We start from the raw sequence: 71,287 nt of genomic DNA, 5'->3' as shown, positions 1-71,287 counted from the left end.
TTTTGGGTAATAAGAGAGAGCCCTCAGAGAGATCACACAGACACTGCCCAAGGCTCGTTTGCCAGTCCAAGCTCCTGCTGGGAGGCTGGAGGACCTATCTGGAGCTGGTGTGTGCCATATCACTGCACATACCACTGGGCTGCTCTTACCCTCATGGAGAAGCTTGTCTGTTCCTTCCACATTTCCTTCTCTGGGAAGAGGAGTCCCCCCAGGTACCTCAACTGTTGAAAGAAAGCAGAAGGCAGGTATTCCTCCCACACAGCACAACACTCAGATCAGGCAGGACCTTCGTCACCGAGCCCCTACACCAGGGGAGTAGGTTACAGTCTAGTGTTGAGGCCCAACATCATCATTATGCCTCTCTGGCTTACAGCTTCTTCTTTCCATCCCCTCCTACCCTTCCAGATGTGTGTGGTCTCATTCTGCACTCCAGTGTGCTTCCTTGTTTGCTGTCCCTTTCTTCCCTTACAGAGTCCTCACTGACACCTCCTGCTGCTCCTTCCTTTCTCCCAGTAAAGTCTGGGAAGCATCATGGCAGAGCTCCTGTTCCAAAACAGGTCCTTGCCCTCTGTTCTGATGCTTTCTCTCCTGATTCTGTGGCAGATGCAGCAGAAGCTGGTGAAAGAAGTCAGTTCTGTGGTTCACCTGGACACCATGGAGGCAGGAGCTGAGTACTGTGTGAAGGCTCAGTCGTATGTTGAGGCCATCAACAGGAGCAGCAGCTTCAGCCAGACCCAGTGTGTGAGAGCCCAGGGTGAGAGCCAGCCCTGCTTCCTATTCCCCTGGTGTAGTCATGCCCAAGGACACTCAGCAGCTCCTCCTTTATTTCCACCCCATATCTCCTGTCTTGTTTGCAAGTGTGCCCATTTGTTCCTTGGGAGAGGTAAAAAAGGGAGACTCGTGAGTGCAGCCCCCTGCACTGGCACGGGTATCCTTTCCTGGAGTGTGTCAATGAGGGATCTCACCAGGATGGGTGCAGGGTTCAGGCTGACTCCACTGAGTCTTTGTCCTCACAGTGTCTCTGAGAAGTTTTGCTGTTTCTGTTATTTCCAGGTGACACATCCATGTGGCTGGTTACTGCCCTCATCTCCTCTGCTGGCTTTGCTGTGGCTGCTTTAACCCTGTCTTTCCTCACCTGGAAAACAAGTAAAATCTTTCAGTACTCCTGCTGCCCCGTTGCTGTCCTGCCAGACACACTGGTAACTTTTTTTTACTGTGCTTTATTGGTTTTTAGGGTGCTGGGTATTCCCAGGAGCATGGGTCAGGCAGGAAAGGCAGACACATAGGAAGCCGTGCTCATTCCAGCGTGATGGGCTGAGCTGCAGGGACCCAGCAGCCCTGAACTGGCTGCACAGCTGTCACTGCCTTTAACACAGAACCCTGAGCAGGGAAGATGCTCCTGGTGCTTGTGAGGCATGGACTGACCCTGCCTGAGCAGCTGCTCCCTGAACCAGACGGCTGTGTCATTGGCAACACTGCTCCACGTCCCCTGGAACCAGCTCTGAGCTGCTCAGCTCCTTGGTGAGGAGGAATCTAACATCAAAGGCTCCCTCGTGAGTGTGTTTAAATGCCCAGCTCAAGTGACAGTGCAGGTGGCAGCTTTGATGGGTGAGGGTTCCTGAGCACTGGGTCTCTGGCAGTTGTGTCAGTTTGTGGGGAGAAGCAGAAATACAAGCAGACCAGCTCATCAGCCTGAGGGTGTTTGAGTGAGTGCATTTGTTTTGCAGAAAGTATCAGAGCCCTCCAGCCAGCTGATACTGTGTGGCAGTGAAGGAGCTGAGCAGTGTGATCTGATGGTGGTTGTGATGCCCTCTGAAGAAGTTCTCCGACTGTGGCTACAAGAAACACTTTAGAGCAGCCCAGAAAACAAACAGCCTCTTTGTAGCATCTTCATCCATCTGCGTCAAAAGCAAGTAGAGGTGACAGCTGCCAGTTCTATGCCTCCCCTTCACATCCTTACCCCAGGAGCAGACATGAGGTAACTCAGTTCCCTTTCCCACATGGGTGGTCCTAAGGCAGAGCTCGCCCTTCACCCCCCAGGATTTCACCAGAGCAATGCACTTGGAGCCCAGTGCCTTAGTTCCAAACCATTTCAGCCTCAGTGTTTTGCCTCAGTAAGAGCTTCTTACACTGCAAAACCAGCTGGAATGAGCAGGAAAAAAAATGTTTTTAGGGCTGCAGGCCCTGAGCTGAGGTGACACTCATTGAAAAGGGTGTTGGCAGTGACTGAATCCTGATTTGCTGCGTGTGACAGATAACAATGTATGGTGCCACCAAAACTTACAGACAGTGCCGTGAGGGATGACTGGATTTCACCAGTACTTAGGAGCAAGTGATGTGAGAAACACCCAGACTTCAGAGCTGGTTGCAGGGAGTGATGAGAACACTTTGGGTGCAGAGCTTTGCAAGAGCAGCAGCATCACTAACAATGTATAGGTCCAAGATCACCTAGTCAAAAATAGGAACGCCGTGTGTGAGTGAAGGAAAAACTAGGACCTTCAGAAAAAATATAACTAGGAATTAATTGTTTAAGTGAGAGGGAGTGGAGGAAAATAGGGAAAAGACCGAGAAAGGTAGGCTCAAGAAATAGGAGAAGAAATAAAAAGGGACAAACGTAAGTGCAGATCGTGGTCAGGATTGCCCAGGGTGCCTGCTGGGCACCCCTGGGGTTCAACAGCAGGACGTTGACTGTGTCATACAAGGCAAATGATCTTCTGTGGTCAGGAGGGCCAGGCTAAGGGGCAACGGGCTAACGGAGGAATATCAGGATGAATGGATCAAGCATCACAGCATTGTCATGGTAGTGATGATTCCAGGCCTGACAACATCACTATCCTCCAGATATCCTGTCCTCTTAAGGAAAGATATTGCCAAAGACACAAGAAATTCCTTCTAAATACAAATAAAATATAGTTGTTTTGTATATTGCAATTGTGGCTGTCACTTTGGGGAAGAAAAAGTAATTTCTTACCTCTGAAGCAGAGACTTGTGTTAGCAGGGCATGAAAAGACATTGATCTGAGAAGCTTTTTTTAAGGCTCTCAGTGGGTCTAATGAAATGCAAGATATCTCTTTCTTAAAGAATATGTTTTCTTAAATTTCATTCTTGCAATCTTGCATGAGGCCATCGGGTGGCAACAAAGCACCGTGAAAAAGTAGAAGTGACTCAGGACTATCTATACCTGTGTTGTCCTGTCCAGGCTTTTGCCCCGGGGCCTGATCAGCACCTCCTTTTCGTGTTGCAGCTCAGTTGCTTGTTTTATTCCTGTCTCACTGGCTTCTGTCTGGACAGTATGGGACGTAGTACTTTGGTGTTAAATCATAAGATTGTTACTGCTGAATATTTAGCAAATTACAGAGTGAAAAAATCCATGCAGGTCCGAGCATTGAAGACTCAGAGCTGATTATCAGTTTGATGCTAATTAATTGGGAAATGCCTGGTTGCAAACACTCACGTGATGCTGAGCCCAGACAAGATTTGGGAGCAAAGAGGAGAAGTGCATGTGCATGGGGTGATGTGACAAGTGCTGAGGGTCCCTAAATCAAGCTGGGGTGGCAGTGGAGGCATCCAGTGGCTGACTCCAGCAGCAGGCAGTGCACAGCAGTGGTTTTTTGGAGGACAGTCAGCACAGAGGTTCACTCCCCTGCAGGATTAAAGGCTCTTTGTCAAACACCCCCTTTAGCCAGTGCTTGAATTTTCAAGCCATAGTTCCCAATCCCAGAGGCCTTGGTGGTAAGGCTGGCTGAGAGAGCTCCTGTGCCTCCCATTTATCCTTATTTTATTGGATGAGTTTAGTGTCTTGGTTTCTAGAGTGCCCCACAGGAAAATGTCCTTGTTCATTCCACGGCTAAAGGTCCAAAAAGCCTCAGCAATTCCTCCTATCTCTTCCCCTGACACTGCTGCATTATGGCAGTACCAGCAATTGTTTAGGGATACAGAGAAAAGAAGGGAAAGAAAAGGCCCCTTGAACGTGAAAAAAATTTATTTTAATGCATAATTTCCAGCTGCACATTAAGCATGGAGCATATGTTTCTTTCTCACTTGCAATAACAGATTTTATGTCCCTCCTCATTGCCAATAAAGCAGCTAAACTGTTGTAGAAAACTGTGCAGACAACGTTAAACAAAAGAAACAGCTGAAAAAAAAATCTTACAGTAGGGGCATGGAAGGGAATTGTTTGAGTGCCACTGCCACCTCAGCGAGACTATTTTCAATTTACATCAGGATATTCCATTTTATGGCCACTTGAAGCCAAATTTGAGATGGTGGTTGAAAATCCCCAGCAACCTCCTCACTTTGAAGGCTGTGCTGCACTTTGTGGAGCCTGAACAGAACAAGAGGGATTCCTCTGCCCACCCCCTGTACCCAGTAGCACAGTGGCACTGGCGTGGGCAGCTGCCATCAGTGCCTCCCTGCTTCATTTCCCTGCATCCCAAGAGTTAATTGTGCCTCAGCAGTCATGGCAACCACTGCCTCTGATCACTGATTTTGCTCCCACGACCATGATACCACATTTCAAAGGAGGACCAGACAAGCCACCGCAGCGAAGAGCGCTGTGTGCCGACCAACTTTGCTCTCTCTCTTCTTTCTTTCTTTCACGCTGAGTGGCTCCATTTCTTTCAAAATGTGTTTCCTTTTTACTTTTCTCGATATATGTTGCATGAAAATAAAGCACAAACCTGCAGCATCTTTTCAGTGAGTTTTGTTTCCGTGCTGAATGTTTGTAACCTGTGGGTTGTGACTCAAAAAAACCCTCAACTTTCTCCTTGTAAGAACAGAAGAAATGGTACTAAGACCAGTTTTCAAAGGAAAAATTATGCAGACCAGCATAAAAACTGTTGATTACATGAACATTTGAGAAGAGCTACATATTACTGCATTGACAAGAAAACAAGGAATTCAATTATCTGTTCTGTGACAGTAAGTGGCTGAAATATAGCCTAATTTTTCCTGTGAAGTGTATTTCCTTAGAAACCTATTGCTGTTTACAACTTTTAAAAGCCAATATTAATATACAGTCCAGCATTTCACTGTCCAATCAGATATTTACCTTGATAAATTGCTATTTTAAGTATTTACTGCATCATTTCTGCATGTTTTGTCTCTTCAAAATTTAACAGTTTTCTTATAAAATTAAAAAGTAACCAAAATCACTGGTTTGGCTGCAAGTCAATTGAGTTTCTTGCAAAGGTGGTACTGTGTCCTGCAAATGAACTGCTACAAAGATAATAAACATCCAAACCACTGCAGATACACATATTTGCTGTTCAAAGAATGTGTGTACAGATGATTCTGTTGTTATTACAGCACAAAACTGCAGAAACAGAAAATTACTCAGTTCAGGTCTCTTGTGGTCTTTCTCAATAAATGGCCTATAAAAAAAAATCAGAAATTACTAAATCAAGATATAAAAGCAATTAGAAGATGGCAAGGTTAAGTGAAATTGCCCAAGTAAATACATCACACGGGGGCCTAATTTGGTTCCATGCAGTGCCTGGGCTATAATTTAGCTGTTACTACAGAAATGGCTCCATCTGAGGACTTTAAGGTCTGGGATTTGCTCGGGATCAAACTCTCACCTTCCTTGAGAGCCAAGGACGTGCTGTCACGGTGCAGCCCAGCAGACAGTGATCCTACCCCAGACATCCTGCTCACCCTACAGCCCCCAGTCCCACAGTGGGGAGCAACCCAAAGGACCTGTGTCTTCATTATCCATTGGGATATTAACAGTATCTGATGGGGTTTTTTTTCATTTTTACACTATCTTTTATTTTTTTATCAGACATCTGAATCAAGAGCGTGAGGCCTATTTAAAGACGGAGCAGAGGCTTAAAATAAATACATTCTACCTGCCAAACAATTCACATTTGGCAGGACTATTTTAACTGAGTGCTCTATATCTGTATCTATCAAATCATGCAAATCTGCTCTGTGCTATGGGTGTTGCATTAACTTACACGGAATAGAAGGGGTCTGTAAAACCTGAATGACTTGGAGACTGTCAGTGAGCACATGGTGGAGGAAAGAAGATGTCTGAAGATGCACACAACCTTTGACTTCAAGTGGAGAGGTGGGGTGTTCCCTACCTGAGACCTTGCAAGATGCTGAGAACAGAAAGGACTTTTTCCCCAGCCAAAACTCAGTCAAGGAAAGGGTTGGAAAGAGGCAATATTCGTGATCAGCTGTGAGCTTGGAAATATTACCAGGCAGTCTTTATGCTGCTGCTGAGCCTCTTTCCTCTTGCAGCTCCATTGCTATTTAAGTTCCCAGATTTATAGCATTTTTCCTTTGAAGAATTTCTCTTTTATTTTGCCCCCCTACTGAGGCCAGAGAGTTCATATAGACCTGTGAAAGTGGTCCCTGATACAAGGCAGCTACAGCTCTGTACTTTTTAGCATATTGTGGTCTTCAAACCTGCCTTCCACTGCACAGTCCTTCTCTTCTCACTGCTGTGCTTTCATTCTGGTGAGTGTCCTGCTCGTCCTCCAGGTTGCTCATATATCTCATCCCTCCTGCTGCTATCCAGACAGGCTGATGGCTAACATTTTCCCTCTTTCTGCCAAGTCCTGGCCTTGACTCCCTCTTCTGCCATCTGGTACAACTTCATTGTTAAATTTGACATTGTTCCCAACACTCTGCTGAGTTTGGTGCTGCCTCAGATGTCCTGCAGTTTAGAGGGTGTCTCTCACCCTGACACTGTGTGTCATTATGGGACAGTCTTACTCAGCCCTTCTCACACACTTTGGCATTTTCTTAGTCACTTTTGCATACTCATTCACTTTTCTTCCAATGCACTGTGAAATGCTGTCCCCTGCTAGGCAGGAGCTTTCTGAGCACCAGCCTGTCATCTGCCTGTTGACCTTTTCCCTTCCACTTGGAACAGTTATGCAATTACCTGGCTTTGCTATGGAGAGAGACCTTTTCCACTCTGTTTTGCTTTTACTATCGATCTCTTGATGTTTAGTTTGGTTGCTTTGCCTTTTGCTGTGCTCCTGGGGGAGGGACTCGTGCTCAAACTGAGACTTGGTACCAAAATGTTTAAAACCTTCTGTATGGATAAATGTGCTGTGTTCTGTAGCTTTTGTTAACCAAGTGAGGGTTGGTTTGTTCTCCCAGGCAACCAGCGACAGGAGAAGAGGACACAGTCTTAGGATGCACCAGGGGAGGTTTAGATTGGACATTAGGAAGAAGTTCTTTATAGAGAGAGTGACCACGCATTGGAATGGGCTGTCTGGGGAGGTGGTGGGGTCACAGTCCCTGGAGGTGTTCAAGGAAAGACTGCATGTGACACTCAGTGCCATGGTCTGGTTGACAAGGTGGTGTTCAGTCACAGGTTGGACTCGATGATTTCAGAGGTCTTTTCCAACCCCACGGATTCTGGGACTCTGTGGTTCTGTCTCAGTGTAGATCAATTGCAGTGTTCTGTTGTGTTCAGCTTCTAGAGCCGACCTGCCAAACTTTGCGCTCACCTTCAGCATCACTACCCTGTGTCCCTTTGTCTCCGAGCCAGAACTCTGCTGGACATCATGAGCACAGGCTCTTGATCCCTTGGCTTGGAATGTGCCTCCAGACAGGACGTGCATTCATTCTGTGCAAGTCATACTGGGCCCCTCAAAAAGCCCTCCCTGCATTTTGCACAGAAACATGAACTGCAGGGTACAGAGCTTGCTCAAACAACTCTGCCTGGTCACCCCTTTCTGAACTAAAAGCTCATTGCCAATCATATTCTACCACTTAAAATGCCTGGACATATGGATGAATCCTAATTATGGGAATAAAATGCATGGACATACAAATAAGCAACGTTATTCTTCATATAAATGACACCAAGTGTGCACAGTTTACTCCTTTGCCAGGCAGAAACTGAAAACTACAGACATTTAAATGTTCTAGCTGCTGTCCCTAGAAATATATTGATAATAGAAGGGAAAAAATGTCTTTAAAAAACCTCCAACAAAGAATTCATATGAATGAATTAATCTGTAGTTAGTGGATTAGGCACCTGCAAAGGCACAGTGGGATATAACAATATATACCTTTATATGAATATGGAAATCAGATGCCTGGGTTATAAAAGAGCATGTTTGTGTAATGAACCCTTTGACATTTCTCAGCATTGCCCTGTTCATTGTGACCACCTTTGCTCTAGAGCTGAGATTTTGCCAGGCCAGGGTGCCTAAGAATATTGAATAACTCACAGGGCTCTGATGTGCAAGAATGCTTCTTTAATCACAGCAATAAAGAATGTGGCTTCTGCTTCTAGAGTTCTTCTTGAGTGGGGATGTAACTTCTTGTAATAACTTACACATATCAAAGCTGAGATAACCTCAACAAAAAGTGCTAAATATTAATTAAACTTCCATCTCGATCCAATCCAACAGTCAATTGTGAGGAAATAATTCTCGTAACTGCGAGACAGAAAACTTTATAATTCTAAAAGTAGGATAAACACTACATTTTGTTCACTCCCAGCAGAGGTGGACACACGTAAATGGCCCATTGGGAACGGCCTCAGGAATATCCTGCTTGCTCAGCCGTGACCTTTTGGACTGTCTTTTGAGGCAACTCACCAGTCAGCTCTCCGAGACACGAATCACAACATGACTCAGACCTGTCACTTCTTTTCATCTCCCTTCCTCTCCACCAGCTGCTGGAAGAATTAAATGCAGATAGCAGATAAGTACCAATCTGTTAACATCCCAGTCCCACCCCTGTTTTACACCGAGAGCAGCACTGGATGATTAATCCAATGCTGTTTGGGACAGACTGCAAATCAGAGAGCTGCAAAGCAGGGGAAAGAGTGGCTGGAGTGGGACCATCCTGGTGTCCAGGCAAGGATGAGCAATGCTGACAGCTGATCAAAACATCCACACCAGCCACTCTGAGGTGGGCACTGAGGGATGTCCTGTCTGCTGACCAGGGCCGAGGGAACTGTTGTGGGGAAATCATACAGGAGAACCAACAGTTTGTTTTACCGCTTTCCTTTCTGTCAAGACTGCTAAAGGTCTTTGCTACAGTACTGTCACAAATCATTTTTTGCCTGGTTGGTTTAGGAACAGGAAGAATTTCCTGAGCAATCTTCTTGTCCTTGACTAAAATGCCCACAAGCAAAGTACACGAAAGACACACTTCAAGTCATAAATTAAACTGAAGACCAGGATTTCATATGGAATCAATATTCAGCCCACCTTCACATCTACCCTGGTGGGACTGCCCATTTGCTGAGGGCTTAATTTCTGTAAAAAAAATCAGTACTAATGTCTCTCAGCAGCATCTCTTAGATGAACAGGATTATACAGCTCAGCCGGTGTGCTCAGAGTGCTGAACACAGACTACTTTGGGTCAGACCTCTGAGAAAAAAGAATAAAACCCAAGGTGAAAACGGTGCAAGGGAGCCTGCACACAGTGGAGAGAAGACAGACTATGCAAAGTTGACTAATATACAACTGGGGCAATTATATAGAGCATTTCCATCCCATCCCTCTTCTCTGAACATAAAAGTCAAACTCTCCATCTTGCTGGACAGAGTGGGGACAGGGGAAGTATATTGGGGGCACACCAATAATTCATATTTACCGTGGTAAGGGAACAAGAAAAAAATGAGCTATGCAGATCCCTATGTCCAAAGAGGAAAATTCTGGCTAGAAAAGGAGATTTTGAAGCATTTGCAAGACAAATGAATTGAGCAGGTGGATTCTGTGGCTCTGTGGTGCTGAGGAAAAGCAAAGATGGGCTGTCAGGAGGGGTCCAGCCCAAGGAGGCAGGAGGAGCTGGGAAGCCAAATCCAGTGACAGCTGGAAAGGACAATACAACTACATGAGGAATCCCAGGAGGGCAGAACTGTAAGAAATGAAAATTTAAAGAAAAGCTATAGGGTTTTAAAAATGTTGATTTAAACCCAGTATATAATCCCACACAGCTGACACTGCTGGTAACAAATAAACAACCAGACTAAGCTCACCATGCCCCCATCATACCAGAGGACCCAAAAGTAGGGCTTCCTCTCATTTCACTGAATGGTGCTTCTGTTTCCCACTAAGTGAAAAACACAGCCTTTTGATTCCTTTGCAAATGCTATCATTATTTTAAATCCTCTGGGTCACATTCTTTTTGGATGCGAGTAAATACTGAGTAATAACAGTTTACACTGATCCTGTAAGAAATAGTAAAGGAAAAGGGGTTTAGCTATAACCTGCGAAGGCAGGGGTTTTTTACAACATCAGAGGAAAGCTATTGCTGCAGAAAGGTTTTTAAAGATTCTCGTAGCCACAACATGAAAACTACTTCTCTATAGCATTCAAACCCTTCTACTGTACTATTAAAGATAATACCACATAAATACAACTTAATCCAGGCATCTGAACTGCCTTCTGCAACATATGTATGATCTTTCCATTTTTATACACAACAAATCTGATAAACAGAGATTATATAAAGAGAAGGCACTGGAGTATTACAGCATGAGTATAGCACAGACTAGTTTCCTTCTTTTCAAGTAATCCCAATTTATGCAGCCAGAGGAGTCTAATAATGAAAAAAAAAAAAACCTGACTTCCTTTAGGAAACAGAAAACTATTCATATTAAAAAGTAGCATATTTTACTTTGTCTTCGATATTTCTAAATGTTTATTTTTCTAAAAGCTCTGTATCACAAAAGGGACTGAATTTCTGCTTTATTTTTCCTTTTTTTTTGTTTTTAAATATACTGCCACTATCTCTGTTCTCAACAGCTCTGCCAGCCTGAAAAAGAAGAATGAAGAAGATAAGGAGGAACAGAAATAGAAATATCCGTTAGGATTAGGAGTAAAAACAAAATGTAAGAAGTATTTAGGACAAAATTATCACAGATAACAAAACCCTTGGATGCCCACCCCTCTGGGAGATGGGCACGGGGAGCAGCAGAGTGTGAAGATGTTGGTGCTGCAGCCAGAAAACACAATCCACAGGGCAACAGAAAGAGCAGATTTGTGAGAAAAGAGCTGTAAAGACCTGTATTCACACTTAGAGAAGTGTGATGATTCAGATGCTGACAGCCACTTGAAAGACAATCCTGAAGAACAGCACCAGCTTCCTTGTGAAGGCTTTCTGTCAAAGTTTCAAGTGCTTTGTTTACTCCTCTAAGCAAGTGGATAACCCTGAGAAACACAGAACATACAAATGCATTTACTGAGTGAATGTCCTGCAGCATAAAAATAATTGAAGTAATAATCCTGTGGTCCTCTAAATAGCTATCCTCTGTATTTCTTGCATGTAATTAAAGCCAAGGAAATAATGCTGATTATTTGGCTGCAAGGTGTCATGCTGAAAGGACTGGAACAGGGAGAGGTGACATGCAATTCCAACAGGACAAGACTGTGCAGAGCCACTCTGCTAGTGCAGACCACTGGAAAAAACCTGTCACCATGTACAGGCAGGAGCAGCAAAATGAAGGCTCTTAGGAAGGGAAGGGTCTGCAGCACAAAGCTATTTCAGTAACCTTCCAAAGTTGCCATCACAGTTGTTCTCAGAAGCCGTGTGAGTCTTCTCACAAAAGTTTTCTGGTAACTTTCCAGTTTATTTATAACACAAAGCGATTAAAACCAAGTGAGTGCGTATAAATAGTGGAAAATCTCATCAACAATTGGGTCCAGACGTCCAGAACAGGCACCAACAAGAGCCACAACAGAGTCCTATGGCCATCTGTGAGGGGCATCAGGGAGGCAGGAACAGGTCCCTGAAGCCATGTGGTGGCTTCAGGGAGAAATTTCCCCTCACCCTTCCTGGCTTTCTTCAAGGAGCTGGAGAAAGTGCCACCACATGTCATGTGTGCAGGCAGTAAGGCACAGGAGGAGCTTGGAATGTGGAGTCCATGTGCTGCCTTAATGGAGTGCAGGGTGTGAGATGGGAGCATTGTCCCTCTCTTAGTGGCTGCATGGTTATTTTCAGGCTTTGCTGGACTGCTCTGAGGGGCCACAAACATTCCCAAGGCCCTTGCAGGGAGTCCAAACAAGGCTGGAAGGAAATACCACTCCCTCCAAAGCCCAGGAGGCACATGCAGATTTTTCACCACAGAAAATTGCATTCATCTACTCAGGACACAGGACTGTTGTGTGACAAGTGCAGCCAACCTCAGTGCTTGGGCACAGGGTCTTAGGGATTGTCCCTTCACCAGCATCAGGTGCCCTGCTCCTCGTGGCACTTGGTGTTCACCAGACATCTCTGAGCAACGTGGAGAGAGGTCTGGAACTCTACAACCCAGACAACCATCACGATAGGGCAATTTCTTTGGAAATGGGATATTAAGTAGTGCTCCCTGCTCTCACAGCCTTGCCATCTGGTGAGTAAAGGCCAGGGTTTGCTCTAATTATCTCTCTCCATCTGCACAAACCAGGACCCACAAAATTTCCTACGGACGGACCTACTTCAGCCAGAACATCTGTGTGTGCTCTGTCTGGAAATTAAAGGCTGAGAAAGGGGCTCCACTTGGTGTCGTGGAAGATGTGGGTTTCACTCATCACACACTCAAATCTAAATTCCTCCAGGGCTTTGCTGACTGCCGGAGCAAGCCCCTGAAGAGAGACATTTACACCAGTGTGCTGAGAGCAGAATCAAACCCCGGATTTACTACTCGCTAGCTCAGAGCAGAAATGCTAAAGTACCACTCGATCCCTCCTCCTCCTCCTCCTGGACGAATCTCTATCCTCCGGTATATGAAAAATGCATTTCACCGCTCCACATAATAATTCTTGCCGGGACTAAGCCGTGACGCCTCCCCCCAAGTCCGGCCGAGCCGCCCGTGTGCTGCAGTGGTCGCCGAGGTCTGCCGAGGACGGCGGCAGCATCAGCAGCATCTGTCCCTGTCCCTGCCGCCCGCTGAGTTCTCCTGCCCATCCTACGGGAGCGGAGGACAGCGAGTCTCGCAGCCTGCAGGTGTCTCCCGGCGGAGGAGGCTGCGGAGCCCCTTGGGATCATGTGTGGTACCCGAGCAGATGTTCACTCGCTCCTGGTGCTCTCTGCGAGGCAGACCCTCTGCGATCCCGTCAGCGCTCTGAAGCTCCCCGGCTCCGAGAGGACGGCCCCGCTCCCGCGCCTGCAGCTGCTCCTTTAACGTGCAAAGGCAGGATTTCAAGTGAAGGGAAGAATGGGAGTCTGGCTGCAGCGTTTCCTTCACCGCTACAACAGCAGACTGGGAGAAGCTGAGAGTTTTGGTGCCTGGACAACTGGATTCTGAATCGTGAGAGGCTTTGAAAGCCCCCCCCTCTCCCAAATAAAACAAACCCCTTTGACTTCTTCTCTCAGCAGGAGGGGGAGGGAGGGCGGATTTACCATGAAGACAAATCGAAGATGCAGAGCCCTGCTAGCAGTGAGTCTGAATCTGATGGCTCTCCTCTTCTCTACAACAGCTTTTATCACGACCCACTGGTGTGAGGGCACACAGAGGGTCCCCAAGCCGAGCTGTGGGAAAGAGAAGAAGACAAACTGCCTCAACTACGGCGGGAATGAGACTGCAAATGAGACGAACCAGAATGTGGTTCATTACAGCTGGGAGACGGGAGATGACCGCTTCCTTTTCAGGTATTTCCACACCGGGATCTGGTACTCCTGTGAGGAAAATATCAATGCTGCTGGTAAGTATAAAACAACTTCCTTGCAGCTCGTGTAGCTCTGTGTTTGCTTCGGTGCGATAAACACACAGGCTGCGCTGTGTCTTAGAGCAGATTCGCCCTGCAGAGAGAGGCAGGATTTTAATAGTTCTTTGTTGAAAAGCAACCTGTTTCCAGCGAGAGCAAGGATTTTGCTTGTTCACCTGCTGGCTGGTGCAGGGTCTGTGCTCTCCAGCCGGCTGAGCCCCTGAGCAGCGGTGTGTGCTCCCCTCATGGGCACTGCAGCCGGGCACTGGCCAGCGCTTCCCTTCGAGCTGCTCCATGGAGCGCACAAAAGGCAGCGGCCGGGAGTTGTTAAGGAGGTTCTGACTTCTAATTCTGATTGCCCCGAGGATGGTGGTCTGAATGGCAGGGAGAGCACAGAGGTCACAGTTTTTATCACGCTGTAGCCTAGACTGCCTCTTTCCTGGCACCCCTTTAGGAAGTGACTACCCGCAAGCCCTTCCTGGATGGTTTGTTTATTGAAGTAGAGAAATGGCAATTAAAGGGCACAACTGGGCACAAGAAAGCTCCTTTCTGTTCCCTGCTCAGCCGTTTACTTACTGAGAACCACTCAAAAAGACATCTCTCCAGCTTCTCGGTGCATTTATTTGCTCTGCTGTACCCTGGCACTTACCAAGAAATCAAACACTGGAGGGTGGATGGCAGGCAGCTGCCATGGGACCCATGGAAGTCTCAGCAGATGCAAACTGACAGTCCCTGCACCCAGAGCTGTCTGGTAGAGCAAACATCCAAACTCTGCCTCAGAAAAAGCTCTTTTCTAGATTATGTGACTTAAAGTTTACAAATGTGACACAGTATGAGACGATGGATTGTGGATACTGGTTCTTTGCTGGGCTGTCTCCATCCTATCCTGCCATTGCCCAAGGAGGAGGCTGGGGAGTTGGTCCTTCACCACTGCTGGGAGAGGGGAACAGTTAATATCCTACGTCTCTGAGGACACAATCTCTTGGTAATGGGAAGTTTATGAGATCCTGGCAAAAGTGCTCTGTAGGGATGTACTATAAAGTGGGGCAAATTTGGGCAGGCGCTCACAGCCCGCTCCATCCCACAGGGCTGTGTGTTACATATTCTCCCTGGTGTTTTTGAGGATAGTGCTTCGAAAATTAGTTGGTCATTAAAACTCAGTTTAATATAAGAAAAGGAAAGTTCATGAACTCCAGCCCTGAGACTGTCAATAAACAGCTGCATGCTGAAATGAGGGCACCAAAGCAACCCTCTTGATGTAAGAAAAAAAAAAAAAAAAAAACAGAGACAAAGGATGATTTATCTTTCTTATTTGAGAATCAACTTAGGCCACAGCAGCCTGAGTGAGCAGCTTAAGACTCTCTGGCTTTTTGAGCATCTTAGCTGGAATTGGCACAATCAAGCATGCCCATATTTCTAGCAGATATTGAAATCTTTCCAAGTCAAGATGTATGTGTGAGATAAGTTGTAACTGTGTGACTCTAGCCCACTCAGAAAAGTGAGTTATCTGTGGGAGAAGAGAAATACAGTGATCTATTCTGTACTGGGTAAACAAAGCTGTGCTGGAGTGGGTGATTTCAGGAGAGAGCTGGAAGCCAGCTTTAGAAAGTTATGGTGAAAGCAGGAGAGAAGGGGTTGTTTCTCCCTCCCCACACCACCACAGCAGCCATATGTGTGTTTCCTCTTATTTGAAACACTAACTTGGGGGAAAGTACTCTTGAGTTAGCAGACCAGAAGGGACCAACCTTTGCAAATAATCCAGGCAGGCACAGGGACATATTGCCTTAGCCAGACAGCTCCCTCATTCAGATTTACTCTATTTTTTTTCTGGTAAGAACAGGAACAATGTAATGGACACAGGTCTAAATTTGTCCCTAACAGTGTCAATATAAAATAACTGACAGGTTTTCATTCAGAGTTACAGGTTTGTAATACCAGACTGTCAGGATGTTGTAATGGCCTTTTGCAGCCTGACTGGTGATCATTTTATCTGACTGGTGATCATTTTATCTGAGGCACCACCCAGCCCCAGTCCAGCAGCACAGTGGTCATGCTTGTATGTACAGCCACCCCACTCAAGATATCTGTGAGTAATCCATCCCATGGGCTCAACACACCATCCACAGCACACTTACTGACCCCAGTATCACAAGTCATACGCTCACCACCTGTGTATTAAATAGTATTGTATTACTTGTATTGAACAGTAGTGTATCTAATTAGCAAAAATCCCCATTTGAATGCACTGTATACTGTCAATAAGATCTTTCGTAGAGCTTTACCCAAAACATACTGAGAGTGACTGCAGCAGCAGCCTTCCTCCAGGCAAAGTCCTTTCAGCAGCCACTCGCAGCCTCACACCTCTGTCAGCAGAACATATGGCCACAGTCTATGGTCAGCACCATTCCCACAGCTCCCATCCCATCCCTGGTTCCTCACTGACTCACTGATGTCTGAAGTTGAGCAATGTGAGTCCCACCAGGCACACGTGAATGCCAGTAACTCTCCCTGTGATCGTGATGCTGTCAAAACTATGCAGAGCCTCCAAACTTGCCCAGCTGTGAGCCACATTCTTCATCCAGCCACCAACCAGGCTTTTGATTTCTCTCTCCCTCCAGTCACACCATCAAAACTTTCTGCTCCCTGCACTGGTGCAGCTGCAACACAGCAGATCTTGTAGAGCCAACACAACAGGACCAGTTCCCAGCAGGTTGATGCTGCAGGAACTCCAGGAACAGGACTCCAGGGCTTCCAGTTGGCTGGCGTGGCTGGGACACAGTCACACCTTAAAATGATGTTTAGGCTGCAAGCAAACCAATTTTTGAGTGTCTTCTCCTTCCCCTTGTTTGTCTGCAATGGGCATTTAGATTCCAGAGGCTGAGGTGCAAACAGCATGTCATCCACTTTGTGCAGACCCCAGCAGAGCGTGCCTTCCTCTTGTTGCCAGCTTCTAGTTTTCACTGACAGCTCTAACAGAGATTGAATGCTGTGATTATTTCTGAAATAATTTGTGAATCTAGAGTTTATTTTTATCCAGCATGTCTAGGACAGCTAAAGAATTCGAAAATCATTTAGCACCTGAGAAATGTAATTGTGAATCTCCTCTGGGAACAGAGGGACTGGAGCGTTCATATTTCATTGGTGGGGGAGTCCTGTAATTATTTAGCACAGTTTCTGACTCAAAAGTGTGCTGAATCCACGTCTACCAAAAAGAGGACAAGGCTTCCCCTTTCAGAGTGGGTTTGGTGCTTTGGATGCCACACAGGTGGAGGTACCTTCTGTAGAAGAAATGCATCTAAGCTCGGAAGAGGATGAAGCTAAAGCACATCCCACAAGCTCTGCTGGTCATGGGTCCTGTTCTGCCCTCACACACTGTACTTGGGGCTTCCTCCTGGCTCTGAATTCCTTGGCCATGGCCAGATGTCTCAGAGCCAAGCTCACTATCACTTAATTTCTTTTTGAGTGTGACTTTGAGTGTGTATCTTATTGCACAGCTGCAGTCTGGGGCTGTGCTCAGGCAGTACAGGGCACCCCACGGGATCCCAGAGCAGTGATGTACCAACAGCAGCAGTGCTGAACCAGCTGGCAGATTCCACGACTCAAGAACACACATGCCATGAAAAAAATTACCACATGAAGTAGGTAAGGTGGTAGATGGTATCCTAAGAGGTAGAGGAGTTGGAGAGCTGGGAAACAATAAGAAGTCAGATAGTTTCGCTCAATGATGTGCTTGCTTTGATGTTAGTTAAAAAACCCACCATGAACTCAGATCTTGATTTCATTGCCAATGAACAGGCAATCTCAGTATTAACATACACAACTAAGGGGAGAAGCAGCTGCCTAGTTGCCTTTCAAGAGTACTGTCCCATTAAATAAACAGCCCTTCCATCATGCTCCCATACTCCATAGCAGTCAGAAAAGTAGGAATGGATAAGTGTGGCTTGTTTTGTGGTTTTGGATTGATTTTCGAGGGCAAAGGGGCCTGTAGCTCTTTGTATGCTCTGTGCCAAATAATTCCTTAGCACTCTTGAAGGAGTAAATGGTAGATAATGGAATTTAGATGGTAGGTAAGGATGCATCAAAATGAGCCATAATTATGGACATTAAGTGCACCTTGAGAAGGAAGCAGAGAAGGAGAGAGGTGTATCCTGCAGAAATGAGTAAATCTGTGACATATAAAGACCAGAATTTGCCATACCCTTTTGACAGCTCCAGAGTGGTTCTGCATCACCTTCTCCCCCACCCCCCTGTGATAATAAGCATATCACAGTGATTCACTGCAGGTGGCTGTCCAGAGAGGGACCAGGAGAAGCACCTTGTGAGTATGTAATTAAAGGCAAGAGGAATTGGGAATTCTTGCTGGATTATGAGAAATACGATATAATTGGCATGACTGAAACCTGGCAGGTTTATTTGCCTGACTGGAATGTAAAAATTGCTAGTTCTAAATTGTTAGGAAGGAAAGAGTGGTAAAAGGAATTGAGGAGGTAGAGCTCTATATTAAAGATAAAATTTCCAGCACTAGAGGAACTGAACCCAGGGGGCCTGGATAATCTCCATCTGAGGATGTTGAAATAATTGGTACATGAAAATGCAGGTTTAATAGAAAGAATCTGTACATCACTGTATTTAAAGAAGACTGGAAAAAAAGTGATACAGGCCACTTGACCCAGGAATCTTAGGACAGTTTTCAGGGAAAGCACTTAGTACATGGCAACAAATGGGTTTTATCAAAGGTAGGGCTTTATTGAAGGTAAATCTTTTAACAAGATGAATCACTTCTTAGACAAGGGTAATGGATTAGACCCAGTCTCTGTGGATTTACAAAAAAGCGTTTGATGGAATGTCCCAGTGAAAATTCTTTACAGGAGAGCTACAGAGACTGGAGAGGATGGTAAGAACACGGTGACAGATGCAGGGATGCTTCCACACTGGGGAGTGCTAAACTGCCTGAGCCACTTCAGGCTGGAAGGAAGGCACAAGGTACAGAGAGATGTGATATTGGAGGGGATCAAGTGAGAATGACAGAGATCAGACAAGACATATCGTTGATGCTTCCGTGATTTAAGAACAAAAAGGCAGAACAGACAAAAATAAATACTCCTTCCTACAGAGCTCCCTGCCAGGGAATGTTGTGAAGGGCAAAACTGGGGATTGCATGGACCCAGGGAGGAAACATCCATTACTAACATGATGATTTGAGAGCAACCCTTGACTGGGAAGTCCCCAAACTATCGATGCAGTATGGTAAGATAAGGGGAATATAAGAGCAGAACCATCCTATGCTCACACCTTTGTTCTTCCCTAAATGTCTGTCTCTGGAGATAATACAAAGACAGTGAAGCAAGTAGACCTTTTGCTTGAACCTATGTTGCAGATTTTATTTTATTTATTATGATGGGGATAAATAGATTGTAAGCTGACTAAAGAACAGTCTTACAAAGAGGCTGTGGCAAGTAATACGAAAAGGGCGATTATATTTCTAGTTGTCCTGAAATTCAGGGTTGGGTCTGCTTCTGTCATTGCTGAGATTTGGAGCCTAGGAACAAATTGACTAGGGATACAATTTGTGTCACCTAAAAAAAATAAAGGCAAGATGAATCCTACAGCAATCCCATGGACATCAGCACGTGTAGGTATCTGTGCCTAAAGTGATGAACATCATCATTAGAGTACAGTGGTAAGCACTTCTTGGGGAGATTACATTGCTCCTCCTATGGGACTAACTGAGCCCTCAGATTATGTGTTTTCCTCATTGGCCAAAGAGGAATCTGTGTAAGATTTTGCAATTCCTAACACAGAGGCCTTAATTTGAAGAGAATAATCCTACTTTGACTGTGTTTCTTACGTACACTGTGACACAAAATCTGGGAACATTGGCATTACAGAGCAGAGATTTTTCTGCATAACTGAAAATGTGATCTGGTCTGATAGAGTTGTAAGAACAGTATTACATTTTAAAGAAGGTTAAAAGCACCAGATGCCAAGGCATAAAGCTCTGTGAGGTCACAGGTAGTTACTAATTGCAGGGAAAAGAGAAGCACCAAGTTGGGACCAGTATTTGTCTGTGGGGTGACTGTGAGCTGCCAAGTGCTGCCATATAAAGGAAAGGTGTTATTCCAGGGAAAAATCAGCACCACAGTGCAAGGCACATGTGACACCTGTGCCTTTTGTTAATGCCACATTATGGTAGGAAAAAGGGGGAGGTGAAATAGATGCAGAGAAGGATTCCCGAGGTAGTTAAGGAAAAGAGGATCTCCTTCAAGGAAAGAAAACTGGCCCTCTTCAGTATAACAGATTGAAGAGCTAGAGGGGATGTGGTGATACCTTATATATATATGAAAAAAAGAAAATAACATGACTTAAGTAACTTCTCATTGGGGGAAAAAAGGGTGAAAATCCAAGGATGGGCTTCCCAGAGAATGTCTCTGGACCTCACCTCCACAGAGGGCAGTGTGAGCAAAGGAAATCCGTGGGCTGAAATGGGTGCTTCTAAAGCCACAGGAAGAACTGTAGGAGAGAAGAGGAATGTTCCTGGCACGAGGGAGCTTGGAGCAAGTCCTGCCTAGCTGATTTGTTGGTGTCTTAAGGAGGTCTGAAAGGAGGCGTCTCGCCTGGCCCGCCCGGCTCACGCCGTGTCCGTGTCCTGCTCCAGGGTGGCTGCTGGTCACCAGTGGCAGCCAAGAGAAAAATAGCTGCTGCCTCAATTCATGTCACACTTTCTGGAGGGTTTTATGCCTCCTCTAAAGCATCAGAAATTGGCTACAGGTGGAGGCAGTGTGTGAGGAGGCTGCTTTGCTGCCACTGGCATTATTACAGCTCCAGTATCTAATTGGTATGGCTGCTCATGCACTGAACATTAAACTGATGATCTAATTTGGGATCAGAAGGGAAATCTCCCTCAGGCTAGATAACAGGGAGACTAACAAATTTTTGCCTTCCTTTGCAGCATGGGGAAGGATCCGTTTCAGAAAAGCACTTGTGAGCTCCTCCTGACAAATCCCTGGTATTTTGCTTTCAGGATGAGCTGGGCCAGGCCATAGGAATTCAGAGATTTATTCATGTTTCTCACCATGGCTCTTGCTCTCTTCCCATGGTACATGATTTCTGTGGTGGTGATTGCTTTATGGTAGGCATTCAGGTTTTTATAGGATGCTGGGGATATTTTGTGTCTGTGGTGCTCTGGGAGTTTTGGATTTTAGGTCCTCCTGATCCTGCTAGACAGGCTCGTTGTATGAACATCCATCATACATAAATTGTGGATATAAAGTCCCTGCAGGCTGAGCCTCATAACAGAGCAAAGTGAGGGACCAGGCAGCTAACTGCTCCTTATTTGATATGTTACTCTACCTCACAAGCAAGCACTGTGTTGTTTTCTCTTCGGATGTGTCTGTGCTCAACCATTTAACCCAGTAGCCTTAAACGAAGCATCTGAGGAGTTCTGTTAGTTCCTTGTAAATGGAATAAACTTCAAAGTGCTGGAAGACTAACACATAAGTGCCAGATTTCAAAGACAACTGAGATGCCTTACCCCAGTGTCAGTGCAAAATATGAACAGTTGCGTTCAGGGCTATGGAAATAAATACGGGATGGAATAACAATCATTGTGGTATCCCCATGGTTTTTAAACAACACCAGACTCAATCCTGATTTTAAAACTTTCCTTATATGGGATTGGAAGATCTGGCTTAATGACAGGTCTCAAAATAAGGATGTATAGGTTGTTTTGGTTTAACCTCAGCTGGTAACCAAGTAGTGCTCAGCCCCTCGCTCACTGGGATGGGGAGGAGAAACAGAAAAAGGTAAAAACAGTGGGTTGAGATAAGAACAGTTTAATAATTGAAATAAATAAAACATAACAACAACAACAAATAATAAAAATAGAGAAAAAGGGAGAAAGAGGACTAAAACCCAAGAAAAAAGTGGTGCACAGTACAGTTGCTCACCAATGCCCATCCCAAAGTAGTGTTTGGCAGCTCCCAGCAAACTCTTCCCAGTTTATATACTGAGCATGACATTTTATAGTGTGGAATATCCCATTGGCCAGTTTGGATCAGGTGTCCTGGTCATACTCCCTCCTGGCTTTTAGTTCACCTCCTCTCTGGCAGAGCATGAGACATTGAAAAGTCCTTGATTAGGGTAAGCACTGCTCAGCAACAGCCAAAGCATCAGTGGGTTATCAACTATTCTCATCCTGAATCCAAACCCTGTTCCAGAGACTAGGAAGAAAATTAACTCTATCCCAGCCAAAACCAGGACACCAGGGAATAGGGCTACTATCTCCTGTTAGTCACAAATTGATATAATATCATTCAGTGTTCTCGTTGGTAAACAAAATGAGAATATAGATCTTTGCTGATCTAGCTTAGAAATGACTACGGAAGACAGTGAGTAATAAGAAGCAGATGTTATTACTATGGAATGACATGGCTTGTAGGATAGTCACAGGCAAACCAAATTGAATGGGTTCCACCTTCCATTTGGCTACATTTGGTGGGGAAAAGGACTCAAAGCCATTGCACCATATTTAAACTCATTAGATTTGGAGAGATCAAAAAACACATCATACTGTCATTCAGCCTGATTTCACTGTGCATCCCCTGGGCAGACAAAAACACTAAATGAGAATTTGTTGCAAAGTTTTTAGGTAGAAGCTTGGAAATAAAGTTCACAAGAGGAAATGCAAACACCATTTTTTTTCCACTTGATTTCAAAAACTGGATATTCTTTTGCAGTGTGCTGCTGTTCATTTCCTTTAGATGTTACGGAGCAAAGGTTAAAGTTATCTCAGTTTCCATACTCCAAGGCAGGGGCACTTGCCTGGAAAAACAGGACACCTCAAACCAAAAAGCAACTGAGCATCTCGGGCAGGAAAGGTGGGATAAGGTTCTGGAGTTCACTTGGAAACAGGCAGCCTAAATTGCAGTGGCTAAGAGGAACAGAGAGCAGATAGATGGACAAAACAGGGAAGAAATACTGTTATGGTGTTAACTGAGGAAAAGAAATAGAGGTTGATGTAGTACAGGCTCTGACATTCAAGGTCCCCTCCAGAAATCTCTTTGCCTCTGCCCTACAGTCATTTGCACATCTTTCAAGCTGCAACCTGAGGACTCGTGTTCACAGCATGGTATCCTGCCATGAGAGTAAAGCTCTGTCCTGGACTTCTGTCCCTCCATTTTGGCACTTGTCAGCTTGTGATGTCTTCATTTTCTGGAGTAATCCCATCTGTGAAACGGAGTTTCCTTCTTTGCTGTCAGAGACTTTCACCTCTGCCTGCCCTGCCCATGAACCTCTGGAGATAAAGCACAGACACAGTGCACATACTCTGGCTGGGTGTAACCTGGACAGTAGCACTGGTATGGCCAAAAGAGAATCCACATTGATCCACAGCTAATATTTGGAAGGAGTGAGAGCTATGGAACCATATTTCATCTACAATCAGGGCTTTAAGGTCTTATGGGTTATTTACTCCTTTGATCATTGTTAACCACCAGCCTGGATGGAACAGCTAAAGCCCATGGGAGATGGTAGAAGGCATGTCATGCTTCACACAGTGAGGGATCTACATCAGCTGCATCCTCTGTGAAGATCATCATTTCTAGTCTTTTACAGTTTTCTGGGCAACCCTGCAGTCCCACAGATAGTGGATTGCCCATAACTAGTTTGTTTTGGCATATTTACATTCCCACAGAGCCAGCAGTGTGTGGCAGATGGTCACATCTGGGGGGAGCAGGTGAAACCCTCCCCTTCCCATTCCATGGCTTGAAATGCTTCAAGCAACTCAGAGTTCTGTCTGCTTTAATGCTTTCCAGATTATGAAGTCAGCCCTAATTTGACACCAGAGTCATTGAAAACCTCTCTCAGCACTATTGTTTCCTCAGTTCTTCCAGTCATTTAGAAATCTGAACTATTTTCCAGCTCTCCAAATGATAGATGTGTGTACACATCCATCAGGTCTTACCAAGATAATCAGCTGAATCTTGTGACTTGGCTGTGTTTCAATTAGACATGATTTGAGAGCAGCCTGTGGAGATGTTTGCTTTCAGATACTGTGCAAGATTTTTCACATCAGGGAGAGTTTCAGCGTGGAAAATGCAGTTGCCATGGCACATAGTGCCAGGCAGCACCAACCCCTGGGCATTCCCAGCTCTGCCCACACCCACTGCTCTGAACAGCTCTCCACTGCTCCCACCAACCAAGGGGGAACCCCACTGTGTGGATGGGACCTTTCTGATGGAAATATCACCAACTTCGGTGATTTTTTTTTTTTTTTGGAGGGGAAAAGCACACCTGAAACAAAAAAGTGGGAAGCTTTAAGCTTGTCCACTTTTAAAGGCAGGAAGTTTTAAGGGCTTGGGTTTGCTGCAAGAGAACAGCAGTACAGCATTCAGATCTAAAAACAACCCCAAAGCCAAAACAGATTGTGAGTAAACTCAGCCTGAGAAACGGAACAAATTCTCATGTTATTTAGAAGTAGCAGAAATGTTGATGGGCAGCAGCAATGAGTGGCAGCTGCCAGAGGGAGAGAAAACAATTGTCTGCATCGTTCAAGACATATTTTAGTGCAGCTCTGTATAAACTTGTTTATTTTCCAGAGGAAAATATCACTCCAGCAAAATCAACAGGGTCAACTGGAAAAATGTTGATTTTGCAGAGTAACACTTGATTTTTCATTAAAAAACAATTCAATTAAATACTCTGTCTGGGATCACTTTAATCAAAGTTGGAATATTTCAGTTGTTAATTAACCTGATAACTCGCTTTGAGTGAGCCCACTAACCTGTATTTTCCCTAATGTAGTACTTTTTTTCACTGGAGTTGTAGTTGGAGTCCTCAGTCTCATCTAGGCTGGGATCCCTTGTGGGTTATAGCTTTTTTTAGACAAATACAATGATTTTACTCTCAGTAGATGATGTGGGATCTCATCAGAACCACGTGACTCCAGATATAATTGGAGAGATAAAGATTTGTTAGGGCCTATTGGGAAAAAAAAAGGGGACCTTGTCTGTCACAGGCTGTGAGCCAGGGTGTTACTAAAAGGGAATGTTGTTTAAATGAAACATAATCATTTAAATTTCCATCAGAAATGTACTTTTGAACTCGTAAAATTTTATGCAGAGTAAGTGAATACAGGCAGCTTTTTTTTTTTTTTTTTTTTTTTTTTTTTTTTTTGTGAGATGAAAAGCAGAGCTATAACAGAGTTCAGTCAGAGCTACCGGATTTCTTTTAAGTCAAATTATTTAACTAGAATATTTTCAAACCGTGTCATCGGAAGACATACAAAGTAGGATTTTTTCAGAATTGTTTTTATTTTGCTGCTCTGGTTATTAATGAGCCATTTATCCCTGGCTCACAGAAGAAAGAACTCAGGAACATAGGACAGATAAGTGTGATCCAGGACATCAACTGCTGGTCCTTGCTATGGCAACAGCCACGGTAGAAGCAGAATATTGTCTTAAAGGCAAAGCTTTTTTAGGTGTTTTATGCTCTCTTCCCAGTTTCCAACCTAACCCACCAGGTTGCTGAGGTGTTCTCTGGCCAAATCCAACCACCTTTGAGCAGTGTGGGAGCCTGAAGACAGGAGCAAACAAACCATGTATTTTAGGTGGAAAAAAGGGTAGAACACACACGGGTCTCACCAAGGCTTGAAGCCAGAGAGATTCCAGGGAGCATGTTGAGCTTGGGTGTTCAGCTGTGTGCTGGAGTTCAGACCCAGCCTCTGTGCATCTAGACCTGCCTTTCAGCTGCCCTGTGTAGCTCTCCAGCGGCTCCCTGGTCCTTCCACAGGCCCACAGAGGAATGCCAGCCTGCATCCATGCTGGGAGCCACAGCCAGGCACCCCTGGTCTGCAGGGTGACTGTGCCCACAAGGTGTGCAGAGCAGAGCAGGGAAGGCAGCCCAGAGATACCCCACACACGAGACCTGCTGGCTCTATGGGACATGTTTGTCTCAGTTTTCTGGTGGGATTGAACCTGGGGGATTTGGAAAAGCCACTTCTCTTGGGTAGGTTTCGCTTTCAAATTACTGTTGGGACTAGGGAGGGGCAGCTGTCTCTGGACTCTGCCCAAGGAAGGCACAAGGAATAAGCATTTGCCTCCTGCAGAGTCCAGCTGTCCAAAGTGTGTGTGACCCTGGAGTAGAGCTCTCCAGAGGAAAAGATAAGGGAGCAGCCCCACTACCTCCACACACTAGGGAAAGGTCTGGTACCTACCTGAGGTGACAGGACTCATGGGTGACCCCTCAACCCTGTGCAGCTGCTCCCATCCCTGGAGCAGTCCTGCTCTCACCAGCTCCTTTCCCTGCTCCAGAGCACAGCTCTGCCAGAGCAGTGCCTGCCTTGCATGCAGCCTTCCACTCCTTCCTGAAACGTTTGGATGTTGCAGACATGAGACAATTTTCCTGACAAGTACGTGCCACACACTTGGAAGGGCTGGAAGCTCTGGACTTCCCAGCACGTTGTGAGCAGCAGAAAGCAGTACAGAAGGATCATCTCCTTGTGCTGCCACAACTTTCTCTCTGTGTCCCTGGCACTGACACAGTGATCAAATCCACATCTTCCTGTAAGTGTTTCATAAGAACACACAGAAGCCCAAAGCTGAGCTTTCTTCAGTGGAAACTACTGTGGAGCTGGAAAGCATTTGCCCTGCAGAGCTGAGGGATCTTCCTCAGCTGCAGGGCCATGAGATGGGAGAAGTCTGAGGGAACATTGAACATGCTCCTGGGAAGCTGAGCCCAGGGATTTTAACGCCCAGGGAACTTCTTGTCCCTTGACTGTTTGCTGCTGGACCCCTTCCCCTGCAAGTTGGACCTGTGTTCAAGGGGCAGGTGCACACACACACACACACACACACACACGTGTGAGCAGGCATGACACTAACATGTCTGACCACACAGACCCACCAGAGACAGCTGTGCCTTTACCAACATCCACAGAAAAAGCATCACCCTCATCAGCAAACTCTCTCCTCTCCCTGCTGTGCCTGAGCAGGTCTGGAGATCACTGCTGAAACATGCACACCCTGTCCCACTGGAGATGCACAGGCACATCCCATTGATGGTCCCTGAGATGTTTTCATGGGCTCTAAGTCTGTTATCCATATCAAGACCTCAAAACTCTTTCCCACCCACCAGCTCAGTCTCTCCAGATGTATCTCCTCCCACCCCCTGGCTGCTTCAGTTCAAATTTTCCCTGACAAGTTACAATCACACATAGACATGCACACATACAGGATTGGATTAATTAATTAGGATTGAATAGAGAAAACCACAGGTAAATTTTGGACTGGTAGGACCCTGTGACCCTGTGACCCTTCTCAGGAAGGCCAGCAGAGACTCAGCTGAGCCCGTGCAGAGCCAGTCTGGTCAGGAGGGAGGGTGTTTGCAAGAACTTGCATAGATGGTGTTTCTGCCTCACCCTTGGGAAGACACAGAAGAAGCTGGTACCAAGTGCTTTGCTTATGGATCTTTAGGTGGTTGGTGAGTCTTCTCTCCTCAGCCTCCAGCAGCTCCCTGACACTGCTGAGCTCCACAGACCTCCTCAGGCACTGTTCACAGCCACTGCTCCTGCGTGGAAGTGGAGAATTCAAGTCAGGTCATATCTCTTCTATATGTGAGTGAACTTCAGGAGAGATCACTCCTTGGCTTTCCTCTCTGTCAGAATCACAGCCAGAAATGGGTGAAGGCAGGACTCTCAGAGGGATGAATCCTAGACACTCTTCTTGTTGCTTCTCTAAACAGCCTTTTCTGTATTCTCTGAAGACTCTACAGGAGCCTGGTTAGGAGGAGAAGATGCATCTGGAAAAGGACAGCACAGCAGGATAAACTCTGCCAAGTCTAAAATTAAACTTAAGAGGGCTTAAGAGATCAGTTATACAAGATATCCAAAAATAACTTAGAATAAATCCTAAGAGGAATAGTGAAAGCACTGCTGACTTCTTCAGTCCTCAGTAAGATGCATGTCTGCATGGGGAAGTATGGATGTGATCTATAAATACCATCAGTGGTTACCATTGAAAATGGAGGAGGGGTTTCCAGTGCTCCAGCAACAGGAACAACAAAGGGAAGTGTCAGGAGCTGCTTGTGCAGTTCCTTCCAATGACCTTCAGCAGCAAGACAGGCACAATCCAGACATCAGCTGCTGGAAGTGAAGTGACATCCTCCCAAGCTTCCCTGTCTCCAGTCTATGCTCAGTCTTTGTGCTAAAAAAGTCCAAAAGGACTTTTTCTGGACATTCCAGCATTTTCTGTCCATATTATTTAAACTGGAGGCCTCACCACAGCCATCTCTCCTGGGAGAGACGGTGTTCTGGGCAAGCTGGTTAGAGGGAGGAGGAGGATGCACATTCCTCCCAACAGCCTGTGACCACACTCTCTCCTCCTGTCCTGCAGACAAGGCACCTGCAGCCAAACACCCTTGTACCATCAGCTCCCTCAGCACCCACACGTGTCAGAAAGGCTCTGTGTCTGAAAGGCACCATGTACCTCCATACTCTTTCTTCTCCTTCTGTTACTCAGAAAATTCTGGGAAGTCCAGAACTTCCAGCCCTTCCAAGTGTGTGGCACGCACTTGTCAGGAGAATTGCCTCATCAAAACATTTCAGCTCTCAGAACAGCCTGTGCAGTTCCTGCAGTAACAAATGCCATTCCCCTTTGCCTGTCTTGGGATAACATGGTGGAGAGTCAGGTATTTGTTAAAACTTTCCAGTACTGTGGTTTGGATTCACTGCAATCAGAGGTGAGAGATGATCAGTGCTAGCCAGTTAGCTTGAAGTCAGATTAGAATAAAACTTTTTTAAAAATAATAGCTTACATCTGGGGGAAGAAAAAAAAAAAAAACAGGGGGAAAAGGAAAACAAAAACCACACCACAAAACCAGACCCAAACCACAGATCCATATGGCTAGAATGATAAAATCCTGCTTAATCTGCTTATATCAAGTCCAAATCTAAAGGTCACTCTCCCTATATTCTCTTGATTTTATGTCAATGCACTCCTGAAACACCTCATGTCCTAAAACTCTGAGGCTCTGGATGAGAATGTTTCCTACTTACAGCACAGTCTCTTTTATAGTCCAGAACTCTTTTATAGTTTTTATATTTCTCTGGATTTCTTGGTCAGAGGCCTAAAGTACAGCACGTGTGAAAAGAAATGGGGAGAGCTGGGCTTGTTCATGACCCTAAAACCAGAGAAAGAATGATTAGAAATGTGCTAGAGCAGCCAGAGAAGTTCAGGTTGGGTATAAGAGGCCACTTCTCCAGAGGGGTGGTGCAGCCCTGGGAGCAGAGCAGGGGAAAAACTCCATACTTGGAGTCCTTGAGGCATTTCAGGGTTTGGCTGGAAATGTCACGGTTGACCTGAGCAGGTGTCAGTGAGAGCCCTGCTCGGAACAGGAGGCTGGACAGGAGACCTGCAGGGTCCTGCCAACACAGCCCTTCTGGGCTGGTGTGAATTCTGTGATCCAGCAGTTGTCTTTCTGTCTGTCTGCCCCCAAACTTCATAACTTTTCCATCTGACATTCCTTCTGCTCAGTTAGAGCCTGCCCTACCAACCTCTTTGGTCACAGAGATGGTGCTTTGATAGGTTAAGTGTCACTTCCTTTTCTTGACTGTCCCCTGGGCAGTGCCTGGATTCACAGACTAGAAATCCCTGCCCTGCCATGGAGTTACCAAAATGTTCATTTCAATGTCAAGTGAACCTTTTCTTTTACAGCAACTTGTACATAGACTGCAGACTATGTACACAACACTTCTCAGTGTATTTAGCATAGGTTTAAAATGGCAAAAATAAATTAAAAGCAGTCATAATAGCATTATAATAATAGATTGTTATGTCAGCACAGTCATCATTTGAATGGTTATGTTTATCTCAATTGTACCAAAAAAAGACACAGAAAAATTAATATTTTACATTGGTTTGTACCTATACTTGTATTAAAACTAAGAAAAAATTACACACTGACTGTGCCATCACCGTGGCATTTCACTGTTTATTCTTTTTTAATGGCTCACATTCCCTAAATCAATTCTCTGACTCTGAAATTAAAAATGAGTAAAGGTAATTAAAAAATCCCTAGTCCTTTAGCTGCCTTGTCATCAATTAAAGTCTTAGAGGGCAAAATGGATTCTCCTCATGACCCCTGGCAGGCCTGCTGAGCTCTGACTCTTCGAGTCAGGTGAGCTGTTGGGGACCTTGGAATATATCACATCAAAGGAAACACATGCCCTTGGTGGATGGATGCACCTGGGGCAGAGGAGTTATTTTATGATCTTTGACTGCCTGAAGAAGCAAAAAGAAAGGTCCAAGCATCCACCCTTAGGATATATTTCCTGCTCAGAAGCAATAGGCTTCTCTGCAAAAATAGAGGTGGAGTCCTAAACAGAGAGAGTTTAATTTGCAGTAATAAGTGGATGCAGCAGCCACGAAGCAGAGGGAGTGGCACAGGCTGTGATGGTCAGAGCAAGGCATTTGCCTGCTTTATAAACACTATTTTTTTAAATGCTCTGTGATTGCTTAACTTCTTTGTGCTTCAGGTTTTGTCTGACCTAGTCACGTGTCCTATCTGTGTATGGAAACCTCTGTGCCCACAGAATGCTCCCACCCACATGGTGGGGCACAGGCATTGTCCAGTGATGGGAAGCAGGAGGGCAAAAGTGTCAGTGCAAGAGGCCTGTGCCCTCCCAGGGCAGGGAAAACCTCTGTGGTGTTTTTTTCCTGTGTCACTCCATCTGGAGGGCAGCATTGCTCCTGGCCTGGGGAAAGAGCATCACTGACCCAGCAGGGGCTCAGACAGCAAAGAAGGCTTTTCTGCACGACCTGTACCCCACAGTCCTGATGAAGGGACTGTAATCCTAAGGGAGGGTCCAGCCCTGTGAGCAGGGTGGGTTTGGCCAGGATGGAGGCACAGGTGAATGTCTGCCCTCAGTGTGAGACAGCCCTGTGGTCCTGTAGAGACTGGGGTGGGAGCAGTGGCAGGAACCCAGCCCAGAGAGGGGGCAGAGCAACACCAGTCAACTGCTGACTCCTAAAACAATCCTTTTCTTTTAAAGGTGAGAAGTGTCGAAGTTTTATTGACCTTGCCCCGGCTTCTGAAAAAGGTAAGACAATACAGCCAAGGCTTCTTCCCATTGTACAAATGGCATCAGTGTTGTGCCTTGTCATGCTGGAGTACCAGGGGACACATCAGCACAGCAGGACCTCCATGTCATCCCCATTACACACAGCCAGGTGATAAAAACACCCAGGGTTTATGACAGCTGATTGCTCAGTTTATGCAGGTCTGTCATTTCTTTGATCTTAATTCAGATGATTTTTTTTTTCAAGAAAATACAGATTTATATTGTAATATAGACACCTTTCTTTCTCGTGTGAGAAAGGACATGCTACATGGTCTCCTCAGGCCATGAAGATATTTATGGTCAGAAGAATGCAGTCACACAGCACCAAATATCTCTACAAAGAGAGGCAATCATCTAGATGCATGTTTGTTTGCTTTACCCTTTTAAAAAATTATATGTTCAAGCGCACGGAGGCAGGCTGCAAACATTTTTCCTTACCCTGCTATTGGAGTTTAACTAATTAATTATTGAGAATTATTTAATTCTCAAATTCTCAAAAGCAATTTAACCCATATTTTAAAATAGTATCTATAAGGAAAAAAAAAACAACGTGTAGAGTTGCATTAAACTGGGTGGCTGAGCCCATCCTGTTGCCAGTTCCAGACAGAGCAGAGCACTCTGCCCACAGACCATGAGGTGCCCAGTATGTTTTGTGAGATCACTTGAGACAATCCCAAAACATTTTGGGCACAAGGTGCCTTCATCAGGTGTGGTGGAGCAGCAGTAAGTGGCGGAAGGAACAATTGTTCTGAGTTTGTCTGAATTGCTGATCCGCTGGAAAACGGAGAGAAAGGCAATTACCATTAATAAAGCAGAGGGTATTGCAGTGAGAGGAACAGTCACAGGGAGCCTCTGTGAAATCCATTGTAAGCAAACCCAAATAAATTATGCACATAAGGGAAGAACAAGCCTGGGATTACTGCTGCTAATGGGCTCCGAGTTAAATCTCACACACACAAATGGGACCTCGGGGCATAACTGCTCTTATGAAACCAGCAGCTCAGTGCCCAGCAGCAATCAGAAAACAAACTGTCTGCTAGAAAGCATTAGAAAAGGACTTCAGAGCAGAGCAGAGAGCATGAGGACTGCACACATCTGAAAGCTTCACCTTTGTGTAAAATGCAGCTTTGTCCTTTTTAGTGCAGCTCACAGAACAACGACAGGGATAGCAAAGTTCTGGAAAGTTCTGTACAAGGACATGAGTGAGACTCTGCAGCCTGAGGGAGAGACATGGGAGAGGAGATATAGTGGACAGTGATAAGGATGTGAGAGGAGCTGAAGAGGCAGCCTGGGTGTTAAGATCCAATTCCCGAGTGGTTCCCCACTGCACTGCCCAGCCCAAGGACTGGTGGGCACAGCAGGGCACCTTCAGGAGACAGACTCACAGCAAGCACAAGGTGTCTGTTTTAAAGGCAGTGGAGTGGTTTCCTGCTTTCTCCATTTTCTGTGGAACTTCATTATGGTGCATAATGCTTGGCTCCAGCACCCACACACTTTCCAAAACAGCATTTAGTGCTTTACTTTTAGTATTTCTTTTGGTTGTGTGAAATGCTGTCAGCAATTTTTATTTTTTTTCCACGAGAATTTTAGAGTTGCTGCATGATGTCAGCGCATATTTCTAGACTATTCTGTTTTTCTTTTTTGGAGGAAGGAAGGCTCCTTTGGTGGTGTGTTATGAAGAAAATTGTGTCTATGTCTGAAGTCTTTCCATGGAGCTGTAAGGCACATTGACAGAAAGAGAGGGCAACGCTGTGTCAGAGATGGAAAGTGCTGACCACCAGACTCACAAACAAAGCCAGGGTAAATTCCACAACTGTAAATCAAGTTGGACACTGCAACATAGTTAATCTGAAATTTTCACCATCAGTCTTGTACTGTAAAGAGAAACCCTCACCACATGTGAGGAGAAAATTGTGTATCAATGATGCCCAATTTACTTCCACTGAAGAATTCTGTAATTCTTTGAGTTAATCTGCTCTTTTCCAGTTAGAAAGAACTTCTTATTCCTCTAATTTCTTTATCCCCTCACTCAGCATTGACTTTAATGGTCAGAGGCTTATCAGCTACTCAGTTCCACCGAGTCCTAAGACAGATCCTTGATTCTTCTTCCAAGTAAATGAGATAGGATAAAATACAGTGAACAGCAAAATTTGAGTTCAGTTATACAAACAGTGCGGGTTTCCCAGTCCATTGTGTAACTGGGAAATTTTGGACTAAACTTACCTTCATAATGAGACTTCAGCTTACTCAGTTCTTGTACATATTCTTGGATTATTCAAAATTCTTATATATTCAACAACCAAAAACTGGTTGTTCCAGGTTTTGATCATCTGAAATATCTCTATAGCGAATGGTCTGTTACTGCAAACGAGCACTCAGCTTCCCAAAATTTCCTTTTCAGTTGGTTTTCCTTGATACAAAGAGCACCTCTGTCTGTCTGACCAACTTCTAAGCCGAAGAAGCCTCTTGAAGCCTGTGCCTACTTCTGAACACGTCACCTTCCACTTTCAAGACATCCTAAAAAAAGGCCTAAGAACAAACTTAGCCTAGTTGTACAGCCCATCTCTTCCAGAATCCGTTGCCAATTAACAGCAGGACAGTACAAAATTCCTCCATGGTGTTTAAAATAGTCTTAGCATAGAAAAACCAGTCATCAAAGCTCACAGTAAATAAAATCATCTATGGTCAGGTCTAGTTACATCCTTATCACAGATCTTGCATGCATAAATGAAAAAGTGTCTGCAAAAATCTAATAGTTTATGGCTGAGCTTCCCATCTTTATCCATTAGTGCTGATCTCCAGCGCAGAGTATCTCTGATCAGTTATTATACCCTTTGCATATATCTCACCAATGACATCTACTAAAAGGAGGCAGCAAAATTTGGGGCAAACAGACCCACAGTATGGTATAAATAAGCATTTCCAACCCACACTAGGAGAGCTTTTTCCTGCATTTAAGGCAGCTGCCAGCAATCTGTCAGAACCTCGTAAGCCTAACATTGAATTTATTAGCTGTTGCTGGTTCTTAGTGCCAAATCTGCTTAACAAAATCAGCTTCGTGATGGTAGATAATAACTAGGAAAAAACATTTTCCTGTGACAGTTTGCATTTGCTATTGATAAGAAATGATAGGGCAATAGCTGGTTACAGGATTTTTAGTGGACTCTCACAGAGCAGATGTTGGGTTCCACAATGTATGTTCCTTTCTAATTTTCGTTACAGTTGTGAGCTGTAAAATAGCAAGTATTTCCAGAAGGAGTTGGAAGGAAACTGTCACAGTAGGCTGGACCTGATATTTCAGTTCTGAATTGCTTCTGGGATCTTCTACTCAAAACTTAATCAAAGTTTTGCTCCTGCTGAGTATTTCGCTGCCTGAAGAGAAGGGTAACCCACTTAGTGAGGGTCATTTTTGTCCCTCTTGCGGTGCCCAAACCACTGAGTCTGGAACACACCACCGCACTCCTCCTCCCCTTGCACCTTCTGGGTGCACCTTCCAGATCCTCTTTCCCATTCCTCCAAATCTGTGCCCAAGAGACCTTCCAAGAGGCCATGGAGGATACACTCGAAAGGAAAAAACCCAGGCCAAAAAATTATGTCTGGAAATCACGACACCAGAATGGAAAGCAAAACGTTGCAATATGTCCCATGAAATGAGCTGATAAATGGCTTCACTGACCACGTAACAGGCAGCTGGATACACACAGAGGTGTGTTCCTCCCCTGCCCAGGGCTGTGTGGGGATTCCAACTCCCCATCCTTCTGCAGTGCATCACTGTCAGCTGTCAGCCACAGGGACACAGGGAGAGGTGGAGGATGAGGAGTCCTGACCAGCCCAACGCCGTGTGTAAGTGAAGGCTGGGATGTACACAGCAGAAATCAGTTGGAAGCAGCACTTGTGCTGGAAGCATTTTGCTGGAGAAGAACAAGGGTTTGCAGGAAATGTGATGCCCCTGAGAGTTTTTGGGATGGTGCTTTTGGGGGCTGTGACTCAGGCACTTTCCAAACACCTGGAATGCTCACAGCATGCGTGGAATTGAGGTGCTCTGGCCTGAGGAACCCTGTTCTGAAGTTGCTTTAGGAACAGGCCGGAAGGTCAGTGTTGGTTTAAAATTTAGAGATGGCCACAGCAACACAGGGCAGGATTCACAGGGCAAACTCCTTGCAGGTATTGTAGAACCTGGTCTAAGTTATTCTAATGCTCTGTTGGACCTCTCTTACTTCAGCTGTGATACCTATGGAATAATTCTCACGATGAATGGCAAACCAGCAGCAACTGCCTGGATTGCACTGCTTTGTCCTTATTGATGGGGAAATCCACTGGCATAAAATTAGCAAGACTTTTTAGAGACCACAGGCAAGGCTAAACCTTGCAGAAGGAAAATGCTCATTGCTAGTGAGCATTTAACAGTCCAAAACATTACAGGGGGCTTTTTAAATCAGAGGCCGTCTTGGCAGAGGTAGGAGATGTCTTCTGCTTGTCCTCTGCACAGCTCATGATGGTGCATCCTGGAGAGACAGAGCAATAAAAATTCTGCATTGTCTAAAAAGTAGCTGGCAAAGCTAAGGTAGCACATGGCAAACAGCAAGTAAACAAATCAAGTCTCACCTAAACAGAGCACAGAAAAAGAGAAAGCCGAGCCAGTTCTGTACATGCTCCTAAACCAGCACTTCAACAGCAATTAAGGAGAAGGGAAACTAGATGCCTGATTTTAATGTATACTGACATATTGGGTGTACCAGAAATTTGATGGGAGAAAGATAATTAGCGGGACATTAACGTCTTGGTGCTGATTACACTGAAAGACAAAGCAGATGTCATGTACTAAAGCTGAATCAGAATAACAAGGTAATGTCATTAATGAGCAACACAATCTCTACGGATGGATTCCATGTTCAGACAAAAAATGCAGAATGATATTAGTGATCACCCATTGGGACAGTTTCACAGATAGCAGGGTTAAACTTGATAAGGTGTAAGGACAGAAAACAAACCAGTAGTAGACTGTAAAACCCCATGTACAGACTGAGAAGTGCAGTGCTAGGTATGATGCAGAGACTAAAATCCGGACAGACTTCATGAGCATGGAAAAATTAGTAGGAAACTTGTTAATCTTGACTTACTCCTGAGTGAGGAACTTGATTCAAAATATTAGTAAGGATACCTTGTACGGGTGACCAACAGACATTCAGTATCCTTCAGAAGCAATAAAAGGGGGAATTTTTTTTTAAGTTTTGAAGAAGGAAACCCGAGAAAAGTGGGAGCTGATTAAAATACATTAAAATGTTCAGCTAAAAGGACAAATGAAGCTTGAAAACTTTAAAGCTACTGGATATACTGCAGGCCTCTATCTTTGTGACTGAGAGCAAATGGCAGATAATATTCAGTGTTGATAAATGGTGAACACGGAGAGTCATCCTACCTTTACATATATAGTGATGGGTTCTGAATTAGCTTTCTCCCCTCAGGATAGAGTTCTTGGAACGATGACAGACACTTCTATGAAAACATTAATTCACTGCTCTGCAGAGATTAAGATGAAAAGAAATATTAGGATCATCGTAGGAAATAAAGAACAAAACAAAAAAGTCACCATGCCACCACAAGTGTTCATGATGTACCCACCTGCAGCTCTCTGGGAGCACCTCTCATCACTCCCCTGCCAGCCCCAGCTCAAAGTCATGATAAAATTTAAAGAGATAAAGAGAAGAGTGACAGTTATGGTCAAAAATAGGGAAATACTTGTTTGTATGAGAAGGACAACGCAGAACAGATTCCAGGCTGGAAAAGAGACAGACGAGACTTGTAAGAGCCGAGTTAAAAAAACAAACCTCCTTTTTTGTGTGCTGGGGAGCTGTTCCTAAGAAGAAAAACAGAGGAATGATTTTCTAAAAGGACCACTTAGAGACCTGCATCCAGTAAAAAGAAATGTAGCTGGGTCTCCCACAAGAATTGCACACTTTCCAAAACAGTCTCTATATTCTTGAATACTTCCTATTGCATTATTCTTCATATATCTGCAATAGGATAAATCCATACCCACATAGACCTGTGCACTTGTCTTAGGAGACCTATGATTAAGTATGCAGGAAAAAATGTGTTATTAGTGTTTTATCTGTGTTTTCTTACACATGTTATGAATCATTGAAGTTAGCTTTAAAAGCTAATTAGACATACAAAGATGAAACCATCTTTGAATAGCAGAATTCAAGCTACATTCCTAATTCCTAAAAGGAAGCAACAGTCTTGCTTTTCATGCTGGTGATTCCAAAGACATGGGGGACACTGGTCTGAACATCATTCATCTCTCAGCCCATTGCTGAGGGCAGAAGCACAGCACGGTAGGTTTTCAGCAGGAATCATTGATCCCAAATATATTTAATAAGGCAAGTGGACATAAGGATAGCCCCAATTTAGAGTGTTTTTCATCCTTTTTTCCATTCTATTGTTCTACTCATTATATTACTATACACCAGGAAAAAGGGAATATGGGTAAAAAGATATTCCCCAGTCTGCTCAGTACCATACACGGGATCAAGTTTGCTCAATGCCAGAACCATCAGAAGTCACAGAAAACACGTCACCATGTAGAAAACAATCATTTTCTGATTCACAGCTCTGCCTCACCTTTCAAAATAAAGAAAGCAATGAAGAACTAAAGCTATAAACAAAACCAAACCAGCTGGCTTTTCCTCTCTCCCATCAACAGTTTCAGGGCTTTATCACCTGCTTTCTCACGTTTGCAAGCCACAGTCTCTTGGCTGGCTGCCGGCCCTTTTTCTATCTGTTTTACAGTAACAGGGAGCTTTAGGTATGTCCGATGGCATTCAGGATTATGAAGCTTCCCTTTTTCTCTCAGAGTTTCTGTGGTCTCCTCTCCTCTCGGTGTTTCCACGTGGCAGCAGGAGAGGAGCAGGCAGATGGTGTGGCACGATGTGACGGCATTAACCGGCAGACGGGCTGACTGCTCAGCGCCGAGCCCTGACGCCAGACACAACAGCACGCTCGCTGCTTGTTCCTCTCACCATTTACTGATCACTCCAATATTTCTGCCTTGCAATTCCCAGTATTGGAGCAGTGGAGATGAGCAAATTGCTGAAACCATCAGAATGCCACTGGAGGAGAAAGAGTGGGATTTGCACGGAGCTTGCCTCACTGCTTTTCCCAAAAAACATGCACGACATTTCTCAGTGTGTACCCATTTGCCTTAATTTTCCTCTCTTCTCTCTTGCACTGAATGTGAAGAGGAGAGATTACAGTGAGTTCCAGGTGACAGTTCCAGCATAGCCACTAGGTCTGGAAAAGCAGAGCAGTGTCAGTCAGAGTCCAGAAACATAAGGACAGTAAACACAGACCAGAAGGCACATGAAGATAACCTTTTGTTGCTAGAAACATGAACAAGGGTAACAACTCCCCCATCTCACCAGCTATTTCAGCGTGCATGGGCACCAAGAAGAACGGTGAAATATTTTTGCACAAAGAAGAAATAATATCTGCACCCTCCATGCAAGCTCACACCACCCAAAACCAGGTTTTGCCCTTATACATGGTCTTTTTCCTCACAGATGTTGGATGACATCTGTCTGGTTGACTTGTCACAGCCTTCTGTGTTTTTTCTGTTTGGCAGTTTAGGGATCTTGGGGATCTTGGGGACAATGACTGTGAACCACAAGCTGAGAGGAGCACTGTCTTCCCTGGGTAACAGCATCAGTGTCTGGGTTAGCAGCATGCCAGTGAAGAGGAAAGAAGGACTCACACTCTCCAGGACAGCATTGCTTAGACACTGATGTCTCCAGCTGCTCATCAGTGCAGCACCCAGCTTGTCCTCCAAGTGCTGTTCTCTGGATTTCTTCTCAGTCAGGGGCAATAATCTCAGCAGTTATTTAGGAGCACACCCTGCTCAGCTCCACTGCATCAGAAGTGACAGAAGGTTTTTTTGTCATATGATGAACTGTGATGTAGAAACTCCCCCTAAGCCTCTCCTTGCTCATCCCAGTATTTGTCAGACAGATCAAGGCTGAACTGGCAGAGGAGTGGCTGGAGATGATGTCTCAGGGTGGCTCAGACAGACTCCGACCCTCAGAGCAGCCAAGTGACAGTGAGTTACGACGAATGTGGCAACTCTAAACCTTTGCAAGATCTCCTTGGCTGCCTGCAGCATTGTCCAGCAGGATTACCTGCTTGGGGACACAGTGTGACAGCTCAGATGAGACTGCTCTGGTCAGACCCTCGAGCCCCTCAGCCACCAGGGCAGTTCTGCTCTTAGAAGGGCTGGGATGAAGCAGCCGCAGATCCTCTTCCTCAGGGAGCAGAGGCTGAGCCAGTAGGTGTTTCTAAGGAGGATGAAATCCCACTGAGGCATTCTAAATATGAGCTTACCCCAATTAGGAAGCTAATTTTCTGTCTGAAAGAGCCCTCAAAAATCAATACAGATTCCAGACCATTTCTTCTCAGGCATTGCTCAGGAGTGCTGGGGTTTCAGCAGGCAGTGCCACGTGGTGTGGCAGGTAATACATTCATTTATGGGTTTATTTATGCTGGCATTATTTCCAAACCACTAGCCAAAACGCATGACTGACATTTTCATGCACACAGTCTCTGCACATAACACAGTTAACATGACTCAGCAATCTCCTTCAGGAATAGCAATATGATTTTCCCTGAAGAAATCCTTTAAGAGCAAACAGCTCATGTTTATGGATTAAAAATGCTTTGAACTCTCACAGCGATTCCTCTGTTGGCCACCTCTTCAGTGTTGCCTTGAGAACATGCACTAACACTGGATCTTTGACAGTCATTTTCATGGCCTGACCAGCCTGGAGAAGCACCAGGAGAGGATTTCAATATCGTTACTTCATCTGGAGATAGGACCTCACAATCTGGCATCAAAAAATGTTGGCACAGTGAGCTGGCACCAAAAATCAACTTTTCTGATTTGCTGACAAGTTATGCATCCAACTCCATGGCTGCATGTGACTGTAGGAGGTAGGAGGTATAGATGTGATTTAGACTCTCCAGAACAGCCTTGTTGGCTGTATTCATCTCAAAAGCTCAACAGTAGTTGAAATTATGGAACATTGGGGTTCCAGAAACAGCAGCAAATGCTTCTTTATCATCCTACACATAATCCCATTCAGATGTTATCCAAGTTCTTAGTGTTTCAGTCCAAATTGCTAATGAGTCTGAGAATGGTTTTAATAATGCAGCACAAGACAACTAAGAATCATCTTTGCATGTTGTGGGGTAAGAGCACGGAAAAACATGTCAGGCTTGGCATTCCTCATTTTAACCAGAGCTCTCTCGCAGAAAAGTTGGAGTCAGCAGCTCTTGCTTTTTTGTGGCAGGAAAGAGCAGTGGATTTGAACAAGGAATGAACTTCAGGTATCAAGAAGCCAAAATCAGCTAAAAACTCCTGTAAGTCATCAACTACGCTGTTCTTTGGGCTCCTTCATCAGGAATTCACTGAAAGGTGGTACAACACCTTGAGTTCTTCCAAGCAGAATTCCTATGATTTTGTTTTCAGAACTCCTGTTTCAAAGGAAACTCAGCGTTGGAGATCCCTGACTCAGAGTGCTCCTTGGTGGGAGATGACAGCATGTTCATTTAGAGTGCCTTCCCTGGTGATCAGGGCTGACTTGAAATGATTTCAGGTTTTGTGAACAACTTTGTGAGACTCATTGCAGGCTGAGGTGAAGCTTCCTTACCTCACTGTCAGAAAAATACCCCATTTGTTTCGTCCATTCAGGACTGTCTGACACATCCTTTTGTTAACACATTGTCTCAGTGTGATCACCAGCTTTTGCAGAACCTATAAATCTTTCAGAATGTTGTCGCTGCCCTTCACTGCCTGACAGGAAGGCAAAGGGCTGATCTCAGATGGTTCATGATGGACTTGAGTGTCTAAAACCTGTGGGTAACAGTTATCCCTTCAGTCATAATGAGAGTATGCTCACTTTGCTTGGGATGCTGGAAAACTGATTTCCTTAAGATTTAAAAGTGCTGCTGCAGTGGCTAAGTCCATAAGGAGGTGGCACTGATGCTTCTCACCATGAACTCCACAAAGACAGTCTCTTAGCACATTGGTGAGTAACAGACAAAAGCTCAGAGGCACAAAGAAGCTCAGTAATGTCCCAGTTGGCTCACCAGTCTTCTTGTGAAATCAGGATCTCTGGATAATGGCAGAAGCACAGATTAAAAACGTGCTTTCACCAGGGCTGTGTTTTCATTTTGGGCAAAGCTGGTGATCATATAGAGTACAACCTGCCTTGAGATACATGGTATGAAGGTGATTGATTCCTTCCGATTTAGGAGACCTATGATACAAGTTGACTTATGTGGAATCTTTCAGTGAGTCACAGCTTTGCCATCTCAAGTTCCAGATGAGCAGCTCAGCCCAGGTCCTGTACTTCAAGTTCTTTTGCTTCACAAGGAGCCTGTCCTGAAGATGGTGACCCCTTTACCTCCAGGAACAGCTTCACAGTCTGTGGTGCTCTGCTTCAGAGCAATCCCACCTGTGACACCCAGCATAATGTCTGTGGGGCAGGAGCAAAGATCCAAAGTGTCCCCCAGCACACAAGAGTAACTCTGTGTGCTCCTTGCACACGCTCATGCTTGTGAGAATGTGTGTGCACGAGTGCAAGTGAAACCAGTTTTGATTTAGTTTTGTTTGAGAGTCAAAGACTCTCCTTTCCTAGGAGGTCTCACGTGGTGGCCACAATGTCACCGCACTGTGTCACGCAGTGAGAGGGGGTGACACACACTGGCAAGTGCTGCACACAGGGAGGAGGAAGCAGGGCAGGGCCTGAAATACCTCTGCATTAACAAGGAATGTCCTTGGGACAGGAGGCACGTCCCAGCTGAGCTCTGTACCCAAACCCACAGCACCTTCTCTGCACACGCAGCAGTCGGTTTGATGAACAGGCAAGGGAAATCCATAAACAGAATGAAGAACAAAAAAATGAGAGAAGTCTGGTGATTTATAAGAATACATACAAGATACAGGCCATCCAGGTAGAGCTCTCCAAGTGAATCAACTGCTGACTCTTGTGAAGGAAAGATTTTTCATAAAAGCTGAGTTAGGCCAGACAGATCCCTGGGGCAGAGGACACAGGCTGGAGGGAAGTAAGACAGGCAGAAAAGGTGACAGCAGAGAAGATTGGAAAAGAGAAAAATCCTCTGGAGAGCTCTTCCCTGTCACCTGGAATGACTGAGGTCTCCTCAAGAGAAGGAGCTCTCTACTTTGCAGGAAGGAGACTGTAAGATATTGTAAGTGGAAGTTATGCCAAGTGACTGCCTCATGAATCTCATGTAGAGAGAGTAGCAGTGGGAGATCACCATCAGCACACAACAGAAAGACACTACCTCCTGAATTAATAACCTGAAGCAACTGTTCTGCTTCAGGCAGCCACAGGAAGATGCAAAATTCAGATACAGCTTGCATTTTCTGGGTGTTATTATTTCAGATGAAATTCAAAATCAAAGCAGGTAGAACAGGACATACTCAGAACTATGCAAACACTGCATGTGGGACTTGCCTTTTCCCCACATTAGGTGCTTTTAAAGGAGGCTCAGAGCAGGTATTCAGTGTACACCATGAAATAAGACATGAGAATTAGACACAGAGTTCCTTTGCAGACAGGAACAGGAAGAAAGAAAAAAGAACAGACTATGCCTTCCACAGCAAACACAGTCTTTGTGTCTCATTGGAAAAAGGTTTTACAGGAGAGCAAACTCACATCTCCTTGAGCTTTTCATCATCTCCTTGCAAGGTTGCCCTGCTGGCAAAACCACTCGTATCCCAGCCATGTGGAAAGGGAAGCCAAAGCACTCCCTGTGACACCAGCCACACAGTCAGGTATTCCTCCTGTTCCTTCCTCCTGTTCCTTTCTCCTTCCCCAGGCTGACAAAGGACAGCAGCCAGGCCCACCCCCAGCTCACCTCCCAGAGCCCTCCTGTCCCTTGAATGTGCACGAGGCTGCCTTTAGCCATGTGCCCTCACTTGCCTTTGGGACACATTAACCCTGATCCTCCCACACAGACATGTGTGCATCTCTCCAGCCTCCTGTTCTGCCTCAAGCACACGACACTCGTGCCTGCAGCATCCAGCTTCAAGCACTGCCTCCTAGGTGTGCAATAGGTAAAACATGTACAAAAGCTGGGTACATCAACTGCACCCCCAAGCCATCAACCAACCCCCCCTAGATCCCTTCTGCAGGGGTGCAATCCAGCCTCCTGTCCCCAGTACATCCAGGATTGCACTGTCCCAGGAGCAGAATCCAGTATTTGTCCTTTCTAGATCTCATATGGTTGGTGATGCACTCATGTCCACTCTCAGGGCACTCAATGTCTCCTCCTGATTTCGTGTCACCAGCAAACTTCCTTAAGCATTCACTCAACTCCTGAGTTTGCCCTAAAACTGAGCACCACTAGTGACAACCACCAGCCTGATGCTACCCATTGACTACAACTCTTTGAGCCCAACCCTGCAGCCAGTTACTCCCCCAAGGAAACAGAGGCAGAACCACCCCACAGTTTTGAGCTGCAGACCCTATTACAGCACTGCCCTGGGGTGCAGATACCACCAGTGGGTATCCTCCAGAGTTGAAACAGGGCAACAAACACCTGGGCAGGTATGTTGTGTATTAATCTTTCAAGTTGGGGCTGAATGAATCAGAATTCATTAATTAGGGCTGTCAGCTGCCTTGGTTTATGGGTCAGGTTTTCATAAACTAATTCTTTCAAACTCAAATCATTTCATCATTCTCTCATCATAGAAACTGCTGGTTGTGAGAAAATGAGGCAAAATCCCTTCTAAATCCTGCTGTATCACAGAACAACACCGTTGCTCTCTCTCCCTTGTACTTCTTTTTGGAAGAGTGTGCCAGTTGCCTGATACCACATTGACTAATAGGGCTGAGATAAGCAGCTGTTTGCTGTTGATAGATGCAGTATTGCACATACAGCCTCTGTGAGCAATTAAAAGGTTTATTTATTGCTATCTCTGTAGTGTGGTTTAAGAACTCAAAAGGTCAGATACGGTGGCAACAACGACTAGCTCATATTAATTAGATGTAATTATAAAGACAAGTTTCTAGTAAAAAAATATGAGCTGGGATCAGCCTGGTCACCAAGAGAACACTCAAATATTTGATAAAAGTGAGACTGCATATCTGGTTTGATAAGCTCAACTGTAGGCATTATCACACATGTGCTCTTACAGTGAGGAGAGAAGGTATTAATATAAGTGAAGCCTGTAGCAGTCTCTATGGTTACAGCTAACATTTTCTAATATAAGCCATTGTCTTCAGATGCTTAACTTTCCATGTTTCAACTGCTTAGGCTGAAATTTTCCATCACTGCTCATTGTTTCCAGGTGAATTCTCTAGCAATCAGGTTAGCAAATGTACTGGAGAATTCTAGCGGATTCTCATGCTGAAACAGCAATTGGAAATTGGGCAGGGACTCAATATTATCATCTGTTCCCATCCTCTCCAATTTACCCCGTGGCTTGGTGACTTTAAAAGACTCAGCAGATCCTGCTGGAGGTTTTGTGCTGAAATTTCCAAATGTGGCATCTGCTGTAGGTGGATCAGTCCCTGCTGGTCACTGGCACACGCTGCCAGACCCACTGCCCCGTGCACACAACCCCAGAGCCCCACGGAGCTCACACGGGGCACCTCAGCTCTGCCCTTCCTCTGAGGGTTGTCCCCAGGGGCTGAGGGAACAGAAGCCAGCCTGAATTTTGTATCTGCAGCTCTTCAGCTGAGCAGGTTATAAATAACTGTGCCCTCCCCGCTGTAATTGTGGCAGTTCCCAGGTTAGTCCCAGCAGCACGGCCCCATGTAGGGGATCCAAACACCCCGGGGCAGAACAGTCATTCTGCAGGACACCAGTTCTGTGGAAGAGTTTCTGGTAACAGCCCCCAAAACTACACTGGGAGAGGCAATTTAAAACTTGGACCGAAGACATTTCTTAGAACAACCCTGTGAAAAGGAGGCATCCAAGCCTGTCCAGCTCCCACCGGTGCTGTGAGGTGCTCTGTGCCACAGCTCTGTGCCATCACCTCCGTGAGTGCCAGGCTGTGCTCATCCAAACCACGGCACAGGGAGGGAAAGTGAATTCTGTATGTTTTGCTTTGGGGCAGAGGAGCCAAGAGGTTCCTGGATACACTCAAAGAGGTTCTTTAGTCAAACTGGGATCTTAAACAACACCTCGTTCTTTCTGCAGTGTCCTTACCCCCCTGCCACTTTTCACGTCTTCTTCCACCACTTTTTCTATTTGTCACAGTTTGGGTGGTTGTTTGCTGAGTTTAAATTTTGTGAATCACAGAACCATCAAGTCCAACCTTTGGCCAAATACACTCATGCCCACTGAACCACACTGCAAGTTGCCACATCTACTTGTTTTTTGAATGCTTCCAGGGATGGTGACTCCACCACTTCCCTGGGCAGGGTGTTCCAATGTTTAATCACTCTTTCAGTGAAGAAATTTTTCCTAATATACAGTTAGTGTGATAAACAGTAAAAAACCCAAAAAATTACAGTTGGTGACCTTAACCAACTGTAACCAATTTTCAAAAAAGAAAACCTTCCTAATACGCAGATAGCCCTAGATATTCCTCATCTCCTAATTAACTTTCACAAACTTTACCCTGTTGAAAGCATTTCCCAGCTAACTGGTTGCTGTTCTTGTGCATTGCAGGTGTCCTGTGGTTATCAGTAGTTTCTGAGGTGTTGTACATCATGCTGTTGGTCGTCGGGTTCAGCCTTATGTGCCTCGAGCTCTTTCATTCAAGCAGTGTGATAGATGGGCTCAAGTTAAATGCCTTTGCTGCTGTCTTCACTGTGCTTTCAGGTATGAACCTTCCCTTCCCCTTTTACCTGAGGAGCCACCACGAAGCAAAATCCTATAACTTTGAAGGGATAAAAACCCGAGGCTCCAAGACTTTCTTATCCCCACTTAGCATCACATTTTTCACTGTAATTTTTTGTTCCTTTTGGCACGAGGGGCTGCGTGATAAATTTGCTTCTTGCCAGGGAGAAGCGAAAATCCTTATTCCTGAATTCACAACAGCAATGCAGTAATTATCCCTCCCCAGCCTGCACAGCCATTACCAACAGCTACAGCCTGAGCTCCATTTGCAGCATCATCACACTCATTTTCCAATAGGAAATTAAAAACACGTAGCGTTGAAAATTCTTTTCCCCTGTGCTAATCCTGGGAGTAGGTGAAAGCTGGGTTCTTCAAACAAAGGAAAGAAGCCCGTCTTGTTCATTAGCAAAATTGAGAATGAAAAGGGTTCTAATAATCACACTGAGGAGCAACCCCAGGAGTAATCTGGGGACATGAACATCTCTCAGAACAACTGTTTCAGGGTATTTTCATGCTCAGCCTGTACTTGTAGCCCTTCAGCACATGAACTTGAGGAATTCACTTCTCTAAAAGAAGTTATGAAATCTAACCATGTAGTTAAGTGCTCCTTCACTTCTGTGAAGATTTGCTGGCTAAAAACCCTCCAGGATTTATAGAAGCAGCCACAGCTGGCTGGTGTAGAGTGCTCCTGCATGGACCTCTCGAGCAGAAAGAACTTCTGCTATAAAAGTGCATTTTATTCTGCTGCATTTCAAGCTGAAAGACATTACAACAGGCTGTGTACATTCTGGGAAGGAGCTTGTATCTTCAGGGGTGGCTGCAAATTTTGAAATAATAACACGAAGAAAAAGATCAGAAGTAGAGTTGAGATGACAAGAGAAATCTGGTAAGAACTGCCAAAGCATCTTTTTCTGCTTTGGATGTAATTTGGATTTTTTTAAAAAATAGTCAGTTCAATTTTCAGAGTCAAACTCTGTGGAGTTCTTCAGCATTCAAGCAATTACTTCCATGCTGTTTCTCTCTTTCTTCACCATTAACTGCAGTTTTAAAGTTTTGTAAGAATGATGAAGTTTTCTTTCCTACACATCTTTCTATTTTTATTTTGGCCTTCCCTCTTTTTAAGCACATTGCCAAGATGGTCCAAATATAAACTTCAAAATTTTACAGGGAAAAATGATAGAAGAATAGAAAAGAAGCAAAAAACCCCCAAACCCCAACACACTGCTAGCTGTTATTTTTCCATGACAGGGATACCTGAGGAAAGAAGAAAACTATATTTATTTAAGCCTAGCATATTTATAATGACATAGCTTAATAGAAATTAGGTAATGAAGAGGACTTTGCACTGGAGCATAACACCTCTCATTAAATTCATGCTAGAGTTCCCTCGTAAAAGTGCAATGAGACCTTCATATTTTCATAGCTCAATATCTAAAGGTTAGAAAAAACTTCCTAATAGTGTGGTCATTTCTTGCTGTTCCTTAACCTCTTAGGAGCCATTAAAAAGGACCCCACAAGATCACAGTTTTGGTATCACTCTTAACCTTTCACAAATTAAAAAATTTGCATGTCTCTCACGTAATATTTGTGATAAAGCATTTTAATTAATGTGATATATTCCATAAATGGTATTTCCAGTAAAAGTATCTGAAAATGCTTTAGAATATATTGTCTTTTCCCAATTTCCTTAATGTCCAACTTTCCAAAGTTCCTTAGTCTCTCCCATTACTGACACCTAGAAACAGCTCTGGTCCTGCAAGGCTTGTGATCTCAAGCCAGCTATAAATGATCAATGTTTCTGCACTCCTACCCACTCCAGGCCACCACATTCCCAGGATTTTCCATCTGCAATCTGTAATGCCCTGGACCCCAGGTGGGTGGACATTACAGGCACTGTGTCCTCTTTGCCCAGCCTTAAGCAGCCAGCTGGAGGAAAAGATGATCCTGTAAATACAGCGTTTGTTGACTGATGCCACAGGCAGCTCATTGTAGCCAAAATGTGACCTTTAAATGTAAAACAAAAAGGACCATAGGGTATCCCTGTGGAGAAAAAGGATTACAGGATATTCCCTTGGAGAACCTGGCAAGGTACATCTAACATAGACCAAACAAAAACAAATGCACACGAGACAGCATAAAAAAAGACTTGTCTTGTTTTGCTGTAGCTTGTACGTAGAAAAATGGCCCCAACAGCACCACCAGGTACAGATCAAGCCCTGACCCTTCCCAAACAAAGCAAGGAACACCACAATTCCACTGAGGTTCCTGTGTTCCAGCACAGGACTTGCTGATGACCTCCCACTCACCTGTATCAGTGGACTGTCATCCCCCCTCCCACACAGGGACAGCTCTGAGCGTTGCTGAAACCCCATCAAGGCTTTGCACGACAGGAGGGAGAAGCTCGGCCTTGCTGAGCCTCGTCCTTTCCATCTCAAACCTCCCCCTGGCTCTGAGTGACTGTGACAGGTCTCAGGGCAGGCTGTAATGTTTTATTAAGGTCTAAAAATCACCGACAGTACGTACAGAAACAGCAAAGCCCAAACTTAAGATCGAGGCGTAACTGCCAGCTGAAGAAAAATCCATTGATTCAAAAAGTATAGCAAGGTCCCAGTGCATTTTGGAAATTAAATATAGCCAGACACGAGCAAGGTGTGCACCACTTTGCTGTGCTCCCACTGGGCCACCCACCCTGCCCAAACATCATTTCTCCTGAAGTGAATTGCTCTTTCCACCTCCTATCTTTGCAATGTCACTCCAACACGAGGCAGCTGAGTAAATCACCATGGCTCCTTGTAACAGAATGTCTTCTTGCAGCCTCTGCAGTTGTTTGTATCAAATATGGCATTTGTCTTGCTCAAGGACCTGCTTAACATGCCCACAACACAAACATGACATTCCCACACTTCCCTCCTCCAGAGCTGCCCTGAATCATCCATGTCCAGAGAGACTAATGAAGTGCTTTAGACTCTGTACATGAGCAGGAAAGAAAAACCAAAATTTGGGTATGGGGGGATAGGAAATCAGGATCTTCCACGTGTAGGAAGGGCAACCATGGGAAAAAATAGGTGGTCAGAGATAAAAATGAATGCTGACTTTGGTTAAGGTGCAAAGTGTAACAGGGGGACCTCACTGTACCCACTGTGGCAGAACATCAGTATTTCTTAGTGCCTTGAATTGTCACTGCAGCACAAGAGGCTTTTTGACATCTGTAGGTCCAAGGACTATTTGGGATGTGACGACCCTGCCCCCTTTCTTTAGCTAACTGCCTGAACCCACACTTTACTGAGCTCAGTGGGGAGCATCGCTCTGCACTGCCCGGGTACCAAGGCAGGAACATCCCAAATTGTTGTAGCCAGAAAACCCTCCAAGCATCAGAGCTGCTCTTGGCCAGCACTGCTTGAAAAGTGGGGTTTGATTTTCCTCAGAGAGATGTCTAAACATAAAGCTCAGGCAGTTTTTTCTGCTTAAGCTGCAGAACCAGCTCAGTGGCAGAGCTAACTCAGGTCGCTCTGTGATTTAACTGCAGGCCTGTTCTTTAACATCACAGAGACTGCAGTGTCTAACACATTGTCTAATCTTCACCCAGTTGCAGTTCTCCCAGCAAAGTATAACAGTGTCACAAAAGCATCACCAACACTGTACCATCAAAAGTAGCCCCGTGGTGTCCTCTTACCACACATCATCAGGAGTGCTGAGCTCCCCTAACTTCCTTGTGTAACTTCCAAGTGTTTTATAAGTGCTCAAATTCATGAATCTTAGCAACTGTTGAGACAAAATATGGCATTAACACATTCAGTCTGCATTGCCTACAGAAGCCTCTCTCCTCATTCCCTCACCTGAGGCCTGTCTGTGATGGGCTAAGTGAGATAACTGGTGGGTGGCACACCCCTGTCGTGCAGCAGCGGGGTTGGTGGTGCTCCTAATAGTGCAACATTTTCTTCAACGATTTTCTTTCTCTAACTCCTCTTTTGATTGAGAATTCAGTATGATGTAAAATAACGAGCTCTCAGTCACATCTTTCCTCTGCCCATGCAGCTCCCTCCTCCACAGTAGAACAGGAGGCATAAAAGCACAACAAAGACTTTTTCGGAGCTCTCAAAGCACCTCCAGCAGTAACTGTGTCAAGAATTGTAACAAACATTAGCACAAAAATTCCTGTTATGATCCCTGCTTCCCAGGTCTCTTGGGGATGGTGGCACACATGATGTATACTCAAGTTTTCCAAGTGACAGTCAGCCTTGGGCCAGAGGACTGGCGACCACATTCATGGGACTATGGATGGTCCTTCTGGTAAGTGTCACCTGCTTTTTTCCAGTTGTTCCATGAATCTGTTGGGAGATTGTGCATATCACCTCCAACTGCCAGGAGCGTGCATGTGAATTCCCAGCTCCCAAAGTGCCAGGGGAAGCACAAACCCCCAGGGCCGTGCAGTTCTCGAGGTGTGGAGGACAGATATGGGCGGCTGTGCAGCAGCAGCTGTGCCTATCAGCAGGTACAGAGCATTTGTAAATAAACAGCACCCACAATTACCAACACAGATTGAGCACTCTCATTAAAGTTCAATTTAGGTACATAATTGCCATGGCATTTCAGAGACTTTTAGCTCTTTTTTTTTTTGGTTTTTAATTAATGTCTCAGTTGAACCTTAGGGTGCAGCTTTTAACTCAACTGCAGAGGAAGGTGCAGCGCTGCTGGCACGGTGATACTTCCCTGCAGATCCTGGGGAGATGGCTTGGGAAAATGGACATGGCTTTTTTTTTTCCTTTCCCATCTATCTCTTAAAAATCACATAAAAATAATTTGGCCAAGATACATCGACTGTGTTATATTGCTTGCAAGTTTATAAGAAGCTTAACAAGAAGAGGAGGCTGTGGAGAATAAAAATACCTGCAAACAACATCACCATTCCTCTAGAGGCATCAGCCTCTTTGGATGGATAGGGAAAATACTTTCTTTTTGTCATCTCTAAATATAGCACATTATTTTCTTTCTGTCTCAAAGCAGAGACAACAACCTTTGCTAACACCAATAAATAAATACAAATACTTATGCACAGCACTGCAGGGGATTATTAGTCTTTCCTTCTCCCCTCTTTATTCCGTGTTTCATGGGAGGAGTTACCAATATTTTAGCAACATGTTACAAAATACAAATCACATTATATTTAAAATACAGTTTATTTTGTGTCTCAGTAATGAATATTTATTGCATGTGATGATAAACTTATAAATACACCGCATTCGTATATTTATAATACTTATATCGATATTTATTAAAACTGTCATAATAATTGTATATTTTCAAGGCATATTTGTCTTCAGTAATCTATTTAACAATTTCCTGCAATACTCAAAATTCAGAATGCTGTTAAATGTCTGGAATGATAAACACTCATTAGATTATTCTCCTTCATCTTGTGCTAGCCAAGAACCCCAATGTCTCAGAGCTGGTGGGTCCCACAGGGCATTCTGAGCTCTCCCTGGACCCAGTCACCCCACCCACGCTCCAAGCCAGCTGCTGGGAGCCCAGTGTCCCACGGGGATGGAGCTGGAAGCTCTGGTTGCTGTCCAGACCCCAGCCCTGTCCCAGAGCAGCTACTGCAGCCTCTCCCTCACTGTCCCCAGGCAGCCACAGATTTTAGGGTCAGGACTGCCCCTGGGTCAGGTCTCACTGTGGAGGACTCTGGAGATGCCCACAGGCAGGCAAATGTGTGAGAGCAACCTCCTCTCTCCCCATATTCCTGAGGTGGGACCTCAGCTTCCCTCCACACAGTGACTGTGGGGTCACAGCTGAGCTCCACTCCTGCTGTTGCAGTCACAAAGCATCTCCTCAGATTTGGTGGTCTCCTTCCCTCCCCTGATACCTTCCAAGGCAAGACATTTATCTGTGCAGGATGTAGGGCAAACATGCTCAGCCACAGCTGCCCTGGGAGCATTTTCAGCCTGCAGAGGTGCTCAGTAGCCTGAGGGAGACCATGGGGTCTCTCACACCATGCCAGTGATGGATAGCAGACCTGGAAAGGGGAGGTTGGGAAGTCAAATGCAGTAAAAAGAAGGCTTCTCCCTTCCAGCTAACACTAATCCACCACTGCTGTACAGACCAGAGAGCTACAACCTCCCCTGGCTTCACCCAGACTTAAACACCTTCTTTAAGAAGGGTTGATAAGAAATGCCCACCCAGCCTGGTGGAGTTTGAAAACAGGTAGGAATTAATTTTTCCTCCATATGGCTTCTGGTGATGTCCTGAGACAAGAGTTTTAAGTACCCCTGGACCAGTAATGCAACCACCAGCATTATTTCCAACCTGCTGTAAATGTCCCACTGCAGCACCTGGTTACAGGACCTGTCAGAGCCCAGAGGACTGGAACAGCACTGGCAAGTGGGACCAGGGAATATTGTCCCCATGGCCAAGAACCAAAGGATCTTGAGGATCCAGACTGCCATCCCTTTCCCAAGTGCCAGTGGGGAAACTAACTTTTCCATGACTCTCTTTCCCCTCTATTGAAAGGGAATGATAAAAATGCTTCTCCTTAAAATGAGGAAGAACTGCTTGTGATCTACACAGATGTCCCAAAATTGAAAATGCACTGCTTGCTTCCTGTTATCCTGCCCCATTCCCAAGCCATTGGCAAAGCCTGGAGGTTGGTCTGTGCTCTGGCACAAGCCAGGAGTGGGCCGGGGGATTCTCCTGGCAGGGGGTTTCTCTGAGGATCAGTGGATGTTCCAGTTCAGCCCCTCTAAAGAAAATAAATATAAAAAACTCGAGCTGTTTGAGCCACAGAGGAACTTGAGAGCCCAGCCCTGAGCTCAGCTGCCAGAGGCACCCCACCACATCTGGGACACAGCTGGCAGGGAGGGGCACTGCTGTCAAAGAGGTCTTCACCTAAGACAGGGTGTAACTTTACAGGTAGGAAAACCACTCTTTACACTTCAAAATAAATAACATTTAACCGAGGTCCATAAAAACTAAAACAGATCCATCATAATTGCCTAATTATCATGATTTACCAACCGCCAGACATTAAGAGTCTTCACTCTGTATTTCCTTCTCTGAACCTTTCAGCATTTCTGAGTGCATGATTAGAAATCATCAGAAACTTCAAAAAGAAAAATTTTCCACCAAATTTCATTCCCCAGGCACAGTAAAGCATGTAGTTTTTGCTGGTTTCTTCCTGGATACTGCTTAGGAGCCCAGCTGGAAATGTTTGCAGCTGTTGGAGCTTTTCCACACACTCCATGTAGGAGGAGGACATATGCCAGGCTGGGAAGACACTGTGCCTGAACAATCACACCTAGCACGAGTTTCCTTTCCACTTCTTCACCCAAGCATGGGAAACCTGAGGGAACTTTGTCACCCCAGGGGTCACTACATTTCCTTCTCATTTGGTTGCATCTGGCAAATGGGTCCAAAAATGACGAGGAAAGAGCTGCCTCCACACATCTCATTGCCTTGGGAGGCCCTGAAGGACTTGGTAGGAGCTGAATTTTGAAATCATTGAAATGAGCCATTTCTGTTTACTTCTGCTATTTCTCCCCTAGATTTTTTTTTATTTCAGTTCATGAATATGTGTTGTTTTTCAAGTTTTGTCTAATTTGAAATGAGAAGCTGCTTCCTTGTCTGCAGGTCCTTTGCAGAATGGGAAAACAGCTCCTGCTGAGAGCTGTGTTGACAATACGTGTTTATAAGATAATGCTGCTGGGGCTGTATTCTTTCTGCTCTGCATAATTCAGACCCATTTATTATAGAAAAGGTGAAAAAAGCAGCAGGTAAAGTGTGTCACTGTCACAGATGATGAAGTCAACCCGAGTTAGTTAGGAAGCCACTGTGAACTCTGTGTAGCCAGAGCTGATGGGCTGAATGTGAGAGTCAAGGGGAGCCAGAAGACAGAGAAACCCTGCAGACAAAAGGAGGAACTCAGTGTCTTTTTTATAGCCCCATTTCATGCTCAAAAAGCATCTTAACTCCTTGAGGCCATGAGTCCCCCCCAGCCCCATCTGAACTTGAGTTCAGTGAGGTGCAGGGAGGGCAGAAGAACCCGAGGGGAAACCCTGTCCTCAGGCAGGGAACAGAGCAGCTCCCAGATGACCCAGGACAACACTTGCTTAACTTGGCCTAGTCATTTTTTTCTTCCATTTTCCTTCTCCCTCTGTCTCCTCGTCCTCCTAGTTGGTACTTGCAGGTGTCCTGCCCCTGACTGCACTGTCTGCACACTGGGAGTGTCAGTCAGGAAAGCCTCAGGTTGGGTCTCTCCACAAAATGCAGGTATCAGAGACCAGATATAAACCAGAAATGCTATAAATGTCCAGGAAAGAAGGCATTACAGCAGTCTGGTGAAGGCATGAAAACCAGATTAGGAACCATCCCTGCAGCAGCACTGTGCAGTCGGTGTCCTGTGGATGCTGGAGAACTTCCACTGGTCCAAAAGACATGGTCTCTGGGGCATTACTCCCTCCAGGAGTATAAGGATTTTAGCACCTGTCTGCAAGGCTTTGAGACATTTCAGAGGCAAATCAGGAGGTGTTTGGCTCTTCTGTCACAGAGCACCCAGTGTTCACATTAACACTGTGCCATATGGTTCTCCATGGGATGGAGGTTGTGCCCAGTCCCTCTCCCAACCTCCTGCCTGCACCTTGAGCACGAGCCACAGGTCATTTGAGGTAAGATGAGAAGAATGGGTTTGTCACCTCTGACTTCCCTGCCTGGTCTCATGCTGTGCATGTCTGTGTCTCTCGGCATCAGAAGTATAACATGAGCTGCTGTGCTAACCCAGCTCTGTCTGCTGGTTTGTCTCTCCACAGCCTGGCCTGGGGCTCTTTCACCTGCTGCATGGCAGCCTCTGTCACCACCCTGAACTCCTACACTAAGACTGTCATCGAGTTCAGACACAAGCGCAAAATCTTCGAGCAGGGCTTTCGAGAAGAGCAGAACTTCCTAGACCAGGAAGCCATCAAGTACTTCAGAGAAAGGTCAGTGCAGTCAGTCACTCCATCAGGGGAGGTTTTCATGGGCTCTGTTAGTCCCAGCAAATCCAGGCTGTCACCCACTGCAGCACATGTGGGTGAAGTCTCTGAGATACCTTGAGAAGGTGTGTGTTAAACCCAAAAGGTTTTCCTTGATTTGTTTTTTCTTAAGTTTTGTGATGTCCCAGTGCCTACCCTGTCTTATATACTCATTAAACTCAAGACTGACAAGTCCTTACCATATACATCCAATTCATAGGGATTCACAAGAAGCTGTGCTGCCAATGTAAGCTGATTTTCTCTCTCTGGAAAGGTAAAATTGTGGGGATGCAACAAATGTGACAGTCATCATTTCTCAGCACATGAAATAGGCACTTCCCTATAATCCCAACAGCTTCTGAGGCACTTTCCAGCCACCAGTAGGCCACTTTGGAGCTGCCATTTTCCACAGTCACATGCCTAAAACCCATCCCTGTCTCCTCCACACAACCCATCCTCTGGAGCTGCACCACACAAGTACAGAGTGTACATGACAAGGCACTGCAGAAACACCCACACAGTGCCACCCACAGTGCCACCCACAGTGCCACCAGGGGCTTGGAGGGACCCAGAGTCCTGTCTGAGCCCCAGAGAGATGCTCTGTCACTCTGCCCATCACCACACCCTGCCCCACGCACTCGGAGCTGGCCCCTGTGGCTGCTCTGGGACTTTTGTCACCCTCATCCTGTGCTGAGAAACTTAAGGCTTTGTTTTAAAACTGTGGAATGTGAAGAACACACAAAGATGGACCTCACACAGCAGGGAAGGTGTGATGGGCTCCATGGGGGTTTGTACCTCCACAGAATGAAAGGCTGATCAGTGCAGCAAACCCTCACCAGAAGTTTATTGCTTGAAATAACGTAAAGACATTTAGGGGGCAGAAGACACAAGGATCTATTCCTGTTTGTCTGACCAGTGTGGCAGTTTCTCAGTGGTGGAAGGGGACAGAAGGTTTGCAATGATCAGCATTTCAGCAGCAAATTGAGGATCTCTTCTGTTGTTTGTTAGTCTGTTGTTACAGTTATTCCTCTGCTAACTTCCAAGATTTCACTCTACCTTTCAAACAGCCTGGAAGGAAGAGAGAAACGGTGCAAACAACCATGGTTTGCCTAATTTTGCATTTGAAGATGACAGTGAATCCTAAAAAATTCTCTGTATGAGAAAAAAAAGCCCAAACACAGTGAAGAGGAAGGGGTCACTACGTGCCTCAGGAGAAATCAGCACCCAGGCAGGGAAAACAGACAAATTATTGAAGTGAGAATTACAGATTAGAGCCTGGAAGAATTATAAGGAACAATATGTTGACTTACATTGAGATATGCTAAGGAAACTTGATAGAGTACCACTACTGACCCTTCTGGAACAGTAAATAGAAAAAACACATTAGTAGCCTAGAGGATAATAACTTTTTCTTTCACATGGGTGTTGTGGGTTTGATTTTGATTCCTCTTGCCCTCACCATATGACACAATTTCGCCCCCAGCAATTCACTCCTTGGCCACATCCCCCCAGCCCTTCCACACACACTTGGCACACACAGCTCAAGCATGTGGTGTTCCCAAACTTCATGATTATGACTTTCTTTTTTTGTATCACATTATTTTAATTGTTGTATCTGAATACATAATAGGAAGCCCAGAGACAGTGTTACCATGGGATCATTCTGGAGGTTTAAAGCTGTGCAGCAATATACCAATTTATTTTTTTTTTTAAGTTATCAGATTCATGATCAGCTTCACTGCTGTGACCTGGGAATACTTGGACACTACAGGGGGTCCAGGGATTGTCCATTAGCAACACCCTGTTGCTACATGCTGTGGGTGCCCACAGTCCCACACAACTTCCCTTAGCTCCCATCTGCCTTTGCACAAATAGAAAATAAAATAAGTTCTCTTTCCTTCCTGTGCATATACCCAGGGATACTTCACATTCCCTCCTACTCCTCCACCTCCATGTTCCTTTTCATGCCTCATGAATAAAACCCTCCAGCCTTTCTTCCTTCCAGTTACTTTGAACATATCATCACCCTTTTTGCATGTTCCTTTGCCTCAGTGCACATTCAGCACCCCGTGTGCACACACATCTAACCTCTGGTTTGGATGGACTCTGTGCAACAGGAAAGTTAAAGCATTATTATCATTGTAGTTATCATTATTCCCAACAGCTACATTTCTCATCTGGGAGACAGGGAAGAAAAGTGTTAGCTCCATTTTGCCTGTTGAAAGTTTTTTGTTGGAATGTTCTTCTGCAGGCCCCTGCTCCCAGAGAAGAAATTTGCTTTATGAAAAGTACTGACAGTAAAACAGTGCTAATTTTGCAAATGCTTTCTCGAACATAATCTCATTGTATTGCACTTAATTTTAATTGTATGCAGCTTACAAGTTACAAACAGAGACAGCCAAATTCTTTGCCTGCCTGCACCCTAAGGACACAGGCTCTGTCTTCTCCACAGCCTTGTTCCTATCACTGGGAAACGTTTAAACAGCTGCAGAAAAATCAAAGATTAACAGTGTTATATGCAACAATCATTTCCTTCCCAGGCCTGGGAGACTTCAAAAAGTCAAGACAAAAGAGACACTGTAGTTCACGCCATAAAATCAAAAGATATCAGAGCTCTTCAGATATAACAGGTACAATAGCCTTCAGGGTAACTCTAAGAAATTAAACAGGTCAATTATACAGACTTGGAGGGATTATTCATGCATTAAGTGTTCTATAAAATGATCAGAATTAACTACAACATGTCAGCTTTCAGTCTTTGTCCTTCTATCGCTTGTCCTTTTTTGCTGTTTTTCCTCTGAACTGAATATTTGTCTAAAACTTTTGCTCACCTTTTTCAGCTTTTTTAGTTTATTAGGTGTCAGTTCTTAATAAGTCTCTCTCTTCCTTCCCTCTCAGTTTCTCTTTCTGCCCTGTTTCACATGAATACTCTTTGCCCATATGGTCTTGATCACAGTCCCTTGTCTATGGTTCACAACCAGCTGGCAGAGGAGGAACCCTCACATACCTTTCTGCTTTCTTTGCTCTAAGGATCCCTCCAAATAAGCCAAAGGGACAAGGAAAATTCATTTTCTCCTACATAGACTGATAATCTGTGACAATCACCTGAAGGAATGTCAACGTGCCAGACCTTCTCCTCCTCCCCTGCCCAGCTGTTTAGTAGCTGTGGCTGTTTTAGTAGCTTTGTCCATATGGCTGTGTAATAATTAAGACACATTCACAAAAATTCTGCTCATTTAGACCAACTGGCTACACCAACACTATAATCACATCCATTCAGGCAAGGGCCAGCACAGCCAGGTTATTCACATTGAATGTCTTTGCCTAAATTTGTCCTCAGTTTCTTACCTTCCTTTTCTCATATATTAAAAAACCCTTTTCAGCCACTCTCCTCTGACTTTCCCTGCTCCCAGAATTCTGGTGGACTTTGATTTCAGGTAAAGAATGAAAATTTCCCTCTCTGCTTCTTTGGTGTGCTGGGGGCAGAAAGTGCAGGTGGAGCAAATGGAGACCCCAGGCAAGAGTGACAGCTGCTGGAACAGGGACAGTTGTAGCTACAGGGAGGAAGATCTGGGGCAAGGGAATATCCAGCCTTGGGGTGAAGGTATGTGAGGCCTGGGGTGAGGGATAAAGGGCCTGAAAGGGCGGAAATCAAATCCAAGTGAACTCCTCATGGAGAGCTAGTCACTGCCTCGAGAAAGGAATAAAAGGTTAGCAAAGTGATGGGAGTAAAGTTGGATTACCCCTGGCCCTCTTTTAATGATGACTAGAGGAGAGAGTAGCAACTTTTGGATGTGCATCCATGTCCAGGAGGCCAGAGGTGCTGAGTCCCACTGGAACTGAAGCCACTGCAGAGAGGGATAAAGGAGGATATCCCACCCTGGCACCGGTGGGAGAGGGGACCCTAGAGATCAGCACAGCCCTGTCTCCAGTCTGGTATCCATCCTTTTTGCTCCTTGTGAAGCAAATCTCACTGACTAGGTGCTGTTAAACCAACACACAAATTTAGCAAGTAAATCTGGAGGATTCAGCCTTCCCCAGCTCAGCCATCCGTAGCACAGCATTTGCCAGCTCGCAGCTGTCCATCAACACCCATTGTGGCATTACAGCTGATTTCACAACATTTTTCTTGCTGACTGAGCCCTTACTCTGATCTGCAAAACCAACCCAACGTCAGGCAGATGCTGCTGGTGAAATTCTGGAGTGAGCTGAGTTCAAACTGCCGTTGATACCAGTGCAGACAAAATGTCCCTGCAGGGACAGAAAACGTAGTTTTGAAGTGCTGGGAGCAGTTTGAGTCAGATGGCAGGACCAAAGCTATTGCAGAGATAATAAATCAGGACTATTCCCAACACTATGAGAACCAGAACTTTTCAAACCATCCTTCACACACTCTATTTTGTCCTTTTTTGTACATTTCTGTAATGTATCATACTCACAGCTTGCTTCCTCTAACTCCACTGTGCTCATGTAAGATGTGCAGATCATATTAATGCTTTCCAAAGACATGCCAACCTTTTGCTCTGATTTCCTCCTTGGTCACCCAGATAACTAAAGAGGTTTTCAGTACTGACCCAGTGTCCCTCCTATTCACAGAGTCAGTACCTTTTCCTACAGACATCAGAGTTTCCAGTGTTACTATTGCCCTTTCATTAGCACATGGGGATGAGTGTAACCTTCTGCCTTGGATTTATTCTGTACTTTATTCTGCAATACAAAAAGGTTTATCCACAGAGCTGTTCCTTCTGGAAAATTGCATGGACTGGCAGTAAAATGATGCAGCAGTAGCAACACACCCCCTTCCAACACACACCTACTGTACAATGCTGTCGGTCCCTGACACTTAGATCCATCCTGAGGAGTGAAAGAGTGGGAGAGACACAGCCCTGAGCCCCTCATTTCTATTCCCCATGGCCTCTTTACATGAGCTGTCCCTAAGAGGGGCAAAACCAGTGGAACTGAGTCCTTCCTGAGACCATCAGGATCTCCATAACGGGCCTGGCTGTGGATGGCAGGTGTGTTGTGCTCTTACTGGTTTTCACCCTTCCATTTCTGTATATTTGGGAGCAGCCTTTGTTTCTGTTAAAGGTGCTACTTCTATATTCTCTTTTCCAGGGCTGAGGAGGAGAGGGCTGAGGCTGGGGACCTGAGGTTACAGTGCCTCCATAGCTGCTCCCCAAATAGTAAGTGACCATGGCTCGAGTGTGTCCGATACACAGTGGCTTGTCCTGTCCCCACGCTGGCTCCCTGGGGCTCAGGATGAGGCTTGGATTAGGAAGCTGGGGAAACAGAGGTTTGTTACTCTCCCAGACAGCATTGCCCAAGTGATAATCAAGCAGCACATGAACAGTGCAAAATCCTCCACCGTTCAATTTAGGATGTGCACATATCCTATAATTTTGTGTTATCTCAAGAAGCTGTGACTTCATAGTAGTTTAAAAATATGCTCTAATTTACACCTGTATAACTTTCATTATCACTACCTTTTTTCATCTATATTTATCACCAATTCATGATGATGCATGCTATTGAATATAAAAATGATTGAAAGCAGCTTTGGTAGACAATAACTTAGTATAATTAATGCCATTTCTTGCACTTTCTCAGAAAATTGCTATGCTTTTATTCAGGCTTTGCAAAAGCTCTTGCTTTAAGCTGTGGGAATCAGTGGTTCAATGTACAGAGCAATGTTGGAGCACGGCTCCTGCCCTGCTCTGAATACTATACTTTTTCTTTACTCTCCAGGAAAGATGTGTGCAGTTTCATGCATCTATTTCCTTGGAAAGAAAGCAAGTGATCCTTCATTCAGCGGGAGGGAGACTTGGGACAGTGACTTGCTGACTCTGCGCTCTTAAAATTTGGAAACCTGCTGGCATTTTGCTGCCTCTGTCTTGCTGAGATGCACATCTCAGCCACGTACTCGTGGAAGCTTGGTGTCTGTAACCCTAATCACTGAGGGTCCTGATCCCTCCCCAGACCTGCTGGAACTGCTCTCCAGTCCCATGTCACTGCAGGTGGTCTCCCCACAGGCATGATAGTGCTGGCACTGCTCTCCAGCTTGGTTTGTCATCAGCTCACTTGGTAACTCCTGCTCCTTGAAAATGTCATGTCAGTCATGGACTTTTCCACAGGCAGGAGATCCACACCCCTCATTTTCACAGGCCTGCACATGTCTATTGGTACAAAATTGATCTGGGTCATGTTTCCTGAGAAAATTCCCCACCTGCCAAGCTACTGGCGGGTGCTCAAGTGTGCTTTTTTATTATTGAAGCCTGTCCAAAGGTCTTTGTTTCAAAGAACAAATAACAAGTCTTGACATTAGGTGTTCCAAGGAATAGGAACAAGGCTCTTGTTGGTCCTACACCCAGCCCTGCCCCAGTGCTTCAATTCCAAAGGACACAGAGCTTTACCCCCACAGTGCTGACGGCACTGGGAAAGCAAACTGCAAAGGAGAAGCCCGGTGTCAGGGTAAAGAACAGTGGCCATTCTTCAATATTCCATCAGTCTCAGCTTCACATCTGTTACCCACTGTAATGAAATCAGATCAATATTAATGAAGTGACAGGAGTGAAGTTCTGCTCTCAGTTCACAGTTTACTTATGAATCCAATATAAGCCGCAGGATCTTCATTATTCATGCTTATTAGGGAGGAAAAAACATTAATTGCTGCTGCTCTAGATGGCACAAATCCTCACAACTCTCAGAAGAACATCTTCCTTGAACAAGTCCATCAGGCCTGCACCTGACCCGAGGATTCTCCTTGATGCTGTTTCTGGCTTCACACACTCCCACTCTGTCACATCAACCATGCAATGGGCTCATGGCCAGCAGACAATTGGTAAGAGCAAGAGAACGATGTGAGAAGCACTTGGCTAAAGGCAGGGCAGCCCCAGAGGTTCCCCTGGCTCCCCTGGGTACCTGGGGTCTGCTTGGATGGAAGAAGGGGACACCCAGAGCAGACCAAGTCCTCACCACTGCTTGGTCACATCAGCACCCACGTGCCACTAACAGAGCAAACGCCAGCAGATCACTGAGCACTTTATGAACACTTCCCAGAGGGGTGATCCCGAGCCATGGGGACACCAGGATGCACCACCTGAAGTTATTCCTGCTGCTCACTTCAACCAGCATTTCATTCCCTGGAGGACTTGCCAGCTGCCCTCACTTAGAAGTGCCCTGAGGATGTTCTGATTGGAACCAAACGGCAGATAAGGAATATTTGCTCCTGCTCAGACATCATGACTCTTTCTGTCCTCCCACAAAGACAAACCAGGGCATCTGTCCTTGTTGAGAGGCAAGGATCTGGGGGAGTGTCACTGAGGAGTGAAAGAGTAAAACCTTTACAGAAAAGAACACGACTGAGTGACCATAGAAGACAAATGCCGTCACAGCCAGGTGATTTTGGAAGAGGCAATATTAAAGTTTTTGAGCATCCAGGAGCACTGTGGGAGCACAGGTAGCACTAAGGGCCTTATGCCAGGACAGGATATCAGGTTCCTCTGTTGGCAAGACTAAGCTCTCTGTTTCGAGAAGTGACCTTAAATTATAAATCTCATCAGAATCTTGATCCCAGGGGAGTCTTGAACAGGACAGCTATTCAGTCTTGATATTTCTATATTAGGCCATTTAAAGTCCATCACTAAACTATAATTTTCCTTTACCAGGGTTAAAAAAAAATATTTTATTTCCTTTAAACCCCTTTAACAGGGTTTAAACTTGCCTGAGCTGGGCTAAGAACAGCACCAGGGAGCTCTAGGTATAACTTGGCATCCTCTGCTCTCACCAAGCCACCTTCCTGTGCAAACATATGGCACTGACCCCTATACATCTGATATCCTTGGTCATGATTTGCTCATACCAAATTTAGCATTTCCACTGCGAAGCCCTAAACACTCTTGAAGTCTGTTTGCTGTCATTTTGATGTTTCAACTCTTTCCTTCAGATGTGCAGGGCTGGGAGATCTCAGTGATCCAGCTGTGCACAGTCACCACACAAAAACGAGAGAAGGAGAAATTCCACATCAGGATTTTTTTGTTGTTGCACAGTTATTTATTGCCAAGAAATGCTCACTGTTCTTGGGCTCCAGGCAGCAGCAGTACCTGATTTCAGACATCTGTATGTCCATGCCACTTCCACCCTCTCCTCCAGTGTTGTCCCACCACGAGGCATTAACAGGATGAGCCTGGAACCCACAGCGCAGATGGGAGAGGTGCAGATGGTGGATGTAGAACAAGGGGTAAGAGAGAGGCAGGAGAAATGTCACAAAGGACAAGGAGGGACAGGTGTGATGGCAAAGCCAAAGAAGAGACAGGTAGCCCAGAGGAGCCAAGAGCTGAGCAGGAAACAGCATATTCCTACTGTCTGTGGCTAAAAGCCTTGGTGTTATCTGAGGCAGATAAACCCAGGGTTCAGGACACCAGCCTCTCTTGTAGAAAAGTGAAAGATTATTCAAAATTAATTCAGTGTCAAAAAAATAATATAGTCACTGTTTTGGCAGCGTGGGCATTTTAGGAGGGTCACCTGACAAAGAGGAGGCCTTGAAAAAGATCGTTTTATTCTCGTATCATCACCCTGTAGGCATTTCCCCTGGGTCCATCCCACAGCTCCTCTACCATCCTCCCACCCCGACTGTCTACAGCAAGATTTATGCAACCAGCCCCTCAGAGCTTCACTCTGGAGCATAGTGTAATTTTTTTTCCTATTCAGACAAGTTCACCAGAAGAACTCCAGACTTAAAACATGGTGGAAATGATTCATAAAAAAAAAAAAAAAAAAAAAAAGAATATCCACCGGTTGGATTTGTTTTTTTTTTTTTTTTTAATCTCCGGTCTCAAGCGCCACAGAAGGAAAGTGGTGCTGGATGTGCAGGCAAGTTCCAAATGTCTCCAAATTCAGTCTGTTGCACAAGCTCAGCTGGAGAGGGCAAGGCACAGACGGCAGCCAAGGTCACTGTGACAACGGGGAACATGCTTGATATGCTGAGCAGCGCCGGGCTGGGAGGCGCAGACAACAAGGGCCTGACGCATTTGAAGTGTCGCTCAAAGTTGAGCCGAGGTTTCTCCTTGTGGAGGTACCTGACAGCTGCAACCGCTGCCTCTTTGATGTCAGCGCCGATTTCAACCCCAGGACTTGCAATCCTTCCCGTAATTTATTCCCTTCTTGGCGATTGGCCTCATGAAAACAGGTGGGGAAAAAATCCCCCCCGACGGAGCGCCATGGTTACGGATCCGAGATCCAGCCTGGCTGCGCTGGCAGCCACGGGAATCTCGGTCCCGTCTTCAGGCAAGCTCTTGTCCACCAGGAAATTCCAAATTAAAGGTCTCAGTTCTCTCCTCGTTTACCTCTGCTAGCATCCAGACTGACATTTTCCTTTAACGTTGCTTCTTAAGCCACCAACTCCTCTTTTTCCAAAATAAGCATGTTGGTAAAAGTAAATTCAGTCCCACGTTTAGCACGGCAGCCCACGAAAATTAAAGGGCTGAAAAGGAAAGCAAAATAAGCTGATAGTTTATAATACTTTTTTTGTTTCCTCCAGTGCACAGGTGAATTGGAAAGGTTTCTTACATAAATTTCAGCGGGATTAGTTATGAAACGTGCTTTCTGTCACTCTCTGAAATTGCATCTTTCAATAAATGTTTCATCTCCTAAAGCTAATCCTGGATTTATGCAAAAAAACCTCCCCAAACCAACCTCCCCCCCCTTCCAAAAGTCAACCTGTCCCACACTGCTGGAGATGTGCAATGAAGTGTTTCAGACTGTATATGCACCCAAATAGCCTTTCTCTTTCCTGTGCATATTATATTTCTCCCCCAAGAATGTAGGTAGGAATCGTTGCTCAGTTCACATTCAGGTAGTTTTACATTGTGAGATATTTGAGGACAAATGTACATATCTTAAACAAAAAAACAAATGTTACTACATGTATTTTTGCTTTAGTTGCCTAAAAATGGGGTTTGCTCTTGTCAGAATAAAATTCCTGTGCTTTGTTACAGCAAAACAGGTTTTCCTGAATATGGTGTTTTGTAGTGAATGCCCGAGATTCAGCTCTGATTTAAATAACCAGTAATTTTGTGTTGTCTCTGCCAGGAAACCAGTCTTTCCACTCCTCTTGGTCCTAGAGCAGCCAAATCCCAACTTTCTGAACACCCCACAGCATGACCCAACACGGCCCCATCATTCCCTGCTTTCAGGAGAGACTGAGGAACAGCAGCTGAGTTTCCAAAGGCGACACAGCACAGATGCCCAGCTCCAGGCTGCCCTCAGTCCCACTGCCTGCTCTTCCAAAGCCTGACCTACTGATTCCCCCTTATGCAAGGAAGGGGCAGCAATTCCTCTTAGACAAATAACACTGCTTTTCTTTTAAAAACCCTTTCATTTAAGAGGGACTCTCCTGTAACAGGCCTTATAAAGTCAGTATGGAATGGGACAGCCCAGAGGCTCCAGTGGAAGAGGATGGTGAGATGGTACTCAGAGGGTAGAAAAGTGAAAGAAGGAAGGGCAATTGTGGGAGAAATAACATGTTTTCATAGTTAGGCAGAATCACAGACTGACACAGTGAGGACAGGGCCCCCAAAAGGGCTCTAGTCCAGTCCCGTGCTCCCAGCATGTCCAGGCTGGATCAGGCTGCTTCTTTCCTTGTCGAGTTTTGAACACTTCCAAGGATGGAGATCCCAATACGTCTCTTGGCCTCTGTCCCAGTGTTTCTCACCTAGGGTGAAAAAGCTTTTCCTCATATCCAGGTGGCAATCCTGGCCTTCCAGCCCTGTTCAGCCAGTTGATAAAGGCAAGGCACTCCCAGGGACAGGTGCTCCCTCTGACATTTGTACTTGTTTTCTCTCCTGCCCTTTTTAGAACTCATTTTATGATTCTTTTTTGGCTTTGTTTTTATGCAGTAGCTTTGTTACTGCCTGGTTTTCCAATTATAAAACCTCTAAATTTGATTTGAACCTGATAATTAAGCCGTGACTTAGCACATTAACCCTATTGAAGCCCAGAGGTGTGAGACATGCTCTTTAGGACCTTAAAATCTGGTGTTTAATTGCATCCAACCCTGAGAAAGGTGCAGGGAGGTGAGAAGTGACTGTGGCACTAATTCAGGCCACAGGTGCTAACAGGACAGGACTTCATGCTTTAGGTCTCATCTGTCCCATACAGACCAGGGTTTTCTGCTGTCTTCCACCACAAGAGAAATAGGAATATAGCAGATGCACAAGAAGACTCAGTTGGTCACTGGCATCACTACAAGGCTGTTAGAAATCCCGGATCATGATCTGCACAGTGGGTGTCTTTGTGTTCCCCTTCAAGGTCAGGGCATTTCTGGCTGCATCCTCTACCTATCAGGACAGGTCCAGGCCACTGGGGTACATCTTCCTCTCTTGCCATCCAAACTGACAAAGTCAAAATTTTGCCATAGGAAAAGAAAACAAAACCTTGGGACCTCTCTCCTGTCTGGAAGCAGCCAGGAGAAGAGTACAGGAAACAACATCCAGGAGGGGTAGTCTGGCATCCCACACAGTTGTCATTTCCAGCCACCTAAAGCAGCTGGTCAGCCCTGGACACAGTTTACAGCTTGGTGGGGAGAAAGAAAACTGCTTAACACAGCAAGAAATGTCTTATGTCACCACAGGAACAGTGACATCATTCTGTGCTGCCCTTCTCTTTCTCCCTTGCCTGTTTTTTCATCCCTTAATTCACTGGATACCATGCAGAGCTCCCAGGAGACTAAAGCCTGTGGGTCCACGGCAGGAAGGCAGGTCTTCACCCTTGGCAGGGGTGGCCAAGGGCAGGTGCTGTGGCAGCCTGCAAGCCAGGTTTTAGCATTTTGTGTTCTCCCAGTCAGTATGTCAGCACCTTTCTTCCCTTCCTGTCCTTCCCCAGCCCCAAATCCTTGGTTCTTGTGGAGCTGTGTGACTTTTGGGAAGCAGAACGTGGATGTTCCACTGATTATCACACTGATGATAGCTGACAAGGGCTCACTGGGCACCAGGGAGAAACTGGTCCTGAATTTATGTGCCTTATCCTCAAACACTTTGCTCTTGGTCGTGAGAAGCAGAGGGTTTTATGCAGACCTGAGAGGCAAATCAGCCTATGGGGAAATGCAGTTATGGGAAACAGGCTTAAAATTGCCCCAAAAGAGGCCTAAAATTGTCTTATAAGCCTTTAGCCCAGACCAGAGGAAAAAGTGTGTGTTTGTCTTTCTTTAGGGCTTCACAACACCCAGCTCTAAGTGTCACTAGCCCGCAGAGGAACAGGAGTGACCATAATGCTCAGAAAATACCCCCATTCGCTACGTCAAGCTCTTCCAGCGACACATCAAGCAGCTCTTCACTTTCATCAGAACCAACCAGCCAGATCTCCATGGGTCAGGATCAAACCCTGCTGGACATCACCTCCATCACTAGATTGGCCCCAGGAGAATCACCAAACCCTCAACCACTCGAGCAAAGAGATACAAATTTAGCAATATCGTGTTCCAGCCCACTCGGAGCAAGGACTATTCCAGCATCTTGCCCAGCCAGTCTCAGGCTCAGTCTAACACCCAGCTCAGCCACACCACAGCAATACTCTGACTCCTCTCCAGTCAGCCCAGGGATCAATGCAGCTTCCTTCTATACCTTCAGTCCTCACACAGCACAAAACGAACAAGCTTCAGCTTCAGATCACACACTGACCCCAACCAGGACAAGCACAAGGCCTCCAGCAACAACGACTCCTGAAGAGAGTTCCCAGGCTCCTGGCTATTCTAAAACTGACTTAAAGAATACAGGAAAGGGGTTTGAATCTGATCTGGAAGATCCTGATCATGAAAGGTATGTATCTAGACCATACAAGTGTCTAAGTCCTCAAATGACCCACTTGGGTTTAGTGTCATTAAAAGCCCCTCATAAAGAAAGTTAAATATCTTTTATGCTTTAGATGTTTCCAGTGTTTGTTTTCCAGTAGCTACCCTGTGCTCCCACTAAACCCTGTTATCCAAGAAGCAAAATACTCTGTTTGCTATACACCCATTTAGTTCTCCAGACTTGATGACAGACCACCCCTGGGCCAGGTCATCAACCTCAGCTCCTTCAACAGGGCACAGTTTTAAGGTGCCTCCTTTCCTTCCAAAATGACACAGCACATCTCTCCCTTGTACCAGCAGAGAGAAACTCTGCTGCCCCTGTGGAGCCCGACAGATCAGAGCTGGGGATGGTGCTCAGAGACATGGCCGGGATCTCCCTCCCAAACCTCCGCCTCTGCTCCGACCCCAGGCAGGCTGGGCTGGTTTCACCCCTCCTGGCCTCTGAACTCCACCCTGTCTCTGCAACTTCTTTCCTTGGCAGGAGATTTGTGACCGCAAAGGAGTTCCAAGCCATGGAGAAAGAACTAGAGGATGTGAAGGAAGACCTGAAATGCCTGAAGTGGAAGGTGAGGCACATCGGTGAGACGGTGCAGCCCCTGGCCGAGGACAGCAAGAGGTACAACGGCTACACCCTGACGGAGCTCAAGGCCATGGTGCAGTTCGAGGATGACCCCTACAAGGCCGCCCACAAGATCCTCACCGCGCTCTTCAGCGATGTCTACAGGCCACAGCACCCCCCCACCGAACAGCCCTGCAACTCCTGGGCTCTGCCCAGGCCCCAAATAGACCCAGAGCTGTACATGGTGTACTGTGACATTCTGAAAAGCATATTCCCTGGAATTAGCAGCCAGACCTTGAGGGAAGAGACGCAACACGTGCAGAAAAGCGCCCAGAAAGCAGTGCAATAACAGCAGAGCCCGCAGAGGCTGTGCAGAGTGAGAGGTCTCTGGTGGTTTGAGGACTGAACTGTGGTAGGTGCCAGCGGTTGAGTCTGTCCCTTCCAGGTATGGATCGTCTGTAAAGATGTTGGTGAGCTCTGAGCCCTCATGCCACTTGCCCAATGAGACAGAGTGGGGAGGCATCCTGCACACTTCCCACATGTTAGAAAACAATTGCTCCTTTAGTGTCTCTTTCAATCTATGGACGTTTCCTTGTTTCCAGCAACTACAAATGCCAACAAAAGAATCCCAAGAAGGCATTGTACGTCCGAGCAAGGGCCTTCTCCCAGCCCCAAACAGACCAACCAACCAGCATCTGGGTAGTTTCTATTTTCTAGAGTGTATCATTCATTAAATGACATTACTTGTTAGAAAATCGTGCCTGTTCTTTTTTATTTATTTGTCTAAAAGTGCTTTGTATATCAAACCAATCAGCATCTGGAAATATTCCACATATATAATAATATATGATATAATATATAATAATATAATAATTCCAAGAACTGGAGTGAGATCTGGGCATTGTAAACCACCCTCCTCTGCCCACCTGCATCCTGGGTTAACACGGGCAGGCACCCAGGGCAAGGCAGTGAGCAGCTGGGGTGACCCCAGGCAGGTCCCCTTTCAGGTAATGGGGCCAGGGCACAAGACTGTGTGATGTGCCCCTAAAACACCAACCCAGCAGTGAGACAGGTAAAGGTCTGTGACCTCCAGCTCTCCCAGTCCGTGGTGACTGGGCTGGCAGACCAGCTCAGAGGTGTTCACAGCTGTGCTTTGCCTTCCCACGACGTCGATGCCGAAAGGCTGCGGCCCCTTGCTGGGGTGTCACAAGGTGATCCCTGCTGTGGAGCCTGCCCCGAGGGAAGGAGGCTGCTGGTCATGGAGGACACAAAGGAAAATGGCCCTGGAGCTCCTTCCTCCCCATCTGGGAACCAGGAAAGTACAATGGATGAACAACAGTTTGTGCCCCAGGTTCTGCTCACGGGGATGGCCTTGCAGTCTGTTCTGTAAAGATCTGGTGAGGGTGGAGGGGTGGAGGGATGTCCTTGAGCCACTTTGCTCAGTACCAATGGCAGCCACCGCTCCCCTGCCCCACTGGCTCATCCACTCCCTTCCAGAGTCCTTGGCACTTTTTGGAAACAGTCACTTCCCCAGTATCAGTGTGACAAAGCCATCAAAACTCAGCACACGTCCGTCCTGCACACGGCTGCTGCTCCCTGCCAGGCCACAGGGATGGCAAAAGGTAACCTGTGAGTTCAGCCCCACTTTCCCTCTGCTATAATCCACTTCTTAAGCTTATTTCAAAAATAACAGGGAGGAGGAATAAAAAAACCAATTACAACAAAACCCCAAAAGCAGATCATTCCCTGTGCCACCACAGCTCCAGACACCTTGGGCAATGGGAGGGGGCAGCACAGTCCAAGGACACGCTCTGATCCTGCTGGGCACATCTCCACAGGAACACTGACTGTTGTAGGAGAGCCCCTACCTGCCTTTCAGCATGATGGTCTCTGCTGAGCTTACAAATGTGTCGTTTTAAACTCCCTGTTACTAGCAATTTATTTTACTTACAAGCTGCTGTGCAGACACAGCCACAGCCCTGCCCACACAGCCCCTCTGTGCCACGCTGCAGCCACGACCTGTGGCCACACCTGGCAAATTCCGAGGTGCCCACAGGGATACCCAGGGCTGTGCACAGTGTGTGCCCTCGGGGGGGGCACAGCACCGAGGTGAGGGACAGGGAGAAGGCTGCCCTCCCTCCCACCTTCACCGGGGGGCACAGAGGTGAGCGCAGGATGGTCAGAGTTGCTGGACACGCAGTATCCCCTCAGAGTAAATCACCCCCCCCCCGGGGAGCACCGTGGTGGAGCACCACAAATCACCCTGAAGGCTCTGGGCACCGTGGAGGGGATGTTTGAGTCTCACACGGGCACCCCCTGCATCCTGTTCTGCCTTCATGGCTCTCCTAGGAAAACATGTCCCCTTGGCTCACATGGGTGGCTGACCCTCCTCCCACAGAGCTCACACAGTTACTGCTCCACACTAATTTTCCCGTGGCAGATCAGACCCCCAGCTCTCTCAGAGGTCTCTCTTCAGAGCTTTCCATAACTTCCACAGAACCGACAAAAACACAGTTTAGGGATTAGCAATATCAATCTTCATATGTTGCATTGCCTGCCCTCTCTGCCTGCAAAATCTGAAAACATTTGTAAGAACAGGCTCTGTGGCTTCTCCTGTTCATGAGGCCTGACAATGTGATCAGATTATCACTTTTAGCCTTGTTCTCCTCACACCTCAGATCCAGCACAAGTCTATGAATTATTTTTATTAGCCTTACGTCATCAAGGTTGGTTCTATCAAAGACTGTCAGTTCTGGGTCCCTTTCAGGTTGCACAGTCTCCTTCTTCTGGGTCAGTTGTGATATGAATCACCTCTACCCACTTTACAGATGTGCATTTTATCCTGATAGTCCCAGCTTTTAGCTATTCCAGTGGAACTTCCAGGTTATTTGCATCCAACCAGAGCTGGTCAGTCTTGCCAGACCTTCTATATATTATTAGTAGACATCTGCACCTTCTGAGCCCTCCAGTGTGTCCCCAGTGCCTTGCCAGCCACAGCAGCCCATGTGCTCAGCTGTGAGGAAACTGGGAAAAGAGCAGCAGGACAAACCCCCTTCATCTGTCCTTTACAGACTCCTCACTTCCCCCTTTTCCTCTGCTGCATTTGTACCTTGGAGGCAGCTCTGCCTCTGTGAAGATGTCTCAGCCCTCAGTTCCTGCATTATCTGCACCTTTGTGACCATTTCCAGTACTTGAGGCACCTTCCCTGATTTTTACACAGGTAGAAAAATCCACTGATTTTCTCCTGATTTTCCCGAGTGCTTCTCTTTGTTGGTGTTCCTGCACATCACCAAATCC

General features: G+C 45.6%; 2 protein-coding genes across 4 annotated transcripts in view; both read left to right on the top strand.

Annotated features, from left to right (window-relative positions):
- The window catches only part of IL20RB (interleukin 20 receptor subunit beta), a 10,288-nt gene extending 8,401 nt beyond the window's left edge, over window positions 1–1,887 (top strand). Inside the window, exons 5-7 of the mRNA XM_027750906.2 lie at window positions 604–754; window positions 1,054–1,199; window positions 1,728–1,887. Of these exons, the coding sequence (XP_027606707.1) occupies window positions 604–754; window positions 1,054–1,199; window positions 1,728–1,853 (423 nt within the window). The 3' untranslated portion in view covers window positions 1,854–1,887. The remainder of the gene's footprint in view (window positions 1–603; window positions 755–1,053; window positions 1,200–1,727) is intronic.
- A 10,752-nt stretch (window positions 1,888–12,639) lies between these two features.
- GSG1L (GSG1 like) lies at window positions 12,640–68,745 on the top strand. Of its 3 annotated transcripts, XR_003546329.2 has the most exons (8): window positions 12,640–13,607; window positions 30,655–30,702; window positions 45,421–45,573; window positions 49,770–49,881; window positions 54,390–54,557; window positions 59,706–59,773; window positions 60,336–61,985; window positions 66,794–66,880. XR_003546329.2 is itself a non-coding variant. In XM_027750911.2 (7 exons), the coding sequence occupies exons 1-7, from the start codon at window positions 13,307–13,309 to the stop codon at window positions 68,012–68,014; spliced, it is 1,494 nt and encodes a 497-aa protein (XP_027606712.1). In that variant the 5' UTR covers window positions 12,651–13,306; the 3' UTR covers window positions 68,015–68,745. The 3 variants fall into 3 exon arrangements, 2 of the variants coding, with proteins under 2 accessions (XP_027606712.1, XP_027606711.2); XM_027750911.2 differs by lacking the exons at window positions 59,706–59,773; window positions 60,336–61,985 and adding an exon at window positions 67,909–68,745 and having other exon boundaries at window positions 12,651–13,607; window positions 66,794–67,399; XM_027750910.2 differs by lacking the exons at window positions 59,706–59,773; window positions 60,336–61,985 and adding an exon at window positions 67,913–68,745 and having other exon boundaries at window positions 12,660–13,607; window positions 66,794–67,399.
- The last annotated feature ends 2,542 nt before the right edge of the window (window positions 68,746–71,287 follow it).

This window comes from Pipra filicauda, unplaced genomic scaffold (genome assembly GCF_003945595.2).
Source record: "Pipra filicauda isolate LSUMZ 115617 unplaced genomic scaffold, ASM394559v2 scaffold73_size2923735_pilon, whole genome shotgun sequence".
Classification (NCBI taxonomy): Eukaryota; Metazoa; Chordata; class Aves; order Passeriformes; family Pipridae; genus Pipra; species Pipra filicauda.
Note: the sequence above shows the minus strand (reverse complement) of the source record. Positions and strands in the feature narration are given on the sequence as shown.

Bases quoted from the DNA above. Each gene is read 5' to 3' on its own strand.
- GSG1L (XM_027750910.2), top strand. From the start codon at position 13,307: ATGAAGACAAATCGAAGATGCAGAGCCCTGCTAGCAGTGAGTCTGAAT. The intron at 30,703-45,420 runs GTAAGACAATAC...TGTGCATTGCAG, and splicing joins TGCCCCGGCTTCTGAAAAAG to GTGTCCTGTGGTTATCAGTA. The intron at 67,400-67,912 runs GTATGTATCTAG...TTTCCTTGGCAG, and splicing joins GAAGATCCTGATCATGAAAG to GAGATTTGTGACCGCAAAGG.